This window comes from Dromiciops gliroides, chromosome 4 (assembly GCF_019393635.1).
Source record: "Dromiciops gliroides isolate mDroGli1 chromosome 4, mDroGli1.pri, whole genome shotgun sequence".
Classification (NCBI taxonomy): Eukaryota; Metazoa; Chordata; class Mammalia; order Microbiotheria; family Microbiotheriidae; genus Dromiciops; species Dromiciops gliroides.
In genome coordinates, this window is record NC_057864.1 from 129,098,029 (window position 1) to 129,170,117 (window position 72,089).

General features: G+C 39.6%; 1 protein-coding gene and 1 non-coding gene across 2 annotated transcripts; one reads left to right on the forward strand and one right to left on the reverse strand.

Moving 5' to 3' along the window:
- Positions 1-4,068: 4,068 nt before the first annotated feature.
- On the reverse strand, positions 4,069-48,124 carry ACBD3 (acyl-CoA binding domain containing 3). The gene is given in 15 exon segments (XM_044000849.1): positions 4,069-6,291; positions 6,293-6,480; positions 10,449-10,733; positions 11,940-12,094; positions 12,096-12,124; positions 17,423-17,491; positions 17,493-17,543; positions 17,545-17,599; positions 19,317-19,372; positions 19,374-19,477; positions 24,375-24,514; positions 25,276-25,292; positions 25,294-25,337; positions 25,340-25,417; positions 47,765-48,124. Coding segments are annotated over 15 exon segments (1,599 nt in total). The 5' UTR covers positions 48,075-48,124; the 3' UTR covers positions 4,069-6,273.
- LOC122727070 lies at positions 31,077-31,138 on the forward strand. The gene has a single exon (XR_006353029.1). It is a non-coding gene; the product is annotated as a U7 small nuclear RNA (small nuclear RNA).
- Positions 48,125-72,089: the final 23,965 nt, after the last annotated feature.

Genomic DNA, 72,089 nt, shown 5'->3' on the forward strand with positions numbered 1-72,089 from the left:
AGCCCCAGGTTTCAGAAAGGACACAACATTCATCTGATCTATTTGCAAGTTTTTGGACAGAGATAAAAAAATCAAGCTACTTTACACAGGGTAACGTGAAATGAGCTAGATAGCACTGGACACTGTCTTTGTTGCATGGGTAGTCAATACTCTGCTTTAAGGAATACACATTATTTTCCTAAGACCCTGAAGGCATATAGTCAGTCACTTGGGCAAAACCTGTTTACTATATACAATGAGTATAAAAGTTGGGTTCAGAGAGGATATCTGGCTACTTCTCAGTGTTGCTAGTCTAGTTAGAGATTTGATCGTATTGAAAAAATCATTCGTATCCTCTCCAAAAGACCATCTGTGTTTGAAGGGTGATGAGATCTTCCACCTAAGTGTGGAAATGTGTCAGTTACCTGATATCCCAGACATTATACTCAGATGAGCAAAGGCACATTTTGCAGGTGTTTTTAGAAGGTAAGTGTTTTGCCCAGGCAACATTAATTGCTGCTTAAGGGATATTACAGTTTGCATAAATCAGGAATGGTTGACCCCTGATAGCCACAGGTGGGAGGATAGTTCAAATTAAGGCTCACACTCCCTCCTTGTGTTTAAAGCTGGGCCTTGTTCTATTTCTCTTCCTCTTGTTTGGTTTGGGTTTTTCCCCCACAGAAAAAAATCCATTAAAAGATAAACCGTACAACATTGAAAAGGTCTTTCATAGCAGAGAAGGAGGCAGCCTTGGAATGAAGCTGCATTAAGCATGAACACATTTTAGGGACACTTAGGGGAGTGCAAAGCTCTGTCTTCTCCAGATGTTGTCCCAGGGTGTTTTGCTGGCACTATCCCAAACCCCTCTGAAGGAAGGATAGAGCAGTGGCAAAAGCACAAGACAGGAAATCAAAGGACTCAAGTTTCAACCTTGTCTGTACTACTTATCACCAACATGACTCTGAACAAGTTATTGGTTCTCTCCAAATCCTCAACTACAAAATGAGAGACCTATGCTAATCCCTTCCAAAACTATGTCAATCAATAAGCATTTATTAAGTACCTACTGTGTGCCAGGCACTAAGAATCTAGTGGCTGCCCACAAGGAGCTTACATTCTATAAGGGGGGAATAACACATGTACATCTAAGTATATACAAAATAAATACAGAAAGACAAGATCATTTGGGGAGTGAGGCACTAGCAGCTGGGGAACGTCAGAAAGGCTTATTGTAGAAGGTGGCACTTGAGCTGAGCTTTGAAAGAAATCAGGCAGAGGTGTGAGGGAGTACATTCCAGACATGGGGCAAGAGCCCGGGCAAAGGCACAAACGGACATAGAGTATTACACATGAGAAATGTCAAGAAAGCCAGTCAAGTTGGACCACAGAGTACACAACCAGGAATAATAGATAAGAAGTCAAAAAAGCTGGCTAAAACCAATTTGGGAAGGGTTTTTCAATAGTAACAGAGGAGTTCTCACTTGATTCCCCAAGGTAACAGGGTGCCATTAGACTTTAGAGAACACTGAAGTGACACGGCCGGATTTATGCTTCAGTCAATTTCCTTTGGTAGCTGTGTAAATCCTGTTATGGGGATAGTATAATCTGTCTCCCCTGGACTGATCCAATCCCTCTGCAAGATTTCATTCAATGTTTATAAGAGCCAGAAATCCTGACCCAGCTGCCAGAGTGTGAAAAGCATCATGCCTCAAAAGCCACTAGGTTGGCACAACCACCAGGCTTCTTGAGTATTCTTCAAAGACTGGCGGAGAGAGACAGGCAAGATGCCTCTGACAAAGAGAGCTTCAGAATCTAAGAGATAAAAACATTCAGGGGGAAAAAGGCAACCGTTAAAAGATTATTTCAAAACTTTACCCAGTAACTGTAAAGGGCAAAACAGGCCATTCCATACCTAAGTCTTCTTTTGAAGGAAATACAGATGAGAAGTTGAGTGGAAGAAGCTGAGGTGTCTCAGAGACAGAAGTGGTCTAGGTGCACATCAGGAAACCAAAGGAAGGGTCACTGGATCCAACTGATAAATCCCTTCACAAAAATTTATAGCTTATAGGCAAAGTAGCAGCCATTAAGTCCCAAAGTGCCACCCAAATCTGCAGATGAGCCTGAGCCACCAAAACAGACAAGATGTGGCAGGTACATAAGGTTCAAGATTGGAGGGAAAGTTGTCCTCAGAATCTTTGCCTATTACTTCATGGAAGCAAGTATATGACCAAGGCTTTCATGACTACATAATAGCACCTTTCCCCTCAAAAGTGTTTTTTTTTTTTTAAACAGTGCAGTGAAGGTTAAGTGACTTGCCCAGGGTCACATAGCTAGTAAGTGTCAAGTGTCTGAGGCCAGATTTGAACTCAGGTCCTCCTGAATCCAGGGCTGGTGCTTTATCCACTGTGCCACCTAGCTGCCCCCTGCCCCCAAAAGTGCTTTTTCAAGTATAGTCGCCTGTTTGTCATTTTTCTTTTTATGTGTACAGCCAGTGGCTCTGCTGCTACTTATGCAAAAAATACAGGGGGACTGCACACAGCCAGATCACCCCCACCCAACATTCCCAAATAATCAAGGAGGACCTGGGATCTTTAGCTCTGCCAGTTATAAACAAGTATGCTAACAGAGGACAGAGCAATATAGAGGAACTAACTCTCTGGTGATCTCTTCCCTTAGCATGGGCAGAAAATGATTTCAATACACCCAAGCACAGGTCACAATAGCCATTTCATAAATATGCTCTTGGGAAAATGGAAACTTGGCACCATCTTTTAAGAATAACTGATATATGCTTTGATGGTGGGTAAAGAAGTCCTCTTTTAAAGCATGCGAGTGTTCATGCATGCATGCATGCATGTGTAAATGCATGTTACTACCTGGGTCACTTTGAGCAAGTCAATTTAATTTCTCTGGGCCAGTTTCCTTATATTCTTTTCCTATAAAATGAGGGGGCTGGACTAGATCTGAAGTACCTTCCAGCTCTAAATGTTATTCTCCCACAAATCTGTGATACTACTTAAGCTGACATTTCTCGAACAGACTGTCAAGTGGCTAAATAAGGGATCAGTTTTATATTTCTACTGTAATTATTAGATATGAATTAACAGTGTTTTGATTACAAATCAGACTACCTGAAAAGCTCACAAGAAAAGGCAGAATTTTGTGTTGTTAAACTGGGTAGTAATTATAAATTACAGTGTGGTCTGTAAGGATAGCTGATGTTTCTTTCCTCTCTCTCTCCAATCAGAAAGACTACTGCTCTAACATTCCAGGTAAGGAATAAGGGAGACAATAGTCCATTAAACTTTGAAAAAAATCTACCAAAAATGAAGTCAAAGAATTCTAGATTCATAAATGTGAAGTAAAGAAGCAGATTCTAACGCCCAAAGATTGAAAACATATTCCACAGAGTGACTGTTTCCACCTGTTCTGCTTCAGATAGATGAGCTCTCTCCAACCTCCCCAACTCCAATTCTTAAGTAGCTCATAAATTCCTCTGGAAGATAAGTAAGCACCTTCCACTCCTCTGACACCCCACTGGGTGCCTGGCTGCTAACAGTGGTGTTGCTCTGATACAGAGGTAAGGGGCTGGCACAGAAGGTATTTGTTTATTATTGCATTACAAATTATTTAGTAAGTTTTCTCGGGCTCCAAAACAAAAGAACTGCTAGTCTCATAAAATGCCAGCTACCAACTGATCCTCTACAAATGCCAAAGTAATAGTCTCAACTAGCCCCTGGACTGGCTACACAGTGTCTCAGAAACAGGCATACCAACCTAATCGCTTTATTTTGCTGAAACTCCATGTAACAAATGGAAGTAGGTTAAGATGTCCCAAGAAGCTCTTTAAACAAGGTTACTCTGTAGCCACCAGAACCAAGTGAGGACCTATTTTAAATGGGTCAATTCCTGGTATTCCAGATAACATAAATAAGGTGTGACCCCACTGCTTCTGAAACATCAACTTTCAGGATCAGCAAGTTGGCTGCCCCATTTCATGTTCTATTTCAGAACATTCTTCACATGTCTCAGGTAACAATATGTGCACACAATTGTGAGGGAGGAAAAAACTGTTTTAGAACAAGATGGTGAACAAAGGCAGTGCTTTTAATCAATAAGTTTGAAAAAAAATTAAATCTATTTGAACACACAAGCGTAATTTACACCAGAAAGAAAAAGAGTTGGTCAGAAAAGGGGTTTTTGTGTGTTACTTTTTAAAAAAACTAGGCCTTCTTAAAAACAGAAAAGGCCCTTTAATACATTTCTTTATGTCATACCTGAATAGGGAAGTACAGTACTAATACTTCAGAAAACAACCATATTTAAAAAAAAAAGTCAAGCAGTTACAAGTAAATGTATTTTAATTGATTAAATATATTATTTTAAAGTATTTTTGAAATTGTATCTGCACTGTTCTAATCAACAGCAAAAGGGAATAAAAAAGTGTAAAACCAAAGAGTTTTGACGTGAACACTTGATGAACTGTTGCCATTTAAAACAATATATGCTGCTTCCAAGAACAGTGACATTCTATGAGCAAGATAACCTCAATGTGGGCAAGGTCAAAATCTGTAGTCAAATCCTAGAAGAAATATATTAATGTCTGCTTTTTTTAATGTTTATTTTACATTTTTAAATACAGAATTCTTCTCATTAAAAAAAAAAAAGCTAGGAACTGCCTAACCCCATGGTTTTACATTCTGTATGTACAAGAGAGCAGACTGCCTTAAAAATGTTCTGGGCGTAACAGCACTGACAGCCATAAGCTGGTACTACGGTTCTGAACCAAATGAAGCACTGTGAAGCTACTTAGGAGAGAAAAACCCAGTTTGTGAATGAGGAGAGAAAAAAGTTAGGGGTGTGTGTGTGTGTGTGTGTGCGCGCGCGCATGCGCACACACACACACATACACAACCAAAGCTCAAAAAGAAACAAACTGACACACACAAACTCAAGTGTCCCCATTAGGTATTAAACTGTACAACCTGTAGCTAATTAATGGAAATCCTTCTTCAAGAAGTGATTTGTGATTTTTAAAAATCCATATATTCCAATAACATACATTAACAGTGTTAAATGCATATTAATATCTGTCTATATTACATTCCTCCAAGGCTCCCTATACTGGCCAATTACTTTCACAAATATGGGCCAGCTATATCCATATTTGTCAGAACTGAACAGAACCACAAGATGCTCCGATATCATCCATGACAGACATAACGCAGATTTAAGCTGGAAGACTTTAAATTTAGGTTATATGATGGGGCATTTTAACTTTCCATAATACTTAATTCTAAAGCAGAATTACATAGGATTTGTGCACAGATGGTACCAAGTATGAGAAAATGGAGTGGCAGTGATTTATCAGTGCAATGTGAATCCCCACACACTGAATTATACTAAAATGATTTAAAATATTTAAATGCCCCAGGGTGCCAATTTGCATTTGTAAAATACAAAGCAAGATTATTGAGTTGGGTAGAAAACTAGGTTTGACATTTGACATAAAAAGCCAATTGAGTCAGTAATTTTTTAACTTTGTTTTGCTACCGGTAGTCAACCTCAGGCAGAAGTGGGAGGCTAGTCAGCTGAGAGACAGTTGACTCACTAGTACTACCCATGTTGGTACTGTAGTTCATTCACCATCCTGGTTTAACAAATTCTAGCATCCAATTCTTCCAGAGAATCCTTCTTTGTATTACCTTGGACTAACCAAAAATAAAGGCAATCTAAGCCTTGCCATATGGGCTCTGCAGGACACAGCCAAAGGGGGACAACACATTTTAAAAACTGCTTTAGGTAACAATTCTGAGTTTCTAATTGTACAAAAACCCGAACATTTCAAAACATAGCTCTAAGTCCATTAACAGGGGCTTCAAATTAAAAAGGCAATTCAACTGTTAGCAATCACAAAGCACATGGAGCAGGCAACAGTGGACTAACCATCAGCCAAACAAGGTTCACACCCCGGGCGTCTCATTCAGTAGGGTTTGAGGATTTAATATATGTAACTCACGTAATTTCAGCTTAAGCACCATCCATCAGTGACTCTCTTGGTTAACCCCTAAGTGCTGGATGAGTCTGGAGTTCCCTTTTCAACACCAAAGAATTCTTGTAATAATGATAGGGAGTCTTGGGGATAATCTTGACTCTCAAGAGTTCACAGACTGTCAGACCAAAACCAAATGGGGTAAACACTGACTCTAATGCTCTGTAATGTTAGAAGAGATTCCCAAATAAAAGGCCATCTTCTGCCCAACCCAAGCCTCAAATGATATTGTAACACCACCTTTATCTAGTATAATAAACCTCTGTAGTAGACTATTTTTGATCTCCATAAAGAATACGAGTTGTCGAATTTAAGGAGATAGACTCCTTTCCCTGGGTACTGATGGCTGCCAGCATATACTTCCTCATGACAGTCTCGTCGGTACACAGGTACAATTTCATCTAGCTGAGGCTTGTTGGACTTCCTTTTAGCTTTTTCTTCACTGTTTTCTGTTGGGTGAAAAAAAAAAAAAAGAATGAAGAGAGACAAATCACCACCGGTTTAAGAAAATCATATCCACTTCAAACAATTCAACTAAAATGGATTCTCAGAATGGTTATGATTTCTCTCAATCCATATCAGAACTGTAGAACTTGGCAGCACATTAGTACAGCTTCTGTGTTTTTATGCCTCTTCCCTCCCTCTTTACCCTAATCTCCTTAAATAAAGGAAAATAAAAGCACCTAAGTTAGTGACTCTGGAGAAAATAACTTTAGTTGTCTGGGCCCTGATTTCCTTACTGATAAAAAAGGGAGCCTTGGGGCTGGCAGATCTCCTGAGCTTGGGATTCTGAGATGCAGGGGGTTACCTCCAATCAGATGTTTGAGAGTCATGAACCTGGCAGCCAAGTGGCAAAGTGATGATGTTGGACTTGAGGTCAAGAAGTCCTAAATTCAAATCTTGGCATAGATACTTAACTAGCTTGTGACCTGAATGAATCACTTGACCTCCATGTGCATCAGTTTCCTCAACTGTAAAATGGGGATAAAATGGGATTGTCGAGAATATAAAATGATATTTGTAAAGACCTGTGTAAATTGCTACAATGGGGGTAAGTGACTTGCCCAGGGTCACAACAGCTAATAAGTTGTCAAGTGTCTGAGGCCAGGTTTTGAACTCAGGTCCTCATGGCTCCAGGGCTGGTGCTCTATCCACTGTGCCACCTAGCTGCCACCCTAAGCATGAAAATCTCAATAACATTCAGGATCTAACTAAGTTCATAGATGATTTCCTAGCTACTATTAATAGGATGGGGGAAGGAAATCATCAGGTCGCTAAGGAGACCAGTGTAGGACCATGGAACAGGTATTGGGCCTTGCACTTGCAGCCTGGTATGACATAGGGGAAACCAGTCTTTTTTTCTCATTTTTGAAGCTAACCCAGGAGGGCTAGACTTGCTGATCCCTAGGGTTCCCTCCAGCATCTATGAACTTAGTTTATATTAGCTAGAAAAATAAAGGAACCTGAACTTAGAGGGCAATTGTTTTTCTATGATATCAATTTAGAGCAGGTTATTAAAAGCATAAGGGCCAACTGGCACACGTGGTAAAACCTGAACTCCCTCCCCCAAAGAATATCAAAATTTCTTTACTGAAAAAACCAAAACTAAAATGGGGCTCATGTTCAGATAAGAAACTTTCTATGTTCATGTAGGTAAGAGGCCCATCAACTGGAGATCTGGGTTTAGGCTAAAGACTGCTACATCACCACAATAGGTAAGAAAAAACACCTTTTAATTTCAATAAAAAACTCTCGAGAACAAGAGACAAAAGGGGAAAGTACAAAGTAATACAGGATAATGGTCCCCTGGGCTTAAATGTATTTTCTTTAGAAGAAATATCTCCCTACCACACTTCTCCCACCTTTCAAGCCTGCCCTGAATAGCACTTGTATTAATGCAAATTTTTAAAGTTGTCTTTTGGTACACCACGGTGACAGACTTGACTCTTCTCAGCAATACAATGGTTCAAGGTAGTTCCAAAGGACTCATGATGAAAAATGCTCTCCAAATCCAGAAAAAAGGAACTGTGGGAATCTAGCTGCAGATTGAACCATACTATTTCTACTTTTTTTGTTTTTCTTTTTTGAGGTTTTTCCTTTTTTGCTCTGATTCTTCTTTTACAGCATGACTGATGCAGAAATCTTGTTTAATGTTGATGTACATATATAACCTATATCCGATTTACTTGCTGTCTTGAGAGGGGGAGGAGGAAAAAAATCAGAACTAGAAATCTTATAAAAACAAATGTTGAAAACTATCTCTACATGTAACTAGAAAAATAATTTATGATATTAAAAAAAAAGTACACCATGGAGGAAAGGATTTGGCCATTTCTTTGTCCTTTCAGCAGTCTCTCTCTCTCTATTGTTTTTTTTTGGCGAGGCAATTGGGGTTAAGTGACTTGCCCAGGGTCATACAGCTAGTAAGTGTAAGTGTCTGAGGCCAGATTTTGAACTCAGGTCCTCCCTGAATCCAGGGCCAGTGCCTATCACTGAGCCACCTAGCTGCCCTCAGCCAGATTTTAAAGAGCAAAAGAATTACTTTAAAAGTTAAAAAAAATCTACCACCATGATAAAGGACAATTTAATCAACAATTATCTTAAAACTGTTATTTAAAGGCAGTTTTTATTTGCTGAGGCCTTTATGAGCATGCATATGACAAATGATAAGCAGTGAAAGAGAGCCAGAATGTGGTAATGCAAACTAGGAATGGACTTAAGAGTCAGTGGGACCCAGGTTCAAATCCTGACTATTACGTATACTATATGACCCCAAGCCAGGCATTTCAGTCATCTGTAGAAAATAGAAGACTGGCCTGGATAATCTCTAAGGTCCCCCATAATTGCAAATCCTAGATTCTGTGGAGGAATAACTAAATACAACAACTTATTCCCCTTATAAGGCTGTATAATTAAGTAAAAGAGGAATAAAACTTTATTTGCCTTGAATTTTGTCTCAAGAAGTGGTCTTAATCTTTGATGTTCTTTTTAAAAAAATACAAATATTTTATTATTTTCAGTTACATTTAGAGATAGTTTTCAATATTTGTTTTTATAATATTTCTAGTTTCAAATTTTTTCTCCCTCCCCCCTCCCCAAGACAGCAAGTAATCGGATACAGGTTATATATGTACAATCTCATTAAATATATTTCTGCATTAGTCATGTTATGAGAGAAGAATCAGAGCAAAAGGGAAAAACCTCAAAAAGAAAAACAACAACAAAATAGTAGAATACTATGGTTTGATCTGCATCCAGATTCAACAGTTCTTTTTCTTTTTGGATTTGGAGAGCATTTTCCATCATGAGTCCTTTGGAACTATCTTGGACCATTGTGTTGCTGAGAAGAATCAAGTCTAAATCTTGGATGTTCTATAGAAATGTTAACCAACTCATCAGATGTTAAAGGGAAGCAAAGATGGCAACACTAAAACTCTAAACTGTAGGTGCCATTCAAATGAGCAAACACTAACCACACTCCTACATGGTGTCCACAAATGTGTGGAATCGAGCATTTCTGTGAAAAGCAATTCACATGCAGCATATCAATTAAAGAATCTGCTGCCCTTGTGGTTCCTCGGGCCAGCTCTATCTGCAGACTCCAGAAGTCTTGGTCTTCAGATACTCTCTTCCCCTTATCCACTCTCCTTCAGCAGTACTGCTCACTCCCAAGGTTTCCCTTTCCTCTACAGATGGCTCCTGCATATTTCATCTCCAGAAGATAATTCAAGACTGAAAAAATCATATCTCTTAACTTAAAATACCCAAAGGAGTCTCCATCGGGATATTCCAGTGGCACCTGCAGCTTTTAAAACTAAGCTCATCTTCCACTACTTGCCCCTGTCTAACCCTCCTTCATGCTGGCTCCATATTAACCTTCTAAGTACACATATCAGATTATGTCACTCCCACATACAGCTCCCTTATGCCTAACTCCTGACCCTAAGCATTCCAGGTCCTCCCCTCCTCCATGTACACTCTGCTCCCACCCAAATTGGGGTAGTCATTCTTTGCTCACATTATAGTCTGCATTACTTCCTTACCCTCAATGTTTTCTGCTCATGCTGCTCCTTATACCTGGAATCCCGTCCCCACCAAAATTGCCCACAATCTCTGCCAGTCAAATCCATCTCAAATGCCAGGTCTCTTTCTGTCATTTTTGCCAAAGATTTTTAGTTACATCTCTTTTTTGGTTTTTTTTTTTGGGGGGGGGGTGGCAATGGGGGTTAAGTGACTTGCCCCAGGATCACACAGCTAGTAAGTGTCAAGTGTCTGAGGCCGGATTTGAACTCAGGTCCTCCTGAATCCAGGGCCAGTGCTTTATCCACTGTGCCACCTAGCTGCCCCCTTTGCAAAGATTTTTTATAACCTGTGTAGACTTTTATTTTTAAATATAGTTACAGAAAAGCTGCTCTACCTTCATCTTCTTCATCATCATCACTGGATTCACTGACGTGCACACTGACGTTAGTATTGGGAGACTCTGTCCATTCAAAAAATACCCCAAACCCAATGTCATAATTGTCTGTTGCAAATTCCCAGAAGAGATAAGATCCTTCCTCATGTGTAGGTACTCGGACGGTGACTACTTCTCCTCTGCCCACTGTGATCACTGAGTCTGCATCCTGCCGAATCTTCTCTTTAAAGTCTTTGATCTGAGGTCTTGTCCACATGGAAGGGGCAGCTATTACAGGAACAGATTCTAGCAACAAGAAGACTCATACAAGTTAAACAGGCCTATTATCTGAACTTAAATGACAATATGCATTAAAACCATTTATGTAATATTATTAATATTGTTTATGTAATATTATTTTAACAACCCTGGTATACCGACCTAGTGATAGGCTCGGGGCTACTCCTCTGGATTTATGAACAAAGAATACAATCCCATGAATTCTCTTTGTAAGCCCAACATATGACAGTACTTAAATTTTATGGGCACATAGGAAAAGTCCAACACTATCTCAATTCTCATCAATCCTTCCTTATCAAATCTAATTCACAATCTTATTTACAACTATTTTTTATACTTCACTTATGAAAGGCACTTCAGCATTAGTGTTTTCAGTGTAATTCTTGAAGTCTCATAAATAACTGAAGGAGCATTTTTAACATAGAAAGGAAACTAAAGCCACAGAGAGAAACTTAGTAGGCCTGGGGTCTACTAAGGACAATGTCTAAGGACATTGGGATCTGATTTTAGTTTTCATAAAGCAAGAAAATAAATCTACCTCTAAAATTTTAGAAACACCTCAAGAAGGTGAAACAAATAAAACTCATAGGAAACCTAAATTAAATTTCTTAGAGATTGAAGTAAATTAAATAACAATGGATATTAGAAAGCAAACATATACCCTGAACTGTTAGACAGACTTTCCATATTTAATTACAGAGATTTTACCCCAAATTTCCCTTTTGAAGATACTGATAGCTCCTGTTGGTATGCAGAAGGGTATGCCAGTGTGTGCCTCTAAGTTTCCTTCTGATGCTACTTTCTATGAAATGTTCCAGAGAAAAGCCACAAAGTATGGTTTAGTTCTCTAAATGACAGTGGCACTACATGGCACTATCAATGCTGCTATCCCCATCATTGAAGAGAGGTATATGCCTAGTATGAGATATCTATCACACAATGTAGTATTTTTACCTTTGTATCTATTGGATAAATAACAGGATCAAGAGCACATATAAGAGATTAATCCTCACTAATTTTATTTCAAAGCTCTAGAGATAGTTCTACTAAATGCAGTATGTTTAGTCTATAAGGGCAAATAAATGTTGCTCAATCAATAACTGTTAAGGCTCTCATGAGTAATATTCAAATATGCTCAACTCACCCTTCTGGATTTCTCATTTTCAGAGTCTCTAAATAGAAAGACCAATGTACACAAATTCCTAATAATACCTTTTGGTCCGTTCTCTACGACTTCTTCTGAAACTTCTGGTTCCAGTTCTTTTGAAGAGCTGTCTGGATGAGGTTGGGCCTGTCCATTGACTGAGAGCATTTCACCAGGTGTGGCTGCATTTACCTTTGATGTTGCAGGCAAAGATGCTCCAGTGTTGCTGCTTCTGCTGTTTCTGTAATGCTGCCTATAATTGAAGAAAAACATAAAACATACTATGATGTGAAGAATGACTAATTTTGGGATATGATGTCGCCCTTTCACCAAAGAGAAAAATGTGGGAAAAACTGAAATAGCTATGTATTATTTTGAAATCCTCTGAACAATAAACAGTTAGGTAAGAGACTGCACCAATACACCTGACCGATAAAAGCTGCTTGAGCCCACTAGCAACTGCACACTTGGGAATGGTTTTTTCCTTTCAAAAGTCTTTTTTTTTCCAGAGGCAAATGTCTACCTACCCAAAATAATTATTTACTATGTTAAGTTTGTAAAGAGTGCAAGTTTCACTCCCCCACCCCAAGCACATAAAACATCAAATAACTACATCAAATACATGTAGGAAATTTTTTAAAAATACAAGTTGGGTTCTCTTTGTTTTTGATGAACTATATTATTCTATATTAATAGGAACCTGCCACCATTGTAACAACTGAGGGACACACACACACACACACACGCACCCCGTTTCTAGAAATACTGTATTTAGTTTTTAGAGAAGATCCCTTAATAATCCCAACTGGAAATGTTAGGAAAGCTACCATATTCAAGAAGTACTAGAAATCATAGATTCTAGAGCCTCGAAGAGGGACACAGAGGCTATCAAATCCAATCCTCTCATTTCACAAATTAAGAAAGTGAGGCACAAACATTATAGCTAGTAAGGATCGAGAGACAGGGATTTGAACCCAGGTCTCCTGACTCCAAGTCACTGCCCTATCCAATACACTACCTACAGAGCCAAGGAGGACAGACAAAGGAGTGGCAACCTTTGAATTTGGTTTCATAGGTTAAAGAATCTCAGAAATCTATTCTAACCTCATTTTATCTTTTTTAAATTTAAATATCACAAAGATTTGATTCTCTCCCTTCCCCTCACCCTCCCTCCTCATTGAGGAAGTAAGAAAAATAAAACTCCTGTTACAAACAATGCCATAGTTAAGCAAAACAAAAATTTTCTCACTGGCCAAGTCCAAAAAAGGTCTCAATCTGTACCTTTGAGTCCATCACATCCTCTATCCGGAGATATGGGGTCCTCTAGAATCATGGATGGCCACTGTGATCAGAATTCCTTTATCGTCCCTTTATCCTTTCTTACGCACAATAGCATTCCACCAAATTTATATGCCACAACTTCTTCAGCTAATCCCCAATTGATGGGCGCTCCTCTCAATTTCCGACTCTGCCACAAAAAAAGAGCTATTTACAAATATTTTTGTAATAATCTAAACCTCTCAATTTATACTATAAGTAAATTGAAGCCCAGTTAAGTGACTCTCTTTCAAATGACTTACCAGGAGTTTACCAGTGTTTTCTATTATATTACATGGCATTCTCCTGCAGGATTTGGGGGGTTTTCCCAATATTCAGCAAGGTTTTCTACTCATTAACTGAGAAACTGTTTACAAAAAGGTATACCAACATGAGCTACTTTACAAGCCACAATATGATTTTTTAAAAGTCTTTTGCAGCATAAGATGATGGAAGGGATAGTTGACTTAAAATTAAAGAGGAACCAGGAATGAAATGACCGTTTCTGACAGTTCTTAGCAAATTATAGAATACTGGAATTTGGAAAGGCTTTTAGAGGCCAGTTTAGTCTAACCTATACCTGAACAATTCCAAATTTCCTGAACAATAACATGGAAATAATAATCAGTCATTCCTACTTCACACAAATGTCGAGAGGATCAAATGAAATAATGTATGTAAAGCCACACACACACATACACACACACACACACTCTTTATCTTCATGCCAATTTTTTAAAAAAGAGAGAGCTAGAAAGGATGGAAATAAATGAAAGAAAACTGCCCAAGAATTGTTTTCTCATATAAATATTAAAGTGTGTGTGTAAACATATATAGTCACTTCAGCTATAACACGTTTGAAAATGTAACTTTGTTCCAGTTCAACTGATACATTAATACACAAATTTAGCATAATCTAAATTTTGAGTCTGCTTTTACAAGATTTCCTCTATAATAAAAAAATGAGAATGCAGAAAAACTGCACCACTTCATAATTACTCATAAACCACAACCCTTCCAAGACCATTTCCACAAGGAAATTTCAGATCATTTCTGAGTTCAAGTTTCCTATTTGTGTACATTTGGCACAATAGGAACTGTGGATGAAGGAGGGTTGGTCCATACCCTTTTCCCTTCTGCCAAGCTTCATTCAGCCCCAGGGTACATAGGGTTCTGCCTAAGTAGCTTGAATAGCCTAGGTCCAAAGTTGTAGATGCAGTTACTATTTATTGTAGTAGTACTGATGCATCTCTTAACCACTTAACATGTCTATAAAACTACACTACTATTTTTAAATTAGGTTTCTTTTTTATAATTGCCAATAACAAAATATTTGTGTTATGCCCCTAACTCCATTTCTCTCACAAACCCTGTGGTTTTCATTGCATGATTTTGTACAGTTGGGTGATTTAGGGGACCATATATATCGATCATGTCATAGTAAGACTGATTGTATACATATTTCTCCAAAAATGTAACTTGGAATTGGAATGAATTTTCATTTCACACCTACTACTTTTCAAGAGAAATCAGTGGTGCCTTTTTACTGATATCAAAGATGTGATTCCTCAACAAAACTGGGTTTCTGATACAGCATGATTTTCCAAGGACTCAAAGAACATGCCAGCTTGCTTCATACTGTCCTCTATACTCTTGGTGACAAGACATATATTGGAAGTAGAGAATTCACGAATTCTGTGTTCCAAAGGATAAGCTATATATTTATACTATTTGGGAAACCTATTTATATGGAGTGGCTTGTATTATTTTAATAATAAATAGGAGGAATACAGTTTCTCTTGCTTCACTCAGATTATCTGCTCATAATTGCTCTATCACATCTAAATAAATAAAACTTAGCCTGCAGACGAAAAGACTATAAGGCAAAACCTCTCAGGGTTGGTAGGAGCTGTCAAGAAACTGATCTCCAGAGGCAGCTAGGTGGTGCAGTGAATAGAGCACTGGCCCTGGATTCAGGAGGACCTGAGTTCAAATCCAGCCTCAGACACTTGATACTTACTAGCTCTGTGACCCTGGGCAAGTCACTTAACCCCAATTGCCTCACCAAAAAAAAAAAAAAAAAAGAATCTGATCTCCACATGCATTCTTTTCAAGAACCCAGAACTACCGGGGCAGCTAGATGGCGCAGTGGATAGAGCACCGGCCTTGGAGTCAGGAGTACCTGAGTTCAAATCCGGCCTCAGACACTTGACACTTACTAGCTGTGTGACCATGGGCAAGTCACTTAACCCCAATTGCCTCACTAAAACAAACAAACAAACAAAAAGAACTCAGAACTACCTCTTCATCACAATGAGGCCTCGGGGCTTGGACTTTATCTCATCCCTTTAATCATTCTAAATATGAGGAAAGGGGGGTTCTGTTACCACCATTTTGTTAGACTGAGAAACTGAGGCAGAGAATGACTGAAATTTAAACATCTGCTTTAAACTCCTAGAGATTCTGGCAGAAGCAGTACTATAATTCAGACCTGGCTTCTAGTCTGGGCTCCTTCCACAAGGGTAGAAGTAAGAGTTAGCTGATGTCTGGCCCATGCTCTTATGCTACACTATACTGGGAAGCTCAATGGTGCAGGGAGTACTGCCTCTTGATCTAACTACAGCTACCAGGCCAATCAAGCCCCCAGTACAGCATCATCACTCTTATAGCCACAAGGGGGAAAGGCAATTTCGGCTTCTGCCCAAGGTCAGCTCTGTGACTTTGAAGGAGATGTAGGATCAAAGGGTCTACAGTTGCAGGTCCCTTGGAATATAGATTCCAACCTTCTTCACTCAAATGAGGAAGGCCCCTGGATGTATCACTGATAGAGCACTGAACGGGGGCCTAACTTCAGATCCTCCCTTAGATGCCAAAAAGCTAGGTGACTTCCAGGTAAGTCATGTACCCTCTCAACTAAGCTCCTCATCTATAAATATGGAATTATAGTAACACCCACCTCATTGGGGATGTTGTAGCAATCAAATGAAATAATGTTTTGCTTGGTGTTTTGGGGGAGGCAATTGTGTTAAGTGACTTGCCCAGGGTCACACAGTCAGTAAGTGTTAACTATCTGAGGCCGGATTTGAACTCAGATCCCCTGACTCCAGGGCTGGTGCTCTATCCACGCACCATACTAGCTGCCTGAAATAATGTTTACCAAGCTTTGCAAACTTTAGTATACTATGTAAGTGTTAGCTAGTTAGTATTCCACGATTTGTCTAAAAATTATACAGGAACAAATAGCAGAGCCAGGTTCTCTCACACCTGCTTTATGACATTTTTTCCATTGCATCAAGCAGGCTGCCTTGACTAGTGGGCAGATCTTGGTTTGTCCAGCTTCTGGGGGTTCTCTAGTCTAAGGGGTTGCTGAGATCCTCATGAGATCCAGGTCTCATCCACACTGTGTAGTTGCTGGCCTATGTTGATCCCAAGTTATACTTCCATAGCAATATCCATTGTCATTTTTTCCAGGTTGTAAAAGATGATAAAGCAGCTTCTAGAGGAACTCTTTTGTCAATCTAACACTCATTTTTGAAAACTAACAAAACATGCTGCCTCAAGTATATTTTGTTTTGTAACTGTCCATGAAATCACATTTACAACCTAACCAAAAAGGACCCTTTTACCTCACGGCAAAACTAAAGTTCTCTTTGACCTTAGATCACAGCTTTAAGTTCACTAGTACTGCTCTAGAGACGGCCTGGGAGCTCCAGAAAGTTCCAAGTGAGGAAGTACCTCTACAATGACAGATCAGCACCTTCTCTGCAAGTCAAGAGTCTTGAAAGCTGCCTGGGATACCAAGAGGGTCAGGGTCACAAATCCAGCATAAATCAGAGTAAGACTTGAAGTCAAAACTTCCCAGCTATAAGACTAGCTCTCTCTTCTATCCTCCATGCCATTAAAATTATAATGAACATTTCTATGGTGCTTTCAGTCTTACATACACTTTACAGAGATTATCTATCTCATTCGTTCTCCTCAACAGTCCTATGAAAGATGTACTACACTACAGGGATTGCCTCCCTTTTACAAACGAGGAAACAAAGACTCAAAGAGGCGCTCACAGAACTACTGAGAATCAGAGGGTGGAGGGGAACTCGGGTATCTCCTGCTTCCAAGTGAAGAGCTCATCTTACTACAGCATATTGTCTCTCAGCTAAGATGTGCTAAAACAAATCTCTATTCCAACCAAGCTGAGCATCTTCCCTAACACTACATTCTGAGTCTATCATACCTGTTGCTGCGAAAGCTGGACTTGATACAACTGCTGCATGTACTGCTGATAATGCTGCTCTTGCAGCTGGACGAATGAGAATCTGCTGCTGCTCTTAGTTCCCTGGATACTGCTGGGCCGCGGTACTGCTGGAACTGCACAGCAGCTGGGAGTTAGTGAGCTGCCATTATCTGTGCCCTAAAATGTTAAAAATAGACCAGGCTGACTACAAAGGACTGTTTACTATGAAAGGCAAGTCATGGTTATAGTTTTAAGTTTACAAACCCTCTGAAATTGACTAGACCAGTTATGCTCATTAACATGTGCCTCTAGCCCGGAAGAAATAAGGCCCTGAAGCTACAGTTGTAATCAACACTGTTTCTTCTTTCGATTTTTAGCTGACTTTTCTAAGAACTATGTCTTGGTGGGGTTTCTTTTTTAACAGGACCTGCAATTTCATCAGTTTAAGGAGCTCTTGGTAAAGAACTCCCTCTATCGATACAGAATGCACCCTACTCTGAAACTTGTAGTCTTCAATCAATAGACTTTTGAGAGTTGCCTGGGGAACCAAGAGGTGAAATGACATGTCCCAGATCACATCGCCAGTCTGTGCCAGAGGCAGGGCTTGACCTTAAGCCTGCCTACCTCCAAGGCCAACTCTCTATCCACTTCACCATATGCTGCCTTTTGTGGGTGCTTTTAAATAAGAACAGAAAGCAGCATGAGAGGATGGGATCCATTATCAGGTAACGGTGGCTAGAATGATTAAGTACGAGTAAAACCAATGAGATTTGGTGGTTCCATAGGATTATTAGGCTTACCTTAAAAAGACCTCCCTGCACTTCATTGCATGTAAAACTTTCTATAAAAAATGTAAACTTCTCTCTCATTTTGTTCACAGGCACACAGACTTAGAGTTGGAAGAAACCTCACAGGTCATCTAATCCAACTCCTTTCTTTTACACATGAGGAAACTGAAAGTCAGAAAGCTTCAGTGACTTGCCCAGGTCACAAGAATAGTAAGTTAACAGTGAGGATTCAAACCAAGGACCTCTGGTTTCCAAGCCCTGGTTCTTTCCACTCTGATGCTATTTAGAACCTTGCAGAAAGTTCTCTGGCATGTTTTCATAAACTGAGAGCGACCTGGTCGATTCACCAGAAATCCAAAAGCCAGCCAGGCACACCAGGGCAGGCACGGATGTTATGGCAGAGTGTCAGTGCTCCCCACTTCACTGACATAAGGACATAAATGAGTGACGTCTACATACGGGATCTTCCCCAGGCCCTCTGATCTCAAAACACTCAACGGTTTTCTTATAATACCAATGAAAACATCCGTTCATACCTATTTCCTCCCCATTACATTTTCAGCACTTGAAGACAGGGACTCAGTGGCAGGAGAGTAAAGAACACTAGAGGGAAACCCAAGGAGTAGAGCTCTGTCACTTCCTACTTGTGTGACCTTGGGCAAGGCACATGACCTCTGTCAGCCTCAGTTACTTCATCTGCAAAATAGCCTCTTTGAGCTCCAGCTTTATGATCCTGGGACTGTATCTTACTTGTCTTTGTATTTCTCTCAGCAATTACCCAAGTTTACCGCACATAACAGGCATTTACTCAATGCTGAATGAATGAAGTGTCCAGATGGGCAGAGGTAGGATAGGAAAAATCCCGTAGCTCTCTGAGGAACCCCACATGCCTGGAGACAGAATGCTGAGACAGCGGTCACTTCAGCCCTTCAAGGCCAAGCCTTTAGGCAGGAGGCTCTTTTTTAATCAATAAGTTGATCAGTGGTACAAAATGCTATCAGGCTGCAACTAATAGCATTGCCTCCTATGCACATGATGAAGAGCAAGGCTCTGATGACTGAGTGGTAAGCCATTCTCAAGTGCAATCTAGGGAGGAGCTGGCTTACTTCTGTTGTTCTAGCCGCAGCTTCTCCTCATCTATTCTCCTCCTTTCCTCTGCTTGCCCTTTTCAACCTTTCAGATTCTTCTTGAATACGTTTTTCTTCCTCCCTTTGCAAACGTTCTCTTTCTTCCTTTTCCCGACGCCGTTGCTCCTCTCTTCCTTCCTACAAAGTTAAAGAAACAAATAGATAGAATAAGTATAATGCATGTTTTTTTTGTAAAATAAAAAGAGATTTATTAGGAGAGAAGAAAAGATGACTGGGAGACAGAATCACTATGGAAAACTGTCTGGCTCAGTAAGAGGAAGACCTGATCTTTTTGTATGTTTACAAAACAAAGAATGGGAAGGAGATCTGGAAGGGAAATGCAAAATTTCTGGGTAGGGCCCAACAACTGGGAGGATATTTTTGAATAATGGGGCATCAGTAAGACATGCAGCAACCATCCATATCTTGCATACTTTGGTACTACTTATCAGCATACCAGGGTACTAGGGTCATGCTTGGCCACACTTTTAGAATGAGTATAATAAAATGACTCCCATCTTTTTTAAAGAGAGACAACTGAGATTTCAGGTTCTAGAATTTTGAAGGTGTGTTTTGTACAGCTAGTTGTAGTATTAGGCAGTATGTGTCTGATGAATTTAAACCTGAGAACAGAAAAGCTAATATGCCAAGACATTTGTCCTCAGGTATTACCATGATCAAGATGTCACTGATGTGATACAATCACCATCATTATCATCACAGCATTTAGTTAGTGCTTCAAGGTTTGCAAAGCACCTCACATGTCATCTCAATTGAGCCTCACAACAGCCCTATGCAAGAGGTGCTAGATTTAACAAAGAAAAAGTCTGCATTTTACCAAATGAGGTTTGTACAATGAGTCATTTAACATCAAGATACTGGGATGTATATTCAAAAACCTGTTACAGTAGCACTTCATTTGCCCCAAACCATCAAGCAATGAATGAGATATCCTATATAAGTTAATTTTTCCAGAAAAATGAAACTTATCTCTACAAGTGTTAAAACTTTTTCTATTTTTAACTATCTGGGATCAGACTCTAAAATGTATCACAACTTCCTCTGACATTTCAATATATACTATGCTAAAGATAATTTAACCTGATCATAGTGACTGATAATTGATGTGGGTTTCATAAATCTGCTCATTAACTAGCTGTGTGCCCAGGCAATTACCCAATCTCTCTGAAGACTCAGTTTTCTTATTTATAAAGGATGATAATAATTAGCACTAACTCCAGGAATGCTGCCAAGATCAAATGTAAAGATGTATTATAAAGTCTTACTGCCAACCTTAAAGTGCTATAAAAATGAGTTCTTTGTTAGTATTATTATAAATCTCAATCTCTGAAGGGCAGAGCGGTACTGGATTTGGAGTCAAGGACCTGGATTCAAATCCTGACCTGCAATTTTCCACCTGTGTGATTGTAGGGCAAACAAGTTCCCTGGACTTCTGGACCTCTAAGGTCCCTTGAACGTCTAAACCTGTAATCTTATGATCTTTGTCTTGTAAAGGGTATAGAGTCATTTGCCCCTATCCTAAATGATCTCAGACTTTCACTTGGAATTGTTGTGCTGCCATGTGTCTTGTCTTCACGCTGGCTTTCAGTGTGCTTGCCTCTGAGAGTCCTGTCCCTTTCCAACTGGCTATAAAACCAGGCAATTATACAAAATAAGAGTACTGCACTATGAGTAAATGGTGCTCTACTATCACACATCTGGACCGCAGAGGCCCTCAGAGACCACAGTGTCTATTCCCTCATCATATAGATGGCCAAACAAAAGTCCAGGGCGTTAACTGATTTGGTCCAATGTCCAAGAGGCCAGCGTGCCTTCCACACTGTACCATGCTGCCTCCTTCTATGAGTAGAATACGTGAACGTCTTAAAGACATCACCTTGGGCCATTCGCCTCTTCGGCCCGAGATGTTAGGGTTTACCTATGTTTTAGGTAACTCAAATTAAGGAATGGATGTTATTATCTTTTTTATATGTGTGTCTGGACTTGAGTGCACATTGTGTACACACACACACACACACACACACACACACACACACACACACACACACACACGGAATTTTAGCAAAAAAGATTATTAAATTGAAAAAAGTCAAATAGTTTTCTACCATGATTTCTAACTATGTCCCTTTCTTACCACCATCTCCTAGTCTTCAATCTTGCCCTCCACTCATTCATAAACTATTCTCTCTTCTCAACCTTGGCTTCCAGTCCCCCCTTCTTCTCTGTTCCCCCCAGTCTAGTTCCACTATTCTTCCCTTCACATGCAACCTTATGGTGAAGTCATTCAACCTTACACTATCAATTACCCTTGAGGCATCTGCCCCTTGTCTCTCACCAGTCTTGTAAAACCCCAACCCTAATTCATTTCCTACCATTTTCTTATTCATTCCCTACTCATTCATTGCAAACAGCACTGGAGAAAATCATGCATTTCTGCTCACTGGGGTTACTACAAATGTATGTTACCCTAATCTCAACAAGACCTTCACGTTATAAAGCAGTCTTTCTATTCTTGCAGATTAACTGACACACTCTAAACAGCACCAATTTCAAACCCTCTCTGACTCTTAAACCTCTAATATCATCTGCTCCACCCCCCCACCTCTCAGCAGAAGATCTTGCCTCCTTGAAAAAAGAGAAACCATCAATGCACGCTCCTTCTTCTACTTCACTCCACACACACCTACAAATCCTTCAGTATCAATTTCATTCTCTCCTTTGCTGGAGTCTCTGATAAATAGGTTTTCTTCTTACCAAGGTTAACCACTCCACTCACATTCTTGGATCCAATCTCCTCCTCCAGGAGTTTGCCCCTAGGTCAATCCCTTCAATATCTTCAGTTCAACAAACATTTTAAATATTAAGGATGTCTTCAAGTTCTCCTTGCCTACCATCTGCAAATGTCTAGGTCTCCCTTCTACCTAAAAAAAATTCACTTAGCTTAGCCATCTCCCCAAGCTATCATCCTATATCCTTTCTCCCTTACACAAACCAAACTCCCAGAAAAGAGCATCTAAATTAATTTCCTTTATTTCCTCTCACCCTAAACTCTTTTCTTAAACCACTGTATGTCTTCTACACCCACCCTTACTTGAAGCTGGCTGCCCTGTGCAAGGCCACCAAGGAATTCTTTCCTGCTATGGCCTTTTCTCAGTCTGCATTCTACTTGATCTCTCTTCTGCCTCTGGCCTGTAAATCACCCTACACATACCCTGCCCTTCATCCTGGACACTCTTCCCTATCCCTGTTTGGCCTCTCTCAAAGTGTCCTTTGCTAGATCACGATCTAGTTCCTATCCACTCACCATGTATATTATGCTCCTGCCCCCAGCCCCTGCAAAGGCTCTATGCTGTTCCCGGTTTTATTTCTCTCTCTACACCTTTTCCCCTTTGTGGTCTCATCAGCACCTATTAGATGACTCCCAAATCTATGGACTGAGCCCTAATCTCTCTCTGCTTTACCAACAACATGCTAGAGATCTTCACCCAATATCCTGAAACATATCAAAATCAACACATCTAAAAGAATTCTCATATTCCCTCCCCAAATCCAAACCTTCAGGGCAGCTAGGTGGCACAGTGGATAAAGCACCGGCCTTGGATCCAGGAGGACCTGAGTTCAAATCCAGCCTCAGACACTTGACACTTACTAGCTGTGTGACCCAGGGCAAGTCACTTAACCCCCATTGCCCCGCAAAAAACCAACAACAACAAAAAAACAAATCCAAACCTTCTTCAAACTTCCCAACTTCCTTTGACAGGATCCTTCCAGTCACCCATGTTCCTAACCCTGGGGATATTCATGACTTCCTTCTCCCGTATCTTCCACATCCATTCAAAGATGAAGTCATCAATTCAACCTCCTCATGTCTTACATCTGTCCTCTTCTCTCCACTCACACAATCTCTACTTTAGTTCGTACTCTCATCACTTTTCACTGAAATAATTGTAAAAGCCTCCCTTCATCTATTCTGTTCCATCTCTAATCTATCCTCCTGACAAAGTGATATTCATTAAATAGAAATCTGTCACTCTCACAATGAAAATCACTAATAGCTCTATACTGCCTGAGATAAAATACAAAATCCTCAGGCTGGAATTTAAAACTCTCCATAACATGGCTCCCAACTACCTCTCCAATCTTATTTCATATGTACTAATCAAACTTATCTGCCAGCTACTTCCTGTATGAAGCATTCTATATTCAGTCTCCATGCCTTTGCCTAAGCAGTCAGAAGACAATAAGATCAAGCTCTAGAGCCAAAAGGGGCCTCAGGGCCAATTAATTCAACCCACTTACTTTATAGCTGAGGAAACTATGGCCCCTTATACAATGGACACAATCTCCACCTCCTGGCACAGCTCAGAGGCCACCTTCTATACGAGGCCTTTCCTGATTCCCCTACTGTTACTGCTTTTCATTCCTAAAATCATCTTGCTATTTTTCTGTATTTTATTTATACATGGCACTCAGGAGAACAGGAGCTCCCTGAGGTCAGGGACTTTTTTCAATTTTATTTTTATATCTCTAGCCCTTGAACATGGTGGGTACACAATACATTTTTGTATAAGTAGTCCAGGCCTTCAACATTAACCAAATCAGGTCAACATGAATGACTGAACTGGTCTACTATTCAGCACAGCCAGTGCTATGAAACAGAATTTAAACATTCAATAGTCTTAATGAAGAGCATAGTAGAGGGAAATGAGGAAGGTGGTATGTAGATCCAAATGAAAGTCTTCATGAAATAAAAGCTTATAGTGAAATTACTGAAAGACTAAATGTCAGAAAAATAAATGTGTTACCTTTACAGATGAGCTAGATAGCAACAATTTTTTATACCTATAATTACGAAAAACAGAAATTCCAAAACACCAGCTCATTCTGGGAAAAAAAACAATTCCAACAAGGTGATGATCCTAAGGAAAAAGTTATCTGATATAGAACCAATGTGCCTTAGAGCAAAGCATCAATATTCAAGACTGGAAAAGAACTCTGTGCCCCTTAAATTTCACCTTTTTTTTTCTTGTTCTTGCTTCTCTATTTTATGGGATGTGACATACGTTGAAAAAAGATAGCAACATCTATTTAGCAGCTTGACGAATTCTAGCATAGCATCCTCTTTAGACAGATTTCCCAGGGCTGCCCATTCTTTCCTGTAAAAATTAAACAACAACAATCACCATCCCTCCTTAAAGGGAATTTTAGTTACCTTTAAATATAATCCTAAAATGAACAATTCCCAATTGTCACTAAAATTAATCCTATGGAGTAGTAAAATGAAATACTTTGTTTTGCCATGAGAACCCCAATCCCCCCAATAAAATCTTACATCTATTTGCTAAGGTAACTTACTATTTATTTACTAAATTTGCTAGATCATCATGCTGCACATAACCTATGCATAAGAATACACTTCAAGCATCAAGATGCTTTAGTCCAGACAGCTACCATAAGGCATATCTTAAATATCAATTTTTCACAGGCAAAAAAAAGTTACCAGATTTACTACTTCTCATCTCATATCAATAATTTTTACTATTCTCAGGCTTAAAAAAAATGTGTAGAATGCTCAATTAATTTCCCTTCTGCCATAACCCTGTTAAGCAAATCAGGGTCTGAGAGTTGGAAGCGTTTTTTGACATCCAACAAACGATAAGTTTTTAAAATGAAAACAATTTTTAACAAATCTGTTCTGTAACCTCTTGGTTAGGAAAAAATAAATGAAACATATTCATAACTAATGAATGGTTCTTCCACTATATGTGGTGCAAAACATCTCCAAGTCAAACATGTGAAGAATCCAGAAAATAGAAGTAAATGAGTTGACTCCTATTCATCTTCTCAGCTTTGAAAATAAGTCAATTCCTCTCCTAGTCATTTCATTAAACTCCTCAAGCAGCAAAATCCATGTTACCTTCTGTCAGTCCCCAAAGACATCAAAAAATCCAACCTCAGGATAAGTGTCTGGATTACTCGACCCCAAAGAACCTGCTTGTACAGTGCCACAAGTTTTAGTTTTTCTTCATAAGTCGGATGAAATGCTTTGCCATCTTTATCTGTAAAAAAAAAACACACACACACACACACAAAAGATGATCCTAGACTGTAAGTACATAAAGGACAATATATATACACTAGAAGCAAATAGACAAAGACAATGAAAGGGGGACATAGGAAGTAGTTTCTAAATTATAGATAGCTTCTTGACCACGATCTAAATAAATATGCACTTAATTGGTTTGTCATTGTTTGAAATTCATAATAAAGTTTTTTTAAAGAAATTGTGGGGGCAGCTAGGTGGCGCAGTGGATAGAGCACCGGCCCTGGAATCAGGAGTACCTGAGTTCAAATCCAGCCTCAGACACTTAACACTTACTAGCTGTGTGACCTTGGGCAAGTCACTTAACCCCAATTGCCTCACTTAAAAAAAAAGAAATTGTGATGTATAATAACAATATCCATTATGTTCAGCAATCTGCACTAAAATCTCTCTATAGGAGCTATGCCACAAAACCATCTTATTGTAGCTAACAAAACCAGGTTTTTCTTTAACTTTAGTAACTAAATTCTAATAGATAAAACCAAATATAGGTCTACTCACCCCCTACTCCCTAATAGTCTTCTCTACTTTAGAAAACAGTGTCATAGCTGTGTGGCAGTACATGTGGCTAAGACCTATAAACTAAAAGCTGTTCACTTGCCAATGGAGCAGCTGACCAGCAAAAAAGCCCAACAAAACAACAACAAAAAAAAACCCCGAACCTGGAAAGTTGAAAAAGGCTTGACTGAGGCCCTTAAAACAAAATATATTTCAAAGATTATTTTCAAAACACTACTACTAAGTTAAGTGAATTAGCACTAAGCCAAGAAGACACAGGACTGTATGGAAATACAGCTAAATGGATGGAAAAGCAGCAAAGAGCACATTTGGGTTAGGACAAAAACACATGATAAAATGGTTAGATTATGTTATAGGTGGCCAAGATGTAAGGAAGAAAAGGATGTGTTCCTGACACAGAGGCAGGATAAAGCTGTGATGTGACACTCCATATCTTCTGAAGTTCCCTGTCCACTCAAAGAAAAGCATACTTAACTTGGCTTTTGATGACTGCCTCACTTAAAAGTGATGATATAAACTGTCACCTTAGACCTAACTTCCAACCAGAGAAGAACTGGCTGAATAAGGGAATCAGATGGAAATAAAAGACGTTCAAACAATACCCTACCTTCAGGGAAGCTGAATTCAACAAGTTCATAGAAAAGATAGGTATGATCCCCTGGCTAGAAATTTTAAAATGATAGTTCCAGATGGAACACACCCCATAATAAATTTTTTTTAAATCTGATGACATAATAGCAAATTATGTTAATAAAAGAAGCAAGTTAGATTTTTTAAATGGCTTCATAAAAAACTATCTTTTAAAAGGTTATTAATCTAAGGTTTTTTAAAGACATGTACAAAAGATGGGAGCAGAGCCATGTAACCAAGAAAGCATAAAGACCATAAAACTTATGGGGATAAAAAAAAGACAAGAACAAAAAAGGGCTTTAAAAATCACATCTGGATTTATAGCAGCCTTTTCTGCAGTAACAGAGAATTGAAAGAAAAGCACATACCCATCCAATTGGGCAATAGCTAATCAGATTTATGTCACATGAATGTATCTGAATATTGTTGTGCTATAAGAAATGACGAAGGGGGCAGCTAGGTGGCACAGTGGATAGAGCACTGGCCCTGGAGTCAGGAGTACCTGAGTTCAAATCCGGCCTCAGACACTTGACACTTACTAGCTGTGTGACCCTGGGCAAGTCACTTAACCCCCACTGACCCGCAAAAAAACAAAAACCAAAAAAACCAACCAAACAAACAAAAGAAATGATGAACACAAAGAAGTATAGGAAGACTTATATAAACTGATACAAAGCAAAATAAGAACCAGGAAAACAATATACATAACAGCTATTACACTGTTTGTGGAAACAACAACAACAAAAAACCTGAATGATGTGAAATTGTAATGATAAAACTTGGAGCCAAACAAGAAAAATAAGAATTTGTCTCCATCTTTCTTCTTTGTAGAGTTGTTGACTTGGAATACTGCATATTATCAGATTTTTCCATAAGTTGGGTTAGTTTTGCTTGTCCCCCCCCCCATTTTTTATTGTTATAAGGGATGGCTCTCTGGAGTCCTTTGGAATCTTATATTTATTAGCCTGTAAGATATCTTTGAATAAAGGGTGGGATCCAAAATGGAAGATGAGGGTAATATAAACAAAAGTTTGATAACAAAATTAAAGAAATGAAAATGGTTTTAAGACTACATTCTCAAATAAAATTCACTGTACAGCATTGGGGTGTTGGGGAGGGGGAGATGGAGATGGAGAACTACACGAGGATAAAAAGAAAAATTATTACTAGGCCTGCTGACTGGGGTAGATAGTAAATGATAATGGTTAGGATAATATAGAATGATTCAAATACTATTTTGCTTCCATTAAAGGCACCCCAAATTCAAACTCATCTTTTCTCCTAAGCTCAACCCCTCTTCCTAACTTCCTTATTTCTGGTGAGACAATCACTATTCTTCTAATCACCCAGTTAGTACCCTGGCATTCCTTTTGCCACTCCTCATTCTTCCTTATACACATTTATTCAAGTTGACAAGTCTTTGTCAACTCAATCACAGCATCTCTCCTATCTATTCCTTTCTCTCCACTCAGGGGTTACCCACTCTAGTCCCGACCCTCATACCTGTTGCCTCAACTGCTGTCTTACAGCTAGTCTCTTCCCTCTCTAATCCATCCTCACACAAGCTGCCAAAGTCATATTCATTTAACAATGACATGACCAGGTTCACTTTCCTACCCAATAAGCTTTAGGGGATCCCTTTGATCAAATACAGATCAATAAATACAAATGCCTGTTCAGGCTTTTCAAGCTTCACAATGCAGCTCCAGCTTAGCTTTCCATGTTTTTTTTATGAATTCTGCTTCATATTTTGTATAGCCCCACCAAACTGGATTCTCACTGTTCCTTACACACAACCTTCTTCTCCATCTCAGTATTTTTGGGCTGTTTGAGCTGTTCTCTCCACCTGCAATGCCCTCCCTCCACAACTAACCCTCTTAGGATCCTTAATTTCCTTCAAAATACAAGCTGAGCCACTTTCCACATGAAGTCTTTTCTGATCCACCTACAACTAAGTTAACTTGTATTTACTTAAAACATACTTATGTTTTTAATATATAGATGTTGTTTCCCAGACAGAATGTAAGCTTTTTGAAGGCAAGGAATGTTTTTGCTTTTTAATTCCCAGAACTTGGGATGCTGCTTGCCATATTTATTTCTTCATTAGCATAGGGAACTATCAATGACAAAACTCCCTCTACCAAAGCAAATTAGCACCTGGTATTTCGCAATTCAAAATCTCAGAGATCTGGCACACACAGAGAGGGTAAATATTTTGGCATGGTCACATTGCCAGTATATGTCAGAGGCAAAACCTGAACCCAAGTCTCCTTACTCTTAGATCTCATATGCACCATGCTGCCTGTGTAGCACAAAATAGGAGCTTAATAATGCTTTTCTATGAACTGATTAAAGGAACACTGCAATCAAACACAGGTAAGGAGAATAAGAACACAGATATTTTAAATGAATTCAAAACATTTGGCCAGAATGAATGACAGATACCCCAGAACTTGCAGGTGTCAATGAACATTGTCAGGCATCCTAGAGAAGATAAGGCAAGCTACAAGACAAACTGAGCCAATTATTCCATAAACTATAGGCTGGTAAATTTGATGCTGATCCCAGGCAAAATCCTAAAGCATATTAAACAGCTGGCCTATAAGTACATAAAAAGGAAAAGAGTAATAACTATGAAGCTGCATGAGTTCACTAAGAACAAATCATGCCAAATTAGCCAAATTTCCTCCTTTGCAAGCTTATTAATTGAAAGATTAAGAAAAAGTTCACCACGTAGTAGATCTGAAATTCAACTAAAAGTATTCTTATCTCTACTTTACAGACGAGAAAATTGAGGCTCTATCACATGATAAAGTCTCTCAAGAAATTTCTTAAGAAAAAAATTAGGAAATGTGGACCAGATAATTAGTATAGGCTGGGTGATACTGGTTACACTATCAAAGCGTATTAACAGACTGATTCATATTCACTTGGAAGAAATTTTTCCATGGTCTGCAGCAGAGTTCTATTCTTCACTCTTTTCTGGTAAACAATTTTTTCCCCAAAGGCCTGGGTAGAAACATTGTTAGAATGCTCATGAAGGCAGTGATATCCCAGAAAAGACCTACCGGGTTCCAAAAGACAATGACTGACTAGAAAAATGTAGGGAGTAACTAAATTTTAGATGGAGATAAACCATAAACAAGAATGAAAAGTTCTAAATTTTTATATCCCCTTTTGCCCACCCCACCCCCCATTTCAACTGGACAAAATAAGCTTGACAACAGTTGGAGTGAAATACCTGGGAATTTAAAACAGCCCAACGTGGCATAAGCCAACAGTGTAATACTGCTGCCAAAACGGTTAATCTTCTCTTTGGCTGCATCAATGAAAGCATAATGGCTGCAACAATTTCTCTATTCCCTATATTGGCCAGACCACATCTGAAAAATAATGTGTTTAGTTCTGAAGTCACATTTTAATAGGATCAATAATACTAAAGCAGAACCAAAAGCATTATCACATGAGTAACAGTTGAAGAAACTAGAGATTTCACTTTGAGGATAAAAGATATGATAGATATGATAGCATCATTATCTTCAAATCTCTGAAGGGTTAACATGAACAAAGGATTAGATATGCTACGTGGCAAAATTAAGGTCAATGTGTAGAAGTTACATAAAAGCAGACTTGGCCAATATTAAGGAAAAATATTCTAACGCTTAGATCTATTCAAAAACGAAATGTACTGTTTGATAAGGTAGTAAGTTTCTTGTCCCTAGAGTTGTTTAGCAGTGGAATAATCATCTGTCCAACACATGAACTCACCTTTTATTTTAAAGCCTTTTCCTTATAACCCCATAAGGTACTTACTAAAAGCATTCTTATCCACATTTTGCAGATGAGAAAACTGAGACTTAAAGAAATTAAATGACTTGCCCAAAGTCACAAAATTAGTGGGCCAGGATTCAAACTTAAGTCTCTCCTGACTTCAGTTCCAGCACTCTGTCCACTATATCATGCTGTTGTTTCATACCCTGGGTATGGATAAAAGTCACTGAAATCCCTTGTAATTCTAGAGAACTCATGATTATACAAATTTTAAAATGTATGTAATGAATGAAACTTCCGTTTACATGTCATTTCTAAAAAGCTGACTATTTTTCAAGTTAATAGTCAAATAACTTATGTCTTAAATCAAGAATTTCCCTACACTTAAGCAGTTGTCTAGTCTCTAGTCTGCCTGTGTATACACCTGGTTAAGAGGCACAGTGGATTGAATGAATGCTCACCCTGGAGTCAGAAGGACTTGAGTTCAAATCCAGCCTCAGAAACATACTAGTTGTGTGACCCTGGGAAAGTCACTTAACCTTTTGCCTCAGATGATGAAATCTGTAAAATGAGCTGGTGAAGGAGCCACAAACCACTCCAGTATCTTTGCTGAGAAAAGCCCAAAGAGGATCACAAAGTGTTGGACACAACTAAACAACACCCAGTTGCAAACATGACAGTTAAAAGACCTTACTTAGTGTTGCATCTCTTTTAGAATTTGTCTAGTAGGTTTTCCGGTGTCTACTGAGAAGCCCAATTAAAAAAAAAAAAAAAAAGCCTAACATGTGGTTATAAGACTAAAATGAACTAACATGGCAGTTTCAGCTTTTTACAGCTTGAACAGGGCATCCAGCTTTCAAAGATATGATAAAATACTTGATAAAGAAGTACCATGAACTCAAAACTTATCTATTCCAACCATTACGGTTACCTTTAACAATTTTTTTAAATTCTCTCAATTAAAAGTAAAACCAAAATTGGACCAAAGAAATCCTAACAAACCTCTATTCCCTTCAAGGGACATGGAGGCAACCTCTTCCAGATCAATGTGTACTTTAAGCAAATAAATAGGGAATACTAATTATCAGCAAATTTCAATAGCACATTCTATTATATTTTTATTTTCCCCCCAAAATGACCAAAAGGAAAAAGAGATATGTGTATATATACGTATATATATATATTATATGTATATGCACACACACACACATATATATAAATGTTTATTTTGCCCACATGCAAAATGTACCTAAAAAATTTAATGGCAAAAGAAAATGTTCGTGTAAAACAACTCCAGGACACAATTTTATGCATGAAGAACTACTTGAAAATCTCTATTTAACCTGCTCTCAGATTACACTGGTGATCTTTAATTGGTCATCTCATTCATACTGAAAAGAAAACTGCAAACCAAAATTTCAATTGTTGCATTACAACTTTCCACAGCAAACAGAAAGGATGAAAGTTACACCTTAGAGTTACACGTGGCATACAGTTGTCAAGAGTTTTCCCAAGCACAATCTCATTTAAGTCTTTCACACAGATGGGCAGTGTCTCCACTTTATAGAAAGCTCACTAAGCCTTGCAAAGCCAGAACTAGGCCCCTCTCCTGGGCCTTTCAGCTTCCAGGCTCTGCATTATACCATACTTCCTGGAAAGATGGAGAGAAACACTAATAGAATTAAGACTGGAAGGGACTTTTGAATTCATCTAATCTATCCTTCCAAATGAGGGAACTGACACTCTCACATTTGAATTTTTCAAAACTATTCTCTAAAGTCTCACATAGAAAAGTGGCTGATCGGTCACTTTCTCACATGCATTTATAACCACATAAACTTATGCTTCCATAAAGAGGCTTGATAGCATTAAAATATTCAAAAGGTATTTTAAAGATCAATATTTCTAATGACAAAACATAGAAGAATGCAACAACACAAAGCATTGTACTCAGCACTAGAGAGCCCTACAATCATCTGTACTAAATTAAACACTACAAAAAACAGGAAAATGAGTAACAGGATATGGGTAAGGATGTAGCACAATTCTGAAAACACCCGTAGGAGGCTCTGTTGGTAATCCTGTAAAGAGGACAGCATGAACATTACCTTAGTATCGGGATACTACCTAAAACTGAAACAAAACTTTCGCCTGACGAAGAATAGCATTAGTTTAAGAATAACAAACTACAGAAGCATGTAACAAAAGGCAAACACTCGCAGAAACTCATAGTTTTGGTATTTGATCCCAAGGTGATTTTCATTGGAAAACTAAATGAATCTGCCATTAAAAATGATTAACTTCTGGGGGCAACTAGGAGGCACAGTGCATAAAGCACCCGGCCCTGGATTCTGGAGGACCTGAGTTCAAATCCCACTCAGGCATTTGACACTTACTAGCTGTGTGACCCTGGGCAAGTCACTTAACCCTCATTGCTCCAGGGTCGGTGGGGGAGGGGCGGGGAGGGAGATTAACTTCTAAAATCTAGGTATATTTCTTTCTTTGGGGGGGAGGCTGGCATTGTTAACACTTTGTGCCCTATTATCATAAAAGTAACCCTGGAGCGGCAGCGAGGTGACAGTCAAAAAAGATCACCTGGGTTCAAATTCCACCTCAGACACTTAGAGGTTCCGTGTCCATGGGCAGTTTTCATCTTACTTGAGAATCCTTTTCCTCATCTATAAAATGAGGATAATGACAGCTGTAGTCGCTAACTTACTTGCCTCTGGCACTACCTGTGTGAGTTTGGGCAACTCACTTAACCTCCCTGTACCTCATTTTCCTCACCAGTAAAATGAAGGGGCTGGGCCAGATAACCTCGGAGTCCTTTGCAGATCTAGATCTATTTTTACTCCATAAGGTTCATTGTGAAAATCAAATTAAAAACTTCATGTAAATGAAGTATTTTTGCAAACCTCAAAGCACTAAGTAAATTATTTCTATTATTTAGTGCATGACTTTTGAGAATAAGGTCATAAGATGGCTCTAATAGGTCAGATCACTGAAAAGCCAATTTAATTACTATACTGGGCTCAGGACTAAAGAATGACAAATTTATTCACCAGAGTAATTTTCAACTATCGCATCAACGAGATCTATCCCTGCTTTTTTCCAGTTCCCAGAATAAAGTAGCAGATAGGCTTTCCCAAGGTTACCCTCACACCCAATGACTGGGCTAGAACCAGAACTATTTTACCAGATATTTTGCTGCATGACAGTGTTTTGTCGATGAGAATCTAGCAAGGCTGCTGAGTAAGAACCCTCACTCTATATTACACAATGCTAACAAATTCCACAATGAAATGAGAAGCTTCCTTCAGATTTCAGATCTCCTTTCCTCTTCAAGAGTAAGCAAAACCTGACACTTAGGGTTACCAATCTGAGCCATAACAATAATAACTTCTTATTGCAAATGTCAGTTTCATAGTAATTTCAAGTATGAAGAATTCACAAAATGTGGGGAAAACATGAAACCAGAATGAAAAAAGTAGATCCAAAAAGAATACAAACATACTGCAACTACATAAGTAAATAGAGACATTAAATGGCAACAAAACTTAGGTGAAATACATTATTCCTATCTTCTTGGTACCACAGGCTTTCTTTTTGTTTTGGGGGGTTGGACAAAAGGATGACAAGTGTAAATAGTTCCCACTCTTGAACGGTTTTGATTAAGAAAAAGAAAAATTATCTCAATCCTCGATTCTATATTCTTTAAAAATCACAGCTCAAATTCTATTTTTATTCACTAACACCTATTCATTTACTTCAAACTATTTTCCAATTTACCAACAATAATCCCAGTCCTATTTATTCTTGATTTTTTTTTTTTGCAGGGCAATGAGGGTTAAGTGACTTGCCCAGGGTCACACAGCTAGTAAGTGTCAAGTGTCTGAGGCCGGATTTGAACTCAGGTACTCCTGAATCCAGGGCCGGTGCTTTACCACTGCGCCATCTAGCTGCCCCCCTTGATTTTTTTTAAAGTACATACTGTATATGTCTGTATTGATCCCTTATAGATTATAATCTCCAATGGATAGGAATTTACCTTAGAGAAATGGCCTACTGTAGTGGAAAGAGTGCTGGAATTGAAATCACAGGACTTGAATTTTGCTCTACTACTTAGAACCTGTGTCACCTTGGCCTAGTCATTTCAGTTCAGTTTCAGTTTCTTTATTTGTGAAATAAGGGATTGGACTAGATGACCTCTAAAGTCCTTTCCAGGTTGAATATATTATCCTAGTTTTTAATATAGATGTTAAGATGGCACCTTTAATTTGTATAAGATGGTATCAGTGCTGGCGTGGGTACTGGGAATTTTGAATGTAAGCTTCTTGCAGGCAGGGATTGTTTTATTCTTCTTATTTGTATCCTCAATGCTTAAGCACAATGCCTGGTGCACATTACATACTTAATAAATGCTTACTGTTTGATAATTGAAAGACCCCTATTCTCATATCATGAAAGCAATCGAGCATTAACAAAGTTACAAATTTGGAACAGAATTAACCTAAGATTTAGCCATTCAATTACTGAAATTTCATTTTTTAAATACTGCTTCAATCACCTACTATATATCAGACTTTGCATTTAAATAGACTGTAACTGGAGAAGCTAGGTGGCACGGTGGATAGAGCACCGGCCCTGGAGTCAGGAGGACCTGAGTTCAAATCCTGCCTCAGACACTTAACACTTGCTAGCTGTGTGACCCTGGGCAAGTCACTTAACCCCAACTGCCTCACTCCCCCCCCAAAAAAGAAAAGAGACTATAACCACAAAAATGTTTTCATTTGGTTCAGTAAATAGATTTTATAAGCAAGTAAGATATTTAAATGCATGTACCTAGCAAATATGCCTGCAAAACAACCACAATAAAATTCTGTTAAAAGATATATAATGCTAAGGTGGTGTTTCAGAGTTTTCTTTTGGACCCTTTTGTGTTATAGTAATTTATGCCAAGACCAATTAAAAACAAAAAAAAACAAAACAGGGAAACTAAAAAGCTGGGTCAGCATTCAATAGATTCATATTTACTTAAACCAGGGCTTCTTAAACTTTTTCTACTTACAACCCCTTTTCGCCCAAGAAATTTTTATGCGACTCCAGGTATATAAGTATATAAAGTAGGTATACATAACCTTTTACTGCTGCCAAACTTTTCACAACCCCCACATTCAGTTAGAGGATCCTGTATGGGGTCACAACCCACAGTTTAAGAAGCTAGGACTTAAACTACTTATAATGCAGAATCCTCTAGTGGAACATCAAGTATTGTTGTGGTGATAGTTGTCTTTCAGATTAAAAAAAAAATCCTAGAACTGAACCAATAATATTTAAAAGGAAAATGTAGTAGGAAGAGCATTAGTCTTGCAGTCAAAAGGGCTGAAGTTCTAATCCCACCATTATACTAGCAAGCTGTTCAACCTTAAACAATTAATTGTATCTGAACTTCAGTTTTCCTCACTTACAAAATAAATGATAGCTAACATTTATATGTCAATTTACAGATAGTATCATTTTATCTACACAATCCTGAGAGTTAGGTACTATTATTTTCTCCATTTTAAAGATAAAGCAACTGATGCAGATAAAGTGACTTTCCCAAGGCCACACAGTAAATCTCTGAGGCAGGTTTGAAAAAGTTTTCCTGTTTGCAAATCCAGTACTCATTAACTACAATACCTAGCTGAGCATAATGCCTGACACTTTGTAAACGTCAAAGAATATAGAAATGTAATGTTGTTATAACTCTACCAACATGGCCTGAACATAGATTCTTTACTGTTACTGAAATTGAACTAGAAAAAAAAATACTCTAGTCTCATGCAAATTTACTCCTCAGAGGAATAGGGACTGGAAATAACATCAACAACTTTTCTATAGCACCTACTATGTGCCAGGCACTGGGCTAAGCACTTTACAAATATTTTATCATTTCATCCTCGCAAGAACCCTGAAAAGTAAGTGCTATTCTTGTTTTTAATCATAAAAGCATTATTTCCAGTTACATGTAAAAATAGTTTTCAACATTTGTTTTCATAAGATTTTTAGTTCTCTTTAGTTTTCTCCCGCCCTCCCTTCCCTCCCCCCACCCCAAGACATAAACCAATCTGATATAGGCTATATATGTTCAATCACATTAAACGTATTTCTGCATTAAGTCATGTTGTGAAAGAAGAATCAGAACAAAAGGGAAAAACCTCAAAAAAGAAAAAAAAAAGTAGAAATAGTATGGTTCAATCTGCATTCGGTATCCACAGTTCTTTTTTCTGGATGTGGAAACAATTTTCCATCACCAGTTCTTTGGAATTGTCTTGGATCACTGCACTGCTGAGAAGAGCCAAGTCTATCAGTTGATCATCACACAGTGTTGCTATTACTGTGTACAATGTTCTCCTGGTTCTGCTCACTTCACTCAGCATCAGTCCACTTAAGTCTTTCCAGGTTTTTCTGAAATCTGCCTGCTCATCATTTGTAAGAAACATTATTCCATTATATTAATATACCACAACTACTTCAGCCATTCCTCAATTGATGGACATTCCCTTGATTTCCAATTCTTTGCCATCCCAAAGAGAGCTGCTATAAATATTTTTGTACAAGTGGGTCCTTTTCCCTTTTCTATGATCTCTTTGGGATACAGACCTAGTAGTGGTATTACTAGGTTAAAGGGTATGAGTATATGCTATTCTTAACCCCATTTTATATATGAGGAAACTGAAGCAAACAAAGGGTAAGTCACTTGTCTGAGGTCACAAAGCTAGTGTTGGGCTGAATTTGAACTCAAATCTTCCTGATTTCATATGCAGTACTCCATCTAGCTAGTGCACCATCTAGCTTGTCCCTGACTTGTTTTTTCACTGGTATAGGGATTTCAAGGATGAGTAAAATGCCTCTAAAATACAAATATACGGCGTTTTCCAATTCTTCCTTAGGTCTATGGTTTTGTTTGTTTGTTTTTTTACGCCGGGCAATGGGGGTTAAGTGACTTGCCCAGGGTCACACAGCTAGTGTCAAGTGTCTGAGGTCGGATTTGAACTCAGGTCCTCCTGAATCCAAGGCCGGTGCTTTATCCACCGTGCCATCTAGCTGCCCAGGTCTATGTTTTAAAATGCAAGTTTTCCTTTACTTCATTCTTCCCAGTCATCCTTAATCTTAGGGCCTTGCCTCTAAAACTACACCCCAATTTATCCCACCTATATCTTGTCTGTACATAGTTGTATGTTATCCAAAATGCAAGTTTTCCTTTACTTCATCCTTCCCAGTCATCCTTAATCTTAGGGCCTTGCCTCTAAAACTGCACCCCAATTTATCCTACCTATATCTTGTCTGTACATAGTTGTATGTTATCCCCCCACTAGACTGTGAGCTCCTTGAGAGTAGGGGCTGGTTTTTGCCTTTCTTGGTATCCTCAAAGCATTGAAAGCAATCAACTGAGTATATTACATACTTTAAGGAAATTAAGGCAAGCTATACATACATATTAAATATTTGTGATTTCATATATGGAAATGTTCTTTCTAGGAGGTATTTATCAATTCAGAATAAAAAGTAAAATTTAAATATTTATCTTAACCACATTAAAGATTACCCTCGAGGCAGCTAGATGGCGCAGTGGATAAAGCACCGGCCCTGGATTCAGGAGAACCTGAGTTCAAATCCAACCTCAGACACTTAACACTTACTAGCTGTGTGACCCTAGGCAAGTCACTTAACCCCAATTGCCTCACCAAAAAAACCCCCCAAAAAACCAAACTTTATTATTCTGCCTGTATTTTATGGTTGAAAGATGTGGTATTCTACTGTTGTTGAAGAATTAAAAGTGAATGCCAGACAAATGGACAGTAAACATGGTAGGCACAAACAAGGAACAACATATAACTAATGGGGAAGTTAATGGAACTACCGAAGGAAATAAAGGATGTCTTCAGGAAAATTTATGTTCAAAAAAGGAGGTGTTTGATCTGGTCACGTTGGGAGGATGAGAGATGACAAGTGAACAGCACTAGTCCTCCACTGGCATCTTTATGTATGATGTCAGGGGATATCGAGGAAGGCCTTTGGTTGATTGGGTGGAACTCCACACAGAGAACTTATGACAGAATGTGAATATCATTGGAGGGAACATCCAAATTGATGAGATCACAGGTGTATGTTATTATTTTGAGAGTAATCTTTTTTTTTTTTTTTTTTGGTGAGGCAATTGAGGTTAAGTGAGCACTTGCCTAAGGGTCACACAGCTAGTGTTAAGTGCCTGAGGTCGGATTTGAACTCAGGTCCTCCTGAATCCAGGGCCGGTGCTTTATCCACTGCGCCACCTAGCTGCCCCTAGAATAATAAAGTTTGAGATCAGTAAGTATTTGTCATTTCTTGGAGATAAAACATCTTGCTCTCCTTCTAATTTTAGTCCATAGACATTCACCATCACTGTGGTGAACATATTTTGTCATTATACATATTCAAAAACCTGTTTCCTACTAATCCTCTCATGGATGATACCACTGATAAATGCACAGGTGAATCTCAAAAATTTTGTATATATATCAACTTTTTTTTTTAAAGTGAGGCAACTGGGGTTAAGTGACTTGCCCCAGGTCACACAGCTAGTAAGTGTTAAGTGTCTGAGGCCGGATTTGAACTCAGGTACTCCTGACTCCAAGGCCAGTGCTCCATCCACTGCGCCACCTAGCTGCCCCAGGATTTTAATAGGGTAGCAAATATGACTAGCATGTATCCAGAGGAAGTGAGGTCACTGAATGACAGAGGAAGGGGGAAAACCTGGAAGTGGCAATGGGGAGCAAGGGGTGTCCCAACTTCCCAACCTTGACCAGTAAAGCTGAGAATGAGTGATGGTGCAGCCAGCAATGGAAAGGGAGGCTATCATGGATTATTATCCTTTCTTCTAGCCTTTCCCCAATTCTGATTTCTATTCTAAGTCATGGATCTAATTGTACACAGACAATTATTTGAGCAGTGACGAGTCTTTTCCAGGCCTGTTAAAATATTTCAATTTCATTGTCTCAGGATGGTACACTTTGCCTGCCATGTCCAATACCTTCTTGTTTTCTCAAAGAAAGCATTCACCATGTGAGGTTATGAGACTTCTATAAACCCTGCTACTCTCATTCCTTATTCCCAACATATGCTCTCCAATATACTTCCTCACTACCTATTCCCATGTCAAAAATCAGGTTATTTAGTTATTTTTGACACTGTATAGATTTGTCTTAAATGTCAAAGCAAAACTAGTATAGCTGGGGCAGCTAGATGGCGCAGTGGTTAAAACACCGGCCCTGAATTCAGGAGTACCTGAGTTCAAATCCGACCTCAGACACTTGACACTTACTAGCTGTGTGACCCTGGGCAAGTCACTTAACCCCCATTGCCTGCAAAAAACAAACAAACAAACAAAAAAAAAAAACTAGTATAGTTACTTTTTGTTGGTACGCAGCTTCCTAAAGACTTTCTTCTCATTTTTACTGAAGGTTATGAATAACTTCACTTTGCCTTTTACCTTAATTAAGCCTATTGACACAAGATGTCTTGCTATTTTACAGAACTACCGGAAAAAATAACAGAATACAGAATGGCTCAAGATTTCAAAGATATAGGGGCAGCTAGGTGGCGCAGTGGATAAAGCACCGGCCCTGGATTCAGGAGGACCTGAGTTCAAATCCGGATCAGAAACTTGACACTTACTAGCTGTGTGACCCTGGGCAAGCCACTTAACCCTCACTGCCCTGCAAAAAGGAAAAAAAAAGATTTCAAAGATATAAAACTGTTTTATTATGAAATACAACCAAAACAGCAACAGCTTTCAGAATCTCAGCTTCATGACTGTTGTTGTTTTCATAAAGAATTAGAAAGCACTTAACCATCATTATCTTAAAGCTTCACACAAACATCATTATGCTGGTGGTGATTTGAGAAAGTCATTATTAGTATCAGAAATAAGGCATAATTCAAAAGCAATGGGAAAATTTTCTGTAATCTTTTTTAGTCTCTCCTGTTTTTAAAATCTAAGAAAAAGAATTGTAAAAGTATACGAAGGCTTGGGGGCAGCTTGGTGGCACAGTGGATAAAGCACTGGCCTTCGATTCAGGAAGACCTGAATTTAAATCCAGCCTCAGACACTTGACACTAGCTGTGTGACCCTGGGCAAGTCACTTAACCCTCACTGCCCTGCCCAAAAAAAAGAAAAGTATACAAAGGCTACTTTGACTTTAAGCACATGGGTAAAGAAAGCCAGAGGAAAAAATGGAAACTTGTATTGATCCATCCAGTCTTTAAGATCAAGGCTTACTCTTGTTTATCCTACAGTACAATAATAGCAAACACTACAGTGCCCTGACGCCAAACAGTAACAAAATAACACACAATGGCTTTTAAGAATCCATGTTCCACAACTGAAGAATGAACTTAAGGCTAGAATAGTGGAATAAGGGAGGCAGCCAGGTGGCTCATTGGATAGAACTTTGGGGACTGGAGTCAAGAAGTTCAAATCCGACTGAGTTTAAATACGACTTCAGACCTTACTACCTGTGTGACTCTGGATAAATCACTTAACTTCTGTTTGCCTTAATCCACTGGAGAAGGAAATGGTAAACTATACCAAGATAACCCCGAGTGTGATACAGTCCACGGAATCATGAAGAGGACAGAACTGAACAACAAAAGTTGGGTGGGATGGGAAAAGGAAACTAAAGTGTTTTCGTGCCTGCTAAAAATATCACTTTACTCTTCTAAACCAGGGGTTTTAATCTTTTTTATGTCATGTGTCATAACTATGGCAGTTTAGTGAATCCTATGGATCCCTTTTCAGAATAAAGTTTTAAATGCATAAAATAAAGTACATAGGATTTACAAAGGAAACAATACTGATATACAATTATCAAGATATTTTTAAAACCAAGTGGGGGGGGGGGGCAGCTAGGTAGCGAAGTGGATAAAGCACTGGCCTTGGATTCTGGAAGACCTGAGTTCAAATTCGGCCTCAGACACTTGACACTTACTAGCTGTGTGACCCTGGGCAAGTCACTTAACCTTCACTGCCCCGCAAAACAACAACAACAACAAAAAACCAACCAAGTTCAGGGACTACAGTTCAAGAGCCTCTGGCAATCTAAACCTTTAACCAATTTCCTCCCTGAACACTTCAATGAATTAAATAAATAGGTAAAACTATAAGGATGCTTTACAAGTTCTTAAGGCTAACCTTGACCTCTTTAAGAAAAAAGAAGAAATATAAAAAGAATTATAAGGCAACAGTTCTGTTTTCTAGAAACATTAGGGCTGTGTTTTTTATCCTTTTTCTTTTTTAACTAAGTTAGGAATATCCTGGCTACTCACCAGGAAGATTTTTTCAAAGGATAAAAATATACTATTGTGGTCCTGAACAGGAAAATACTTCCATAGTTTTAATTAATAGTTTAATTAATAAAGGTATTCCTTCCTTATCCCCATTCCCCAAGATGTGACAATGGGAATGGTAAAAAAGGAATGAGGGGGGGCAGCTAGGTGGCACAGCAGATAGAGCACTGGCCCTGGATTCAGGAGGAACTGAGTTCAAATCCAGCCTCAAACACTTGACACTTACTGACTGTGTGACCCTGCAAGTGACTTAAGCCTCACTGTCCTGCCCCCCCAAAACAATTTTAGCTTAAAAGTGCCCCAGAACCGCCAAAGATGGCAAATTAACAAATTTGCCAAATTTTAGGCAATATTACAGAAATGTTAAATATAACTGAGAATCTATCAGTTATATAGTACACATACAGACACACACCTTACTCTCCTCATTTATTCAGTCGACACCTATTTATATGGTAAATGAGGCTGAGAGAGCATTCAATAGTGTTCTAAGTGATTCAAGAGACAGCTTCTAGGTTATATTCTTGCTTAATTTGTTAATGAAATGACTTAACACTTACAGTAAAATTTCTGAAACCTTTTCTAGGTAAAGAATTTGACAGTAGTTATGTAATCATAGCTACCCAGTTAAAATTGTGCAGGTCTGCAATCAAGTGATCTGCTCCTACCTAAGAAGCAGCACAGGACATAGAAGGTACCTGGTTTCAAACTTTGACACTAATTAATTGTGTGACTTTGGGAAAGTTATAATACCTCACTGAGCCTCAATTTTCTCATCTTAAAAATGGGAAGAGTAACACTATACTGCCAGCCTCAAAGGGCTATCATGAGGAAGGTGCTTTATAAATCTTAAACCACTATATATGTGAGTATTTACCAAAAAAAAAAAAAATGTTTCTGAAGCCTCTTCTTCTTAAAACTGAATATGTACCAAAATTAGGGAAAAAATATACAACTATTTCCAAGATGGTTTACAGGGCATTATTGCCAAAGGGAGGAACAAGCTTTTCAAGATTGTTTGAAACACTGATACTATCTAGAAAAACTGAGTTAATCCCTTCAAACTTTTAAAAAATTAAATTAATAAAAAACAAAAACCACCTTAATACCTGCACTGATATGAAAAACAAATGCAACTGGGTTTGGTGAAAAGATCTGATTTTTAGAAACATTATAGCTAAAATTAAGGATAATACTAAATTCTCACAAACCAGCAACCAAAATACCTCTAATTAAAGTGGATAGTAAACTATATAAACAAATTATGATGAATAAGGTCTTTATGATTTATGAGAAGAATGTTAACTTGCACTGGTTCACTCACAAAGCAGCCATCTTTTGGAAATGGACCAAGATAACCTCCAAATAAGAAAAATCTTGGTTTCAAACCAATTGGATAAGAACTGTCAAATTGGAACAAAATATGTTTAAGGCAGAATTAGCCAGAGGCCTAGCTAAATTTTCTGGTGACCCACACCTCTCCCTTGGACCTCTATATATCTACTCATTTAGCTAGCTGTATGGCTGTATCTGAAAGGAGAGGGGATGTTTGTGTGAAATGAGTACATGAAAATGAACACAAGTTGGAAAAAAATCATTTGAGAATTTGCCTATACACACACATACACACTTTTTCCCCCACCCCCATTACAACCCTATTTCCAATTATCTAATGTGGCCTTTGGTTAAAAAAAAAAATCCTTACAGATGTTTAAGGAAGGTCAAAGGAAAATAAAAACCTTTAAGATTTTCACAAAACTATTCTCTATTGGTAACAATAATTGTGTCAGGTAACAAGCAACTATCCTCAACATAATAGGAAAATCCATATAATTTCTGAATTTTGAAAATTTTAAATGGCTCAGCTCAAGTAAACAAACATTTATTAAATGCTCACTGTGTGCTAGGCACTTCCCTAAGGGCTGGGCCATACAAAAAAAGGCAAAAGCAATCCTTGCTCTAGAGGAATTCACACTCTAATGTAGTAGACAACATGCAAACAGCTATGGAAATACAAGATGTATGAAGAGAAATTCAAAATAAAAAAAAGTTTTTCCAAATTCAACTGCATCTAATATACCAAATAAAAATGTATAGAAAGTCAAGAATAGAAACTTAGGCAAAATAGCAATAACCAACTCTTCCTTGGAATTCAGAGTATTTTTAGTGTGATTTCATCTAGAAACACAGGCATTCTAACATATATTAATCAAAGACCCATTCTATGAAGGAGGGAGTAGAAGCAGAGAAAAGGAGAAATAAACAAGACAGTCCTTATTACAATCTATTGGGGGGAAGGGGAGAGAGAAGCAAGTGCAAATGAGTTATATGAAAAGGGATAAAAAACAAAGCAACTTCCGGGTCACTGGTCCACAGTGAACACTGCATTAAAATAGCTTTTTGTTTACTTGAGAAATATAATTCTCAGTGCCCTTAGTTAGCAGAATCAGGCTGTAAAAGTATGATACCTGGTCAACTATTGTATTAATTGCAAATGAAATATCCCAAAGGAAGAAATATTAATTTGTTCCAGGGAAAATGCCCTAGCAAACCGTGCAACCACTACCAATAAGATCCTGCAGTTCAATTTTTTGCTGGTTGCAAAGGCTTTAAAACCCTGAAGCGGGTTGGTGTTTTTTTTTTGGTCATAAAAAAGTTCCAATACTTAGCAACACATTTTAAAATACATCCCTAGGTAGGAATCCTGAAAAGGATGCTCCGATACCCCTATTTTCTTACTGCCATATGAGAAATATCCAGATGGTTCCTATTAGTTTTTAATTATTCTGAAGTTATTTTAGATTCCTCTTTTTTTCTGTTCTACTTTGCATAGAGAACGTTCTTTTGTTGTTTGTCAAATTCAAAAATTTTTAAAGTAGAACTTTTTTTTAAGGAGGGAAAAGAAGATATTTCAGACAGGTGCCATCCAACTCGAAAATTGGGCCCAGCTAAAATTCCCAGTGACCTTCATCTGTCCCTCTGTTCTCTAAACCTTCCCTCTGGATATCTATAGCTTCTGGACTGTTAACAATTATTCAAAAATATTTAGTTTTCAAGCCATGTAGTCTATTTCTTGTCTACTCAGAAATGACTTTAGTGTAATTACTTTATCCTGCTGTCATCCCTGTAACTAAAATCTACCTACTAATTGGTCTATAACTCTTAAAGATCACACCTTTACTCCCTCAGTTCATCTTCATCCTAGAAACAGAAAAGCTAAAAGAGCTAAATCAACCCTCTATTTTGTGTCTCCCTACCCCATCTAATTGAAATTTGCTTTAAAAAGAAAACATCTTATACTTACATTTAACTTTTTCAAATCACTTTCATCTGTTCTCATGTCATCTTCTGGCTAATTTGTGGTACAAGAAGGTTATTACCCCTCAATAGACAGATATGCCAAAGCACAAAGGATCATAAATCAAACTCCCAATACTGGTAGGAAAACCTGGAGTAGAACACGGATGTCCAGCCTTCCAGTACATTATCTTTCAAATGGACTAAGATATGCTCATTTTCAAGGTCTATTTTTATTCTATCAAGTAAAAAGAAATATTTCCTATCTCAAACTCACTGAGGAACAGGTAAACTTTTCTGAGCAAAATTCACATAACAATGATTTTATTGCAAATCCTAAAGGAAATTTCACCTTGCAGTACTATTTAGAAAAATGAATCAAAACCCAAAGAGTTTACTAGGTCAGCAAGCTGGGGAAAAAACTACCTTTGATGACAAGGAAGGCGATGATTCCATTATTCTGCTTTTCCATTACTGCAGTGTATATTTCTTCTAACCACTTTTGGTCGCTCCCTTTTATTTTTCAATTCCACATTTGCTATACTAAGCATCTTTGTTGCCAAATGATCCAGGAATGAAGGAGGCCTTTAATTACTACTACACTGGTTCCTTAATACAAATACTTGGCATCGGCTTGAGGCAGCTTCAAGTAGATACTAAATGAACTCTACATATCAGGTACCTTGTATTTCAAGGTATGAGATTTCTAGCACCAAGAATAAAGTTTCATACTTTCAGAAGACAATTCTACTATCCATGGAAGAAATCATACTACCAATTTTATTCCAACCTTGTCGTATTCTGTGGAGGCTGAAAATTTAAGATAGCAGGCAATAGTATTTTGAACTGCACAGAGACCAACAGAGCTTTATGTAAATGAGGTTTACAAAGAGAGCAAGGCAAGAGCAGATAGAAAGATTCAGGAAAATGTGAATACAAGTTCTGACTGAAACAAACTAATTGGATGTATGACCCTAGACAAGTCATTTAACTTCTCAAGGCTCCTAGGCAACTAAGGCTATAAATTACAGAAAGGTGCCTAATCTGTTTTGGTGGAGAGCTCTATATACTGGAGTTCCCTATATACTGACAAAATCGCTGGTCCCAGACCAAAGAAATGCCTTGCCATCATTATTACTTTACTTCATAATTCAATTCAAACACCTTAAGACAGTATCTGGTACATAGTAGGAGCTTAAAAAATGCTTGTTGACTGACATTATCGGGGGCCTTATTACATGCAAAACACTAAAAATGAAGCCACTAAACACTGATCACTTAAGTCAAATAAGCTAGCCCTATTTTCCGTTATTTCTCTAAGCTCTGTGATCCTCAAAGCACTAACCTCAGTTAACTATTATTGCAAATAAAGTAGAAACCAAAAGGTGCAACAAATTTTAAACAGACTGATCTAATCAACAGCCAGGTTAATTAATTAGGTAAGAGATGTCTGAAATAGTTTGCAGTTAAAGTCACAGTTTAGTGACCTTTAATAAACATAAATAATCTGCAAAGCATATTCTTCAGAAAAACTACTTTTAAAGTACATTACTAATACTAAAACTCATACATGGGAAACAGCATGGATAACGACTACCACGCTGGACTAAAGAGTCAAGAGACCCGAGTTTGAATTCCAACATTCAACCCTGTACACTGTGGAAGGGATTTTCAAGTATAGGTGAAACAGATGACCATGAGGTCCCTTTCAACTCAAATGTGTAACTGTGTAATCGTGGGGAAGTGACAAACTCTCTCTGTGTGTGCCTGTTTCCTGCTCTTTTTTAAAAGGTTTGTTGTGAGGAGAGCACTTCATTAAGTTATCACCCTACCTAGCAATAATCAAGTCTTATACAAAGGTATTTTAAACCAAGTTTTCACAAATAAATCACGTTTGCTGTTTTATCTTTAACGTTCTATACGCCCTTACGACATCAGCCCCACGATTCCGTCAGGAGAACGGATATCATCACCCACAGACTAGATCAATCATGAATTTCCCCCCTACCACTAGAAAACTACGACAGATCGACCTTGGACAACTAGTTGTTGGGAGTGGGGGTGGGGGAAAACAGAAGTAATTTTAAGTATAGTAAAACAAACGGAATTCACATACTTTCGAGTTGGGGGAGAAAATAGATTTTAACAGTGTTAGAAGTCCAAAAGGCCTTAAGCAGAACATTCCTTCATTTTGGGGTTGTGACAAACAGGAGGGGCTACAAGAGGTTCACTCAGGTAAATTTACCTCCAGGGTGCCCTAAAGACACTCATAAACCACCAGGTAATCAAATGCAATTTCAGGTTAGGAATCCCCGAAGTCCCGGGAGGTAAAAATAAGTTGAGGAAAAAGAAGCTTCTGTCCCCCCATCCCCAGAAAAAGAAGAGACTTTGGCATGCCTAGAGTACCGCCAAACGGGCTGAACAAAGTTTTTGTGTTTGCTTCTGGGCTGGGGGAGAAATCAAACCTAGAACAGGACTAGGAAGACACTGGGGGAGCAGGAGTAATAGAAACTGCGCAGCGACGGTGGCCCCGAGAAACCCGAGATGGTGGAGCTGCTCGGCAGGGCCGAGAGCCTCAGGACAAACCCCCGGGGAGCTCGGCTCGGGATGGGGCACGCGGGGGCCGGAGGCTGCCCGGGCGCCGGGCTCGGACTGACGGAGGAGAGGAGAGGAGCGGAGGTGGGCGGGGCGGGCGGCAGCCCAGGGCCCGGCTCACCTTTAAAGAAGCGGAGCGCCAAGCTGTACAGCTCCTCCAGGCCGAAGCCCCAGAACTCCTCCAGGCACAGAGAGTCGTCCGCCGCTGTCACCCGGACCGGGCCCGGGGGAGCCGCCGGGGCCGGGCCCTCGGCCGCCGCCTCCTCCCCGGTCTCTCGCCGCCTCTCCGACGCCGACTCGGGCGCAGACCCAGCCGGAGACGGCGGCAGCAGCGGAGCCCCCTCGGCGCTGGGCCGCTCCTCTGGGTCCGGGCTCAGAGTGAGGCCGTCGATGGAGACCTCGAGCCGCTCCGCGCTCAGCACCCCCGCCATCTCGGGCTGCGCCTCCTCTGCTGCGGACAGGCGGCGGCCACGTATCTACTTCCTGCTGCCCTCTGACCTCCGCCGGCCCACAGCGGAACTTCCGGGAGGAGAAGTAGTAGGAAGGACAAGTCTGGGTGACCCCGCCCCCAAGGACGTTCCTCTCTCGCAGGCTCCGCCCCTTCGGCGTCTCCTCCTCCCACCCCCACCCCCCTGTCCCTGGGGAGGGCAGAACCAGAAATGCCAGGAATATCCCAGATGGCGACCCGTAGCCCCAACGTGGCAAATCTCTCTTTTAGGTTCTTTGCCGGTGACCACAACTGACTCTTAAGCTGGTATTTAAAGCCCTGCAGAACCTGGTCCCAAACCTGTTCCAGCAAGTCTTTGCACAACTCTCCCTCCCTTGCATGGGATGCTTTCCCTCACCTCCGGCTCTTGGAATCCCCTCATTCCAATCAAAGTCTACCAAGATCCCAAGTCCCGCAGCCTCATTTAGAAACTTTTCCTAATCTCCCCTGATGTTTAGTACTATCCCCATTAACCTACAGGAAATTACTTTCTATTTACCTTATTAGCTGTGTACACATTGTGCCCCACCCAAGTTCAGTAAACTCCTCCTTGACTTTTCATTTGTTATCTTTCTATCCCCAGTTCCTGGGACTCAACTTAATAAATGCTGATTGCTTTGAATTGCCACCAGGCCCACAAAGTGTCATTCTCTCTCCTCTGGGACCATCTCCGTTTCTTTGCCTTTGGCCCTGCAATTCCCTGTACTTAAGTCAGCCAGCATTTCTTCCTGTAGCATACACCGGGTGCATAGTCTAACCATTTTCCATCCCTTTCTACTCTCTGTCCTTTGGCAAACTCACCCACCCTCATGGCTTCAGCTCCTCTTCTATGTAAACGTCTCCCAGAACTATATTTTTAGCCCTACCCTCTGTTCTGATCTCCAAAGCCACTTCATTTGTAAAATGAGGTTTCAGATAGTCCAACTTTATCTAGATCTATGATATTAGGACATCTAACTGTATACAGAGCTTGTCCTTGTCTTGCCTTCACTTCAAACTAAACACTTCCAAAACTGAGCTTATTTCTTCTAAACCCTTTCCTGTCCCTAATTTCCCTAATTCTTTTAATGACATTGCTATCCTGATCACTCAGAAACTGTTATCTTTTTTTTTTTTTTTTGCAGGTCAATGAGGGTTAAGTGACTTGCCCAGGGTCACACAGCTAGTAAGTGTCAAGTGTCTGAGGACAGATTTGAACTCAGGTCCTCCTGAATCCAGGGCCAGTGCTTTATCCACTGAGCCACCTAGCTGCCCCAGAAACTCAGTTATCTTTCACCCTTCCTTCTCCCCATCTTCCTCAAAACAGAGAGAGCCATGACTGGAGTGCAAGGAAGGCACAACACAAACTGGGAACAGGTATGAAACATGGGATACTTTTAATAATGCACCTATTTTTAGGGACAGAAAATCTGTATCTTGGTACTTCCCCCAAGGATGCTGCAGTCATGGAATTTCTACTTCATCAGTACCCTCTGCCTTGGGACACATCATGCTGAATGGAAGGTAGAAAGCCCTTCCCAGAACCTTGATTTAAGGAGGATACCTAGGCCATCCATCTCTTCATTTTCTACTCTGCTGTCTCCTTTAGACTTCTCCATCACACTTCAGAAGGGGTTCCTGCCCTCACCCTTTCTTTTGTGTTGTCTTCCCCCATTAGATTGTAAACACCTTGAGGGCAAGGACTGTCTTTTTTTGCATCTATTTCAGCTCTTAGCTCAGTGTCTGTTATGTAGTAATCACTTAATAAATGTTTATTGACTTGTTTATTAACAGAGATATTCTGTGATAATTCAAGTTGAATGTGTTACTATGATGTTTAAAGGCCTTCTATGAATCAGTAACCCATCAGAGTACAATATTAAAATGCAGCATAACCTTGGTTCAGATCAATGGCCACTTTTTTGTTGATTTTACTTCCAATTTCATCTCTTGTATCTATCCGTTTTTCCACTTCTACTAAGGTACTGAACCTGATCATATGTGACCTGATTTATGGATCAATCAATAAGCATTTGGGTGCCTAATAATGTATGAGGTACCATACTAGGCACCAGGGATACAAGAACAACAATTAAACAGTCCTCACTCTCAAGGAATTCTCTTTCTAATGAGGGAGACAATATGTAAATAACTAGCACGTGTTAGGTGCAAACAGAGTGGATAGAATGGAATCAGAAAGGGGAAGGGACTAAGAGATAGAAGGGAGAAGAGATTGGGAAAGGCCTCCGGTAGATGGTGGGATTTGAGCTGAATCTTGAAGGAAGTCAGGAAAACAGTGGAGGTGAGAGGACAAAGTATACCAGCACACAGGATAGGCAATGCAAAGACACAGAAACCAAAGATGAAGGGTCTTGTGCAAGGAACAGCAAATAGGCTAATGTGGCTGGATTGCAGAGTCCATGAGAGGGACTAAAGTGTAAAAAGACCAGAAATGTATGAAGGGGCCAGGTTATGAAGAGCTTTAAATGCCAAAGAGAGGAGTTTATATTTGATCCTGGCAGTAATAGGAAGCCACTGGAGCTAACTGAGCAGGGTGAACTGCTAGGTCTGTATCCTAAAAACATTTTTAAAAGAGGGAAAAGGGGAGCAATTAGGTGGCGCAGTGGATAAAGCGCTGGCCCTGGATTCAGGAGGACCTGAGTTCAAATCTGGGCTCAGACACTTGACACTTACTAGCTGTGTGACCCTGGGCAAGTCACTTAACCCTCATTGTCCTGCAAAATAAAAGTGGGGGGACCTATTTGTACAAAAATATTTTAGCAGATCTTTTTGTAGTGGCTAAGAATTGGAAATCAAGAGGATGCCCATCATTTGGGGAATGGCTAAAACAAGCAGTGGTATATGATTGTGATGGAATATGAAATGACAGGCAGGGGGTTAGCCTCTTTCTTTCTTTCTTTCTTTCTTTCTTTCTTTCTTTCTTTCTTTCTTTCTTTCTTCCTTCCTTCCTTCCTTCCTTCCTTCCTTTCTCTCTCTCTCTTTCTTCCTTTTTCTTTTACTCAAGTCTTCTTGTACAAAATGACTAATATGGAAATGTTTTACATGACTGCACATGTATAACCTATATATGATTTCTTACCATCTCAGGGAGGGGGAGGGGGCAGAGGGAAAGAGAGCTGGATAGAATTAGAAACTCAAAACTGATTTCTAACATTTAAATTGTTTTCAACGTGTAATTGGGGAAAAAATAAATATTTTTTTAAATTGAGCAGGGCAATGACATACTTTAGAAAAATCACATTGGTAGCTGAGTGAAAGGTGAATTAGAGGGAAGAAAGACTTAAGGCAGGAGGAGCAGTTAGAAAGCTAGCACAGTGGTCCAGGGGAGAAGTGAATAGGGTCTGACTTAAGGTTGAGGTTGTGTGAATGAAAAAGAAGGGGATATATACAAGAGATGGTGTGAAGGTAGAAACAAAAATATTTGCAGACTTAAATAGCTTAGATGTGCTGAGTAAGCGCTATAGAGGATTTGAAAATTATACTGAGGTTGCAAGCCTAGGCTACTGAAAGGCTGAAGGTGCTCTTAGGGAAATTAACAAAAGGGAAGGGTTTTGAGGGGAAAATAATAAGTTCTGTTTTGAATACATTGAGTTTGAGATGCCTATTGGACAACCAGTTCAAGATGTCCTAAAGGTATGTGATGAAGGACTGCAGCTCAGGAGAGAGAAAGTGCTCTATGTGGAGCTGGGAATCATCTTTCTAGAGATGACAATTGAACCTATGGGATTGATGAGATCACCAAGTGAGATAGGTTAGAACAAAAAAAGAAGACCCTGGAAGGAGCCTTGGGTGATACCCATGGTTAGTGGCTATAATATGGTTGAAAAACCAGCAAATGAGACAGAGAAGGAGTGGCAGAAAAACCCTGGAAGGGAAGAGCAGAAAGGAGAAAAAGTCCAGAATCAAATGCCATTAACGAAGCCTGAAGCTGGAAGTGATGGGTATTACAGTTGCTATTAAGGGGTATTTCCAGCAGACCAGAGAGACAGCTTGGAATCAGAGAACTCACACAGCACTGTAGTTTGGTTGGGATGTCATGTCCAGTGAGTCAAGCACATTGTGAATCGCTGAATAAATTCTTTTTTAGCAACAGAAACATCTGGTACTTCCCTTCAACACAGAAATAGATTGAAATTCATCAAGGAATTTTTGTGTACAATCCCTAAGATAGAAAGAGAACAATGAAGTTTCTAGGTCATAGTTGTGAGTTTTCCTAGGCATGTGGGGTTTGCCTTATTTATGTGCTTTTCTGATAGGTTTCTATATGCCCACTCTTGTGTGTGGTTTTTTGTTTTTGTTTTTTTGCGGGGCAATGGGGGTTAAGTGACTTGCCCAGAGTCACACAGCTAGTAAGTGTCAAGTGTCTGAGGCCAGATTTGAACTCAGGTACTCCTGAATCCAGGGCCAGTGCTTTATCCACTGCACCACCTAGCCAACCCCTATATGCCCACTCTTACCCAAAGATACATTAGTGGGAGAGTATGGCTCAGGTATATGTGTGGACTGATATATTTATTAACCCTTCATCTGCCTTATGAGTACCTGTGATATCATTGATTTTACCTTATTGTTAAGAAAATGGTTATTTTTATGATCCAATGTGTCATCTTTTCTTTTCTTTTCTTTCTTTTTTTTTTTTGGTGAGGCAATCGGGGTTAAGTGACTTGCCTAAGGTCACACAACTAGTAAGTGTCAAGTGTCTGAGGTCAGATTTGAACTCAGGACCTCCTGAATGCAGAGCTGGTGCTCTGTCCACTGCTCCACCTAGCTGCCCCCAATGTGTCATCTTTTTAAGTGACTAGGTTTGTGTTAATGGAAACTTACCAGTGGGGTTCTTGAGAAACTATAGCAATGAGTTAGAAGTATAGTTCCCCACAATGGGTTATCTCTAGAACTCTGAGTATAGTTGCACAGTGGTAGTCTAAGACCTACGAGCATGAAGGTGGGTTGAGGTGAGCAAGCCATCACAGAGAATGAATATTAGTCATTCCATATACCTAGTACTGTTACTCTTAAGTGAGGGTGAGGTCTTGACTGAGGAAGCCCAACTCTGTGCCAAGTAGAGGGGTCAAAAAGCAAGATCAAGATTAAAAGAGCACAAATTTGTGGGATGATCTTACTCTCCTATCTCCTGTCCATGCTATATCAGGCCTCAGAACCAAACCCCCAAAGAAGTAAACCTGGATGGGCCTTTGGCCAATCACAGAGTAAGGGTTTCTAACTCTTTCTGAAAAGGTACAGTACCCTCCCAGCTGAAGATAAACTGTACTCTAGGCGGAGAGAGAGAGACTATGAGCTAGAGATGTGACTGCAGAAGTACAGACAATGGAGGCAGCTAGATGGCACAGTGGATAGAGCACCGGCCTGGAGTCAGGAGGACCTGAGTTCAAATCGGCCTCAGACACTTAACACTTACTGGCTGTGTGACCCTGGGCAAGTCACTTAACCCCAATTGCCTCACAAAAAAAAAAAAGAAAAAGAAGAAGGAAGAAGAAGTACAGACAATGGCAGCCACATAGAAAGGAATAGAATTTCCAGGATTCTGGGGAGACAATTGCTTGGACTTATTGGGCAGAATTGCTATATTGCTGAAACCTGTCTCCTTAACCCCCAACTAAGACCTCAATCTGATCATCTTCCTTCCTCCTTGAAAGCTCCCTCATGGAAACCTAATAAACCCTTTCCCGGGCACACAGAAATCTGTGCCTTCTTTGTTTTAAATGTATGCATTTTTTTTTTATAAACAGCGCTGATCACAGGTCTTTCCAAGTTCGGATGTGTTTATTGGAAATGTATTTGGCAGGAGATGATAAAGAGAAGCATCACTGAGGAGAGAGATGTGACTTTGAAATGCTTTGCCACATTCGTGTCTCTGACTGGGGGGCCCAGAGTCATGAAAGATAGAATTACTGATCCTTCAGTTCAACTCTCCAGAGCAGAGGAAGAGCTTGTGTATTACACTGTGAAACCTTCCTTTGCTTTTCTTTGTACACCTCTGTACTTTGCCCAGTGCCTGGGACTGGGAAGGGATTGATAATGCTAATTGATTGACTGGAGTTCAGTAGTATTAGGATGGAGAGTGAAAAGGAATGATTTAACAAAACAACTCACTACCCTGCTCCACCACAGTTATCCTTAGAATATTGTCCCAATAAACCTAATTTAAAGGCAAGAACCTGATTTTTTTTAAAAATGTATAACCCCTAGCATGGAGCACAATGGTAATAGATGCAGATGGCTGCATTGGATAGAGCACTGGACTTGAAGTCAGAAAGATCTGACATTCAAATCCTGCCTCAGGCATTTATTAGATATGTCTCTAAATCTCAGTTTCCTCATTTATAAAATGGAAATATAATGATGGGATTCAAAGGGTTAATAATGATAGGGCACTTGATAAGGTTGTGTGAGAATCAAATGAGATTGCATTTTTAAGGTGCTATAAACGTATCAGCTATGTAGCATAGTGCTAGGTCCTGGAGTCAGGAAAACATCTTCCTGAATCAAATCTGGCCTCAGACACTTACTAGCTGTGTGACCCTGGGCAAGTCACTTAACCCTGTTTACCTCAGTTTCCTCATCTATGAAATGAACTAGAGAAAGACGTGGCAAACCACCCAGTAGCTTTGCGAAGAAACCCCCAAATAGGGTCACAAACTGAACAAAAAACAACACAATTAATAAATGTGTATTGATTGTTACTCACTGTCCCATGAATAATCAAGTATTTAAATAATTAAACTCAACTTATTTCCTGAAATGTACAAGATGTGGCCACTCTCAACATCAATCGCTTCATCTTTGTTTACTTTTCATTTACTATAGTGTCTTGCAGAGTAGGCACTTAATAAATATTTGCAAATTGAATCAAATTGTGGTCAACAAGATTGGGGGGGGTGTACATCTCATGGCAGCAATAAAAGCATTTTAAGGGGTGGAAAGGGGAAAATCCTTACCAAATAACTGATCAGAACCATGAATAACGAGTGGGGTCTGGGGGAACAGGCCTGGAAGTATTTAAGCACTTGGTACTACAGTTAACCCTTTCACATCTCAACTTTTCCCATTGAGGCTTCGTAAGATGGAGTTTGGGTCCACATAAAAAATGTAATGGGAATTTTTTGAGAGTTTTGCAAAAGTCACAGTACAACAATGCAAAGGCCAGCAGATGACACAGAGACCCATGACCAAATACTCAACCAAATTTTACTATAAGGTACTGTAAACACCCCATAAAAGAAAAAAGAAAAAAATTCAGACTTCTTCTCTGGTACAAAGAGAGGACCAACAAATTTTAGGGGGATTTTCCAGATCAAGGGGGAGCCTCATCCCTACCCCTGAAGAAGTGGAAGGGATAATTAGTTTCCTAAGTGTTGTATTTACCCAACCATTTTTTACGAAGAGCTGTCCATGATTGTTAGGTTGACAAACCATCCAGGGAGCCTAGATCTAGAGAGAAGGTCAAATTCTTCTGGTTGTCCTAACATAATTGATTCTTCTTCTCTTATGGAGCTCTTGCTCCGCTTTCTGAAAGCCAAGCTAATTGCATTGGGGTTAATCCTGAGGGGATGGAGTGCCTCTCCTCTAACGGTATTGGCTGAAGCTTCAAAGGCTTGTATTCCTCCTACTGTTAGCCATCAGTCACTAGTGTCTCTATTCTCTTTGATTTTTGTTGTTGTTCAGTCATTTCAGTCATGTCCAATACTTTGTGACCAATTTTGGGGTTTTCTTGGCAAAGATACTGGAGTAGTTTGCTATTTTCCTTTGCCAGGAAACTGATGGCAAAAGGGTTAAGTGACTTACCCTGTATCAGACATCTAATAATTGTCTGAAGCTGGATTTGAACTCACAAAGCTAAGTGTTCCTGTCTCCAGGCCCAGGCTCTATTCACTGTGCTGCCTAGCTGTTAGAGTCAGAAGACCTGGGTTCAAATACCATCCTTGATACCCTATTTGATCTTGGGCAAATCACTTAAACTACCTGGGTCTTTTGGTTTTCTCATCAATATAATTGGAGGGGGCGTGGTTTGAACTAGATGGAATGGATAAAGGTACACAGGACAGCCAGTGAAAATGCCTTGGAAATTCATGTTACAATTCATAGTCAATTTAATCAATCCTTTAGAGTATTTCACTTTTTCACTTAGTAATTTACCTTTCTTTTTATATTTTACTAGAATAATATGTCCAATAATAATAATAATAATCCATGTCCCTATAGATGTACTTCAAGAAGATTTCAAAATTCAATTCTATCCAATTTGACAAACATTTACTGATCAACTACTATATAACTGGGTATGGCTGAGTATACAAGAAAGGAAGGAAGGAAGGAAGGGAGGGAGGGAGGGAGAAAGGAGGAAGGGGAGGGGAAGGAAGGGAAGGAAAGGGAAAAAGAAATAATCTGACCTCAAGAAGTTTAAATTAAACCAGTAGGATACAAAATATAAACTAATAAGGTATTACAAATTATATACAAAGTACTATAAAATGATTTCAAGAAGAGGGGATGAGTAGAGGCCCCATATAGCAGGTAGCAAAGTGAGGGATTCTTAGAGGCAGAGGGAGGAGCAAGTGCATTCTGGACTCTGCAGGCCCACGTGCGCAAAGGCACAGAAATTGAGAAAGGATTGTACTTACAACAGCTAGCAGGTCAGTCTGACTGAAATCGAGAATTCTTGAAGGGAGTTATTCGATCTGGAAAACAAACAAACAACTGTTTGTGGTTTAACTAGGAATCTTCATTCAAGGTACCCTTTCCCTCTTACCCTGCTCATCTCCCTAGAACCCCTTATATCAGCCTCTCTGTGCCCAGAAACTCTCCCATTTCCTGGCTAACTGGCACCTCCCTACTGTGACCAAAGCAAACCAATCAGACTGCCCGCTCTATAAAAACGCTTGAAAGCCCTGGTCCCTCAGTTGCCTGACAGAAGATGAACCCCAAGGATTCCAGCAAGACTGAAGATTGCCACATTCTGAAACAGCCCCTCACAAAACTACTGTGACTGGCCTCTCTGGACCTAGCTCAAAAGTCATCCTAGCCAAGGCTTCCTACCAACATTTTCAACTATATCCCTCCTACCACCTACCACTCACATAGTGTCAGTTCAGTGCCAGCATGGGAAGTCTTTAGGCTACAATAGCTTTGGAAGAGTCAACTGCAGGCCCAGTCTGGACCATGCAGGCTTTCTTATTCACTCTTCATGCTTTCTCTACTTCCTTCTGTATTCCCTAGGGCATCTCCAGTTAAATAAATTCAGCCCTTTCTAAAATACAACAAATAAAGGGCCTCTTACTTTCAGCATGTCACCTATACAATTCTTGTACAAAGCCCTGTTAGTGCTAGCAACTGCTTCCAACAGGGAGTAATATGAAGAGACTCTATAGGTAGATAGAAGTCAAATGTGGAGGGCTTTAAATGTCATCAGTCTGAGGAATTGGTATTATAATCTAGAGGTAATAGGGAACCAATAAAGATTTTTGAGAAGGGGAATGAAATTCATCATATCTAATTCGAAAATAAATCCATAGTTCAGTTTAAATTAGAAGCTAGAATTAGAAAATCTGTTATTCCAAAGTGATTGTCTTCCTGGTCTCATTTTCCTGTACTTACTCAAGTAAGTGACCTTAAATTACTTAAGTATTTTTTTTATTTCCTAAAAATCTAAAAGTTATTTCAGGATCAAGAAAATTATTAACATGATGGAATGATGAAACATGTATGGTCCAGCAAAACACATGGATAAGGTTTCTTGCAATTAAAATAGATTCTACTGCATTTGTTTATGTTAATTAATCCTGAAATAAGTTTACTGAACTCTTCCAATGGAGTAAGCTTAGAATTTAACTACTCTATTGGTTAGGACATATGGTATATATTTATTTGAATCTTTTCTATACTAGAAAGACCAACATGATCCTATAGGATATAATCATATAAAATATTTATTATTATTTTTGAGGTTTAATATAACCCCATTACACATACTGAGGTTTGGGGCACTGACATCTAGCATCCCCCACCCCCCACTCTATCTGCCCCCACCTCAGAAGCAGTAGGCGATTGGGGCTAGGTAGCAATAGGACGTAAGATTATGTGAAATAGCTGTGTCCAAAGAGCCATCTCTCTCTCTCTTTCTCTGTCTCTTTCCATCTCTGTCTGTGTCTGTGTTTCTGTCTCTGTCTCTCTGTCTCTCTCCCAACAAGATAGAAAATAGAAAGGGACACAGGGGACTGTTGTAAGTTGATGTAGCTCCTTGATGAGGCCGGCAGCTTAAATGGGTTCACTTTGTTCTTGATGGGCTGGCCCAAGGCCAGAAGCAGTTAGAGGCCCCACATTAGGCAACCTCTGGAAAGCACAAACCCATTGGTCCTGATGGGCACTAGACGCTAAGTCCCACACCTTGGGCTGAGACAAGATCCTAAATCCATTCCCTGAGCTTTGAATCTCAGGACTAGATGTCTTCAAGCATTCTGGCCTCGTGGTCCAGTGAGATAGATTTAAAAGAGCATGCCAGGGCAGCTAGGTGGCACAGTGGATAAAGCACTGGCCCTGATTCAGGAGGGCCTGGAGTTTGAATCCAGCCTCAAACACTTGACACTTCCTGGCAGTGTGACCCTAGGCAAGTCACTTAACCCCCATTGCCCTGTCCCCCCAAAAAGCATGACCCTGGGGGTAGCTAGGTGGCACAGTGGCTAAAGCACTGGCCCTGGATTCAGGAGGACCCTGAGTTCAAATCCAACCTCAAACACTTGACACTTACTAGCTGTGTGACACTGGGCAAGTCACTTAACCCTCATTGCCCTGCAAAAAAAACAAAACAAACAAAAAAGAGCATGCCTCTGGCAACTTGATGGGATCAGGAGTAAGGGGCTTTCAAAATAAAGCCCCCCCTGCATGTCCTAGGGTCAGTCCCATGTCACTGGAAACTTCTGTGGTTTAGGAAAGCAGTGGGCTTTGTGGTAAAAATTATTGGAGTTTTAGCTGACTCATTTGGGAGGGGCCACACCTGGCCCACCCTGAAGTTACATATGCTACTGAGGTCAAAAGGAGAACTCTCCATAGGCAGTTTTTGAAGGACCTCCTCTTTTGGGGGAGGGAGATTGAACGCTCTGGGGGGAGGCTAGTAGTTGCTTTGAGAACGCTCCTGCTGGCCCGCTCTCTCTCTTCTCCAATTCCTAGTGATGCAAGAAAAGTAGCAGACTTTCCAGGTGTGGTGAGTGAACACAATAATGGTGGTAAGAAGTGTTATAGATTGCATAACTACCTCAACTCTGTATTATATAAAGGAGGGGAATGTAATATTATATATATATATATATATATATATATATATTTATACTGTTAGTAGATGTTTTATATGTATATTGCTCTCTGGTTAGTATGTAATGTTTATTTGCTTATTGATTCCATGCTAAGTAAATACTGCATACAGCATTTAATCATACAATTTCTGCTTCATAATAACAATATCTAATATGTCTTACACCTACTTTGTGCCAGGCACTGTGCTAAGTGCTTTACGAATATTATCTCATTTTATCCTCCAATATTCCTGCAAGGTAGGTGCTATCATGATGCCATTTTACAGATGAGGAAACTGAGGTGAACCAGGGGTTAAATGATTTGAACTCAGGTCTTCCTGACTCCAGACCCAGTGCTCTATCATTGCACCACCATAACTGTAAAGCCAGTCCCACTATGTCAAAATTACACATGGTTATGGGGCAGCTAGATGGTGCAGTGGATAAAGCACCGGCCCTGGATTCAGGAGGACCTGAGTTCAAATCCAGCCTCAGACACTTGACACTTACTAGCTGTGTGACCCTGGGCAAGTCACTTAACCCCAATTGCCTCACCAAAAAAAAAATCACATGGTTATTGCTCATTGTATTATAACCAGTTCAAAAGAAAAGGGAGGAAAAAAAAAAAAGAAAAGGGAGGGTAAGCTAGTAGATGGATGCACAGGGCTAATTTTGACTGGGTAGTTCCACAAATCCACATTCCCCCCCCTTTGAAAATGAGTCAGTGTTGTCCTATAGAGCAGGGCTTAAACCTTTTGACCCCTTTTCACAAGAGAAATTTTTATGTGACTCCAGGTATAGAGGTATATCAAATAGATATACATAACCTTTTAGTATTGCCAAATTTTTCACAACTCTCACATTAAGTTATGAGACCCTACACAGGGTTGCAACCCACAGTTTAAGAAGCTAGGCTATAGAGAAAGGCCCCTCAATGTTTGTCAACTATAGAGAATACATTCTTATTCAGTACTTCTGCCCAGCTGGATATAGCCAAACTACCAGAGTGAGCAGTTATTGCTGCCACCTGGTGGAAAAATTTTGAATGATATCATTAAAAAAATTTTTTTTTCCAGAAAAATCCTTCATCTAAGGCCTCATTTCCCAGATATGTAGAGAATAGAGTCAAACTCATAAGAATATAAGTCATGGGGCAGCTATGTGGCATAGTGATAAAGCACTGCCCTAGATTCAGGAGTACCTGAGTTCAAATCTGACTTCAGACACTTAACACTTATTAGCTGTGGGACCCTGGGCAAATCACTTAACCCTCATTGCCCTGATCAAAAAAAAAAAAAAAAAAAAAAAGAGGGGCAGCTAGGTGGCGCAGTGGATAGAGCACTGGCCCTGGAGTCAGGAGTACCTGAGTTCAAATCTGGCCTCAGACACTTAACACTTACTAGCTGTGTGACCCTGGGCAAGTCACTTAACCCCAATTGCCTCACTAAAAAAAAAAAAAAAATCTGCACATCTCACATTTTCTTTTGAGTTACTGCAATTCTGCTTTGCTCCTAGAGCACAGTGCTTTCTTTGATGCAGTCATGCTGGGACTGCTGGGCAGTCCGGTGCCAGCATCTCCCCTGTAACACAATCAATCACAAAATTTTTCAGAGAAACCTTGCTGCTTCATTGCAGTGAGAAAATGACCCTTTGGCCTGGGCTGCCTGTGTGCAGGGTTGTGACTACAGCTCCGCATATCACCACAAGACTTTGAGGTAGGTAAAAATGGCAACATAGTATGGGTAAAATCTTCTGACTTGTGCATAAATTGTATTTAAGTGAGGCAGAGTTGCATGAAGTCATTCTCCTCAGTCTCTCTTCCAGAGTCACAGAGTCCAGAAGACTGGTGATGGCTTTGTATGTAGCGGATGACCTCAGCATCTTCGACGTCTAACCAAGCTCTAAGTGCGTCACAGTTCCTAATTTAGCTGCCTTCATGGCCATTGAAACAAATTGTTCTCATCTGCCCATTCCACTGGGGGACATCTTCACGTGCTTAGAGTAAACATCCCCTAACTGACCTATAGGTTTGAGGCCCCTTGGTTACCCTCAATCTGGTTTAGCCCATCTACCTAAAAGGTTTACTTGATCTACCTAAATGGTTTACCAGGGTGTGCCCCCACTGAGCATGCTATAGCTCCTTGGTGGCACAGGTGAGAGGTGGCCACCAAAGGTGGAAAGAAGCCCTGAAAAGGGCTGAGCAACCCTTACACCAGAGGTGTTAGTCCTCACTGTAAACCCATACACCCCATTTAGAAGAGTGTAAAGTATAAGATAGACATAAAGACCCTAAGCACTTGGATAAGGACTCGGTATTTGACAAATACTTCTGGGAAAATTGGACAGTGGGAGGGAAGAAATTAGGGTTAGACCTGTACTTCACACCTTATCCCAACATAAGCTCCAAATGGATACATGATTTACATATAAAACGTCGTCACCTCATAAACTAAGGCTTCTTAAACATGACTCCTTTTTACCTGAGAAATTTTTACACCACCTCTGTGTATATCGTTATATAAAATAGGTATACATAACCATTTACTGTTGCCAGATTTTTTGTGATCCCACATTTAGCTATGTGACCCCATAGTTTAAGAATCTTTGTCATAAACAAATTAGAGAAACATGAAAAAAAATACCTATTAGATCTATTGATAGGAGAAATGTTCATGTCCAAACAAAGAATGGGAAGGATCATAGAAAATAAAATGGATAATTTTGATTACATTAAATTACAAAGATTTTACACAAAGAAATGTAATCAAGCTAAGATTAAATAGGAAACAACCAACTGGGAGGAATATTTGCAGCAAAATAAATATCTCATTATTAACATTATTTTTTTAAAATTTTGAGTTCCAAATTTTATTCCTCCCTCCCTCACCACACCTCCCTAAGACAGTAAGCAATTTGACATAGTTATGTGTGTGCAATCGTGTAAACATATTCCCATATTAATCATGTTGTGAAAGAAGGAATAGACCAAAAAAGAAAAGAACCACAAAAAAAGAAAGTGAAAATAGTACATTTCAATCTGCATTCAGACTCTAGCAATTCTTTCTCTGGATGTGGATAACATTTTCCAACATGAATCCTTTGGCACTGTCTTGGATCACTATTTTGCTGAGAGGAGCTAAGTCATTCATAGTTGATCATTGTACAATGTTCCTGATACTGTGTACAATGTTCTCCTGGTTCTGTTCACTTCATTTTGCATCAGTTCGTGTAAGACTTTCTAGGTTTTTCTGAAATCATTCTTCTTGTTATCATATACCACAACTTGTTTAGCCATTCCCCAGTTGATGGGCATCCCCTCAATTTCCAATTCTTTGGAATTCAGTTCACAACTCCACCAACAGTGCATTAGTGTCCCAATTTTCCCATATCCCCTCCAACATTTATAATTTTATTTTCTGTCATATTAGCCAATCTGAGAGGTATGAGGTGGTGCCTCAGTTGTTTTAATTTGCATTTCTCTAATGAATAGTCATTTAGAGCATTTCTTCATATGACGATAGATAGCTTTGATTTTTTTTTTTTTTGGTGAGGCATTTGGGGTTAAGTGACTTGCCCAGGGTCACACAGCTAGTAAGTGTTAAGTATCTGAGGTCGGATTTGAACTCAGGTACTCCTGAATCCAGGGCCGGTGCTCTATCCACTGCGCCACCTAGCTGCCCCAGCTTTGATTTTTTTATCTGAAAACTTCCTGTTGGTATCCTTTGATCATTTATTAATTGGGAAAAGGTCTCATTTCTTAAATATATAAGGAATGGATTTGAGTTTACAAGAAATGGGCCATTCCCCAGTTGATAAATGGTCTAAGGATATGAACAAATTGTTCTCAAAGGAAAATACCCAAGTTATTTATAGCCATATTTTTAAATGCTTCAAATCTCTACTAATTAGAGAAATAAAAATTACAGCAATTCTGAGATTCTGCCTCATATCTATCACAGTAATAAAGATGACAAATAAAGAAAATGCTAAATATTGGAGGGCTTGTGGGAAAGCAGGCATAGTGATTCACTGCTGACAGACCTGACTTGGTAGAACCATTCCTGAAAGCAATTTATAATTACACACTGTGTACACCCTTTGACCCAGCTATGCCACTGCTGGGCCTATAGTCAAAATAGATTAAAAAAGAGGAAAAAATCTCTTATATACAAAAATATTTCCAGCATCTGTAGCAGAAAAAAATCTAAAAACTAATAGGATGTCAAAATTGAAGAATTGCTGAATAAGTCACGGCATGTGAGTACTATTGTGCTGTAAGAAATAAAGAAATTATCTCAAATAAGGTTATGGAAAGACTTATATGAACTGATACAGGCTGCAGTAAGCACATCCAGAAGAACAATTTGTATTATACCATCAATATTACAAAGATGAATAATTTTGAGTATTTTTATAAGTGGGCTGAGAATGAAATTGGTACAATTAGGAGAACAATTTTATTCAATAACAACACTGCAAAAATTGTGATTAATGCAATGCCCATTCAGGATTCCAGAGGATTGATGATAAAGCATGCTATTGATTAGGGAATTCCTCAGTCCAGACAATTACTCCCAGAGAGTAATTCCTCCCACCTCAGTCCATTCCACTGGATGTAGATAAACCAGGAGCCAGAACTAGAAGATAAAAAAGTTTGATTAGCATCAGCTGCTGCAGTTGCCTGGTGGATAGTATTAGCCTTGGGGTTGGAATGTTAGCCTTGGGGCCACAGGGGTTGCCAGAACTCAGGTTTGTTCCAGTGGAATGTTTTCTCTATAGTTAATATTTTCAGAATATCCTGGTGAGGCAGAAAATCTCTTAGATATTGGATGTCTCTGTCAAAATAAAATTAGTTGGGGGCAGCTAGGTGGCGCAGTGGATAGAGCATAAGCCCTGGATTCAGGAGGACCTGAGTTCAAATCCAGCCTCAGACACTTAACACTTACTAGTTGTGTGACCCTGGGCAAGTCACTTAACCCTCATTGCCCTGCACCAAAAAAATAAAAGATAATTAGTTGCGAGAATGGAAGGAAGGGAATAGAATATAGCCTGTGGGTCTATCTCTATATATCCAACTCCCTAGTTTTGTTCCCCCAGTTGCAGAGGCCACTCTTCCAAGGAGCATAAGCTTCTCCTCCAAACCCACAGTACATGGTTTATCCACTTCTGCATATCTGTTGCAGAGAGGTAATTGATGTAGGATGCAGAATAAGACATGGATATTATTGTGTACAACCATTGATAGAATTTGGTTTGCTCAACTACACATATTTGTTACCAAAATTTTTTGGTTTTCTTTTTTCTTTTTCAATGAGGTAGAAGATGGAAGAGAAAAAACATTTCAATTCTTTTTTTTTTTTTTTTTGGCCGGGCAATGAGGGTTAAGTGACTTGCCCAGGGTCACACAGCTAGTATCAAGTGTCTGAGGCCGGATTTGAACTCAGGTCCTCCTGAATCCAGGGCCAGTACTTTATCCACTGTGCCACCTAGCTGCCCCCAATTCTTTATTTTTTTTAATATAGAGGTGTAGGGGAGGGGAGGTGCTACAGATGTGAAATATTGCATGCACATTGAGATGTCTTTTTAGTTTTACTTAAACTATTTTGCTTTGTTACAAGAGCCTTCCTAAAGGTGGGAATAATCTGCAAATGTTTGTAAGGTAAAAGCAAAATGTGAAAATAAAACTTAAATTGTTACTTACTATTAATGTCCACCTCCCCCCCCCCAAGAAAAAGGGTTAGTGGCTGCTTTATAGGTGTCCTTTTCTTCATAGGAAGGTGTGATGAGTTTGGATTCAGGACTTATGTTCAAATTCCTCCTCTGCAGCTTACTAGCTCTACGACCCTGGGCTAATGAAATTTATTTTAATCCTAGATTTAGGTGCTCTGGCTGATGGAAGATTATCAAAGCAATTGGAGTCTGACTCTTTTTTGTTCTGTTGGATTTTTGTTAGCAAACATTTTATCTCTATTTGCTTCAGGTAACTCCGTAAAACTTTACTTTTTATAAACTGATGTGTTAGGGGGTATGTTAAGAATTCTTCTAGGTTTCAGAAAATTACCTGCAAGCCTATCTCATATATGTAAGATACCCTGATCAATCAACAATCATTTACTAAGTACTCGTTGCTGTTCAGTAGTTTCAGACTCTTCATGACATCATTTGGGCTTTTCTTGGCAAAGATAATGGAGTGGTTTGCCATTTCCTTCTCCAGATCATTTTACAGATGAAGAAACTGAGGCAAACAGGGGTAAGTGACTTGCCCAAGGTCATATAGCTAGTAAGCGTTGGAGGCTAGATTTGAACTCAGGAAGATCTGATTCCAGGCCCCCTCCCCCAACCCTATCCATTTCACCACTTAGCTGTCCCCATTAAGTACTATATTCAAGACACTGGGGATCCAAAGACACCCTCCAAAAAAAGATCTCTGCTCTCAAGGAACTTATACCTAAATATTTAAAATACTGAATAAAAGACCCTGGATGAATGTTCATCTGTTCACTATATCTATAGCATGCCAAATTGGATTCTGGAAACTGACTCAGGGGAGTTAAGAGTTAAATGAGAAATTCAGGTCATGAACAAACCTTGGCATCATTGTTCTTTTCTTTGTGGTGCATTTCCTTCTGAGCTCATGACCACCTGTGCAGGGCAGTGGGCCCCTGGGTTCTGGGAAGGTTTCCAGAGTTTATCTAGCCAAGGCCATGAAGAACAGGTTCCTATATGTATGAGACCAGGCCAAAAGTTAGACTTTCCCTGACACTTTCTTTTTCTCCCAGCTTTACCTCTTCGACCAATTACTGTGCTCAAAGATCCCAAAGCACAGATCTGGGAGCAGAGGTAAAAGATAACACCTTGCTTTTGTGCCAATTGCCTCCCTAGAGCCCCTGGGAAGCAGGGAAAACATCCCTAATAAAGGTCAGAAATGAGACCTTTCCGGTTTAAAAAAAAAAAAGGAGAAAGCTGAGAGGCCACTTTTGGAGTTTTTCCCTAGAATTCCACCCCTCCACACCTGATATGAAGAACACTTGGAGATTTGCAGCATCCCCATCTGGAGCCCCACTGAGGCCTTGGTAAAGAAGATCCCTCAGTAAATCTCCTTTGGATAGCTATTGCGTGCATTGGCTCTCTCTCCTCTTTCATTACCAGCATATACACACTTGCCACAAAATATGTTGTCAGAAGCCACGCAATGGAAGAATTAAAATGGGCAGGAGAATTTCCTTATTTTTTTTTTTTGCATTTTATGGGGAAAAACTACTGTAACTGAAAAATAGCACTAATTCAAGATTGTGCTACCTGATGGAAGGAGAGCGTTCTCCCTTCCCCACCCCCATCCCCATGAAATTACAGACTTTTTAAATCCTAGATTCAGGTGCTCATGCTAATGGAAGATTATCCAAGCATTTGGAGTCTGACTCTTTTTATTCTGTTGGCAATATAAGAGAGACAGAGATGGAGACACACAGAAAGAATACTTTAATACCTTTTCTTCTATCCATTCATTGTAGACAAGAATGTTCTCATGTCTGTAATAAAAATAATAGGCACAGGGCAGCTAAGTGGCACAGTGGATAGAGTACCGGCCCTGGAGTCAGGAGTACCTGAGTTCAAATCTGGCCTCAGACACTTAACGCTTACTAGCTGTGTGACCCTGGGCAAGTCACTTAACCCCAATTGCCTCACTAAAAAAACAAACAAACAAACAAAAATAATGGGCACTAGAGTTGAAGTTATATGAAGTTGGATACATATTTCTAACATACTAAGACTAAGAAAACAGGATTCCACCCCACGACTTCCACATAACCCATGCATACAAGACTCTGGAATTCTCCCAGGAGTTTTTAATTGTAGCAGAGATAAAAAAGCTAAAGCAGAAGACGTAAGGAACTCTATAGCCAGTTACACATGTTCATTCTGGTGCAGGGATAGTCTCTCACCTATCCTGCTGAGTAGGGAAGGAGGGCAAAATCCCAGAGGAGCAAGCAGCCACCTCTGAAACCCAGTCTGACACTGGTTGCTCTGCAAAGAGTTGACTAGGATCTCCTAGTTGGACAGAAGGCAGAACAGGAGCTGGGACTAGGAGGCCCTAGCAGGTGGAGCAGAAATCTCCATCTGGTGAGCTAAGTGCTTGGCTGAGACCTTGCAATAGCTGGGATTTGTCCTGCCTCTCCTGTATCACCTCAGGCAAGTCCTGTCAAAATCATCTACCTCTAAGGCTTTCTCCTCTGAAGATATGACTATGTAGAGATGCATAAAATCATCCAATTTTCATCCAGATGGTAGTGCCTTGAACAGTGCCCATAGTAGGTGATAAATAAATAAGTCTTCATTGAATGAATGCCTAATGCCCAAGGAACTCCGTAGCAATCCCCCTCTGAGATACTTAACTTTCAGGAATACAGCCCTGATATTGGCAGCATCAATCTTTGGATCCCCACCACTGCAGGGGTGTTCCCCGAGTACGGAGGTGGGGCAGATGGCTGCAGAGGAAAGGCTAGAAAAGTGGCTGCTCCTTCTGAGAAGCCTCCACTTGTCTAAACTCACTTCAGCTCCAAGGTTCTCCACAGAACTCTCCCAAGGGGTGATGGTTCAGGTATATACTTTCTTTTTTTTTTTTTTTAGTGAAGCAATTGGGGTTAAGTGACTTGCCCAGGGTCACACAGCTAGTAAGTGTTAAGTGTCTGAGGCCAGATTTGAACTCAGGTACTCCTGACTCCAGGGCCGGTGCTCTATCCACTGCGCCACCTAGCTGCCCCCAGGTATATACTTTCAATTAATCAATCAAAAAAATTTTACTAACTGCCTTTTATGTGGTAAGTACTGTGCTAGATACTGAGGGTACAGAGGCAAAAATGAATCACTCTCTGACCTCAGCAGGCTTATGTAAATATCTTATTTATCCATATGACTGTGATAGGGACACCAGTCAATGAAGGCGCAGTCCTCACAGCATGCACAATAAATGCCTTCTACCAATCACATGGGCCACTAGGTGGCGCCATAGTGGATAGAGTTTGGGGTCTGAAGTCGAGAAGATTTATTTTCCCTGAGTTCAAATTCGACCTCAGACACTTACTAGCGGTGTGACCCTGGGCAAGTCACTTAACCCTGTTTGCCTCAGTTTCCTCATCTATAAAATGAGTTGGAGAAAGAAATGGCAAACTATTTCAGTGTCTTTGACAAGAAAATTCCAAATGAAGTAATGAAGAGTTGGACACAACAGCAAATGACTGAACAATAACAACTAATTACATGGAAACTTGGTAGCCTGCTTCTGAAATTCTTTTTTTTTTTGGTGGGGGAGGCAATCGGGGTTAAGTGACTTGCCCAGGGTCACACAGCTAATAAGTCTCTGAGGTCAGATTTGAACTCAGGTCTTCTTGATTCCAGGGCACCATCTAGCTATCTCTGGAAATTTTTGATAGGGGGACCTCCTCAGTTCAGAATACATTATTTTCCTTTGTCATTTAACTTACTGTGTAGTGACAGAAAAACCCCTATCAATTGGTTAGTGAGCTGAAACTAAGTGTACAAATAATAGTCTCAAAGAGGCAAAAATCTCTCTTCCCTGGTGGCTTTTGAATTAAGAGGAGGAAGAAATGCTGTGGACCTCTGGGTTGGGGAAGAGGTAGTGGGAATGGTAGCTGTCTTCTACTAGAGTTGGCTTATCTCCTCATCTAGCAGCCACGTGGCTGTGAATTCGAGGTGCTGCCATTCTGTCTCTTGCGCTCATTCTTCCCTCCTCCTAGGTAAATGAGTTTTACAGACAGATGGACCAACTTATGGCCTTGTGAGCTTCTAATGGTTGGAGGAGGCACCAAACATATGGCAATGGTGCTCCACAGTCAAGTTTGTTGGTAGCCACAGCAGCTGGGCCCAGTGAAATCTGAAGAATGACCTGACGCAGCTCAGCCATGAACTAAGTGGGCTGCCAAGATATGTATCCAGCAAGCAAGAGAATGACTCATCTACTGGCTACGCCACACCCAGAAATGAAATTGGTGGAGGGAATGTTTGATAGTCACCACTTTATGTTTAAGTCCACTTTACCTAGGGTGGGTATTCTGAAGAGTGCATCTATTTTCTTTGCTCATTTCCTTGAAGGCATTTTTCTTTTAAAAATATTATCCCGAGGCAGCTAGGTGGCTCAGTGGATAAAGCAATGGCCCTGGATTCAGGAGGACCTGAGTTCAAATCTAGCCTCAGACACTTGATACTTACTAGCTGTGTGACCCTGGGCAAGTCACTTAACCCTCATTGCCCTGCCCCCCCCCAAAAAAATATATATATTATCCTTTGAGGATTTCTGATAGGGTTGAGTTGGGGGGGCAGGGAGAATCTGTTGCTTCTAAAAGGGAATCGATTCTTTTGTAAGCCCTCATTCCACCCCTCTTTCTAGAAGTCCCATTATGGTATAATAGTTGTTTTTCCTTCTTTGTGTGTGTGTGTGTGTGTGTGTGTGTGTGTGTGTGTGTGTGTGTGAGGCAATCGGGGTTACGTGACTTGCCCAGGGCCACACAGCTAGTAAATGTTAAGTGTCTGAGGCCGGATTTGAACTCAGGTCCTCCTGACTCCAGGGCCGGTGCTCTATCCACTGTGCCACCTAGCTGCCCCCTTTCCTTCATTCTTGAAGAAGACCATGACATCAGAGTGATATCATGACTTGTAATGAACTGGATTTAAGTGAGGGAGGGCTGTGCAAGGTCAGCAACCTTACTCTCTCCAGAGCCATTTGGGTCTGGAGGCAAGATATATATCAGGATGACTGGAGATGGCCCTGATATTTAAGGCACTTGGGGTTAAGTAAGTTGCCCAGGGTCACACAGCTATAAGTGTCTGAGGTGAGATTTGAACTCAGGTCCTTTTGACTGTCAGACCAGTACTTTATCCACTGTGCCACCTAGCTGCCCCAGTATAATAGTGCACAGCTCTGGTGTCAGAGAACCTAAGTTTGAATTCTGGCTTTGCTATTTATTATCTGCATGACTTTGGGCAAGTAAGTCACTTTACTTATTTGTACAATGAAGGGGATAAATGATATAATCTAAGGTCCCTTTAAGTGCTAACATTTTAGGATTCTATGAAACGAAAATACCCAGTGCCTATTCTGTGGGTGTTGTCATATCTGCATTCTATATGAGAATACCACTTTATACTTGGAAAATTCTAACGACTCAACTAAAAAGCAAGTTGAAATAATTTTAGCAAAGTTGCAGGTTATAAAGTAAATCCATATAAATCATCAGCATTCCTATCTAGCGCCAACAAAATCCTGCAAAGAGAGATACTAAGAGATACTACATTTAAAATAACTCTAACTAGCTGTGTGACCCTGGGCAAGGCACTTAACCCCAATTGCCTCACACACACAAAAAAACCAAAAAACAAACCAAGAAAAAAACCCTCTAGACAGTATAAAACACCTGGGTGTATACCTGTCAAAACCAACTCAAGGACTATTTGGAAGAACAAAAGGTCAAGAATATCAAAGGAACTAATAAAAAAATGTAAAAGGAAGGAGGTTTAGTAGTACCAGATCTTAAACTAAATTATATGGCAGTAATTATCAAAACTATCTTGTACTGGTTAAGAAATAGAAAAGTAGATCAGTGGAACAGAGTAGACATACAATTTAAAGCAACAAATGACTGTAGTAACCTAGTGTTTGACAAGTGTAAAGACTTAAGTTTTTGGAATATGAATTCATTATCTGGTAAAAAATAAAATTGTTGGGAAAGCTGTCTAGCAGAAACTGGATATAGGCCAGTCTTACACCAAGATAAGGTCAAAATGGATATATAACCTACATATAACAGGAGATATTATAAGAAAATATGAAGATCATGAAACATATTACTTATCAGACTTATGGACAGAAGAATTTATGAATAAATAAGAGATAGCGTTGTGAGGTATAAAATGGATAATTTGGGGGCAGCTAGTTGGCTCAGTGGATAGAGTACTAGCTCTGGAGTCAGGAGTACCTGAGTTCAAATCTGGCCTCAGACACTTGACACTTACTAGCTATGTGACCCTGGGCAAGTCACTTAACTCTGATTGCCTCACCAAAAAAAAAAAAAAAAAAAAAAGGATAATTTTGATTACATTAAACTAAAAAGGATTTTTACAAATAAAGCCAGTGTAGCCAAGATCAGAAGGAAGGCAGAAAATTGAGAAAAAAATGTACAGACAGCTGCTCAGATAAAGGTCTCATATCTCAAGTATATAAAGAACTTTGTAAATCTGAAAGATTATGAATCATTACCCAATTGATAAATGGTCAAAGGATATGACCAGTTTTCCAATGAAAAGAAAACAATTTATAGTCATATGAAAAAATGCTTTCAGAACATCTCTGGGCAACCAAGTCATTTTCACTATTATAAAGACCTAAATTAACTACAAAGGACCTATGAAGAAAGATGCTATCTGCATCCAGAGAAGGAACTGATAAATAGAAGGTTGTATAGTATGTATTTACATATAGATATAGATGTTGATATATATACACATATACATATTTGTGTCTAATAGTAGCCAATCTCTAGAGAGGGGGCGGGGTAGGAGAGAGTGAGGGAAGAAAAAAAGAAAGTTACACAATAACTTTACTATATTTAAAAGGAAAAGCGAGTTGTACATAATGGATCTGC